Source organism: Schistocerca serialis, chromosome 2 (assembly GCF_023864345.2).
Source record: "Schistocerca serialis cubense isolate TAMUIC-IGC-003099 chromosome 2, iqSchSeri2.2, whole genome shotgun sequence".
NCBI classification, from domain to species: Eukaryota; Metazoa; Arthropoda; class Insecta; order Orthoptera; family Acrididae; genus Schistocerca; species Schistocerca serialis.
In genome coordinates this window covers 538,740,392-538,812,480 of record NC_064639.1, presented here as the reverse complement: position 1 = coordinate 538,812,480, position 72,089 = coordinate 538,740,392, and the positions used below count along the sequence as shown (strand labels likewise).

The 72,089-nt window shown below is 37.6% G+C and overlaps 2 protein-coding genes and 1 long non-coding RNA gene across 5 annotated transcripts in view; 1 reads left to right on the top strand and 2 right to left on the bottom strand.

The window, feature by feature from the left end:
- Positions 1 to 34,760: 34,760 nt before the first annotated feature.
- Positions 34,761 to 36,192, top strand: LOC126455629 (uncharacterized). The gene is made up of 2 exons (XM_050091395.1): positions 34,761 to 35,000; positions 35,119 to 36,192. Exon 2 carries the CDS (start codon positions 35,119 to 35,121, stop codon positions 35,581 to 35,583), a length of 465 nt encoding a protein of 154 aa, XP_049947352.1. The 5' UTR covers positions 34,761 to 35,000; the 3' UTR covers positions 35,584 to 36,192.
- A 12,115-nt stretch (positions 36,193 to 48,307) lies between these two features.
- LOC126457517 (elongator complex protein 5) lies at positions 48,308 to 64,926 on the bottom strand. The gene is made up of 6 exons (XM_050093853.1): positions 64,714 to 64,926; positions 59,205 to 59,381; positions 58,856 to 59,038; positions 55,240 to 55,415; positions 51,596 to 51,762; positions 48,308 to 49,041 (listed from the first exon to the last, which is right to left on the bottom strand). Exons 1-6 carry the CDS (start codon positions 64,766 to 64,768, stop codon positions 48,933 to 48,935), a joined length of 867 nt encoding a protein of 288 aa, XP_049949810.1. The 5' UTR covers positions 64,769 to 64,926; the 3' UTR covers positions 48,308 to 48,932.
- A 7,099-nt stretch (positions 64,927 to 72,025) lies between these two features.
- LOC126457516 (uncharacterized) overlaps positions 72,026 to 72,089 on the bottom strand; it is a 15,245-nt gene continuing 15,181 nt past the window's right edge. For all 3 annotated transcript variants that reach the window (XR_007585485.1, XR_007585484.1, XR_007585483.1), the window contains one exon: positions 72,026 to 72,089. This exon is cut by the window's right edge and continues 1,101 nt beyond it. This is a non-coding gene — a long non-coding RNA (uncharacterized LOC126457516).

The window sequence follows — 72,089 nt, the reverse complement described above, 5'->3', positions numbered from 1 at the left end:
ATTTCTGAAAGGCAAATGCACATTGTCCTCTATCAACCAGTCTACAGATAAAATTAGCTCCTTTCTAGACACCTCGCCGCATGCTGCAGGAATTTTTTTTGTGGGCTACTGAAGGCCTTTGATACGGTTATCCACTGATTGCAGCTCTCTAGACTGCAAAAATGCGGAATTAGGGCAACTGCATGAGAATGGTTTTAGGTTATGCCTACCCCAACTAAAGACCACGACTGGTTATTACTTAAGAAAGAGGAAATTATGCTTCGCAATGGAAAACCATTTTACATGGAGTACTCTGAAGGTTCAGTCGTAGGCTCCAGCCTATTTCTGTTTTAAGTAAATGGCCTATCGCTTAATATTGTCAGTTTCATTTGCAGATGACACATCTGTAATCATTCACACTAAAAGTATCAACCAAATTCCTCAAACTGTCATTAGTGCCGTAGACAAAAATGGATATCTGGTTTAATTTAAATAGGTTAAAATTAAACACTGAAAATTTTCAGTTACTCCAGTTTATAACAAAACAAGTGAAGTTAAATGACATTCAAATACATAATAAAAGTCACGATTTGCAAGGACCTAGCTGTGTGAAATTCATTGGAATAAAAAGTTATCATTAGGCTCACATATACAGTACCTTGCAAATAAATTAAACAATCTAGCATTTTAGCAATGATGATACAATACAATGCTACCAACTTGAACATAAGAAAATTGGTATATCACAGCTACTTCGAATCAGTAGTAAAGTACGTAATTATATTTTGAGGTAGCTTGAACTATGTGTATTGAGTATTAGAACTTTAAAAAAAGACATCATTAGAAATATGCACAATAAAAAGCGATGAAAATCATGTCGCCCACTCCTACAAAATCTAAACATATCAAGTATTCTCTCACAGTACATCGATGAATGGACTACCTTTGTGCATAGTAAACATGGTTTACTTACAGCAAACCAATTTCAACATGATTGCAACACCAGAAATCAAAATAATTTTCTGCTGCCCAACCACCAGTTAAATTTTTATTTTCAAACTCTGCAGTGCAAGTATATGGGAATGAAAATTTACAACAAAGTGAAAGGAAAAGAATTGCTCAGTGTTAATTTAGAAACACTGAAAAAATCTTATATGAAAAACTAGTTCAGAAATGTTACTGTTACATTGAAGAATTAATGGAGGACAACCTGAAAATTTGTGTATGAGAGAACATGTGCTTAAAATGTTATAGTTCGTTATTTTAAAAAATGTGTTGTCTGTATATATTCAGTTCAGAATATTATATTAAGATATTTTAAAGAAAACAGTAAACAAATTGTTGTATTTTGATAAATTTCCTGTACAACAAGTCAATGACATGAAATTGTGTATTAAGAGACAAAAACTTCTCATCTATTCTACTCATTTTTCTGACACTGTGATTCTAGCAAGATCTAATAATTACTGTAATAGAATGTGCAGGCCATAGAAATTTAAAAGCACTAAAACAATTTCAGCAGAAAAGAAAAAGATTGAAATTAGACAAGTTGGACTTGGCGCTATATGAAACAAACAGTGCCAGCTATTCCCCACTACAAGCTCCATAACGTAAGTCAGTGTGATGCCACTAATATAACATAATGTAATGTAAAACAGCATGTTGTTTTGTCAAAGTGTGACTCTGTGATCTTAAGCAGTGGTGAGGTGACATCATGAACCAACCATTCCATGGATAGATATAAGCAATTCAGGTTGCGTAACTTGTTCGAGTCTGGAACTGATTTCTGAGTCTTTTAACCCTCTGATGATGTCTCCAACATTGGAAGATGAAACATTAGTCAGAGAATTATGCCTTAGACCATGGCCTGATGCTCTGAAGTTGAATTCATTGTGTTTTTGAAGTGATTATTTATTTCAGTAATTATCAGTATTCATATTTCCATTCTACAAGTTTGATTTTGACACTTGCCTCAATAAGTGACAATATTGTAAATCAAAACTATTTATTTTGTTTTATATCACAAAGGTCACATGAAAGACACAACCACAGAAACAGATGTTTCATTTTGTATTAAGAATGGAAAGTAGAAGCAAGTTGTTTCTATGCTGAACATACCTTTGTACTTGTTGATTAAAAATATGAAGAAACGCTTTTGAACTATTCCTGAGATGTATTTTCAAGGTAGCCAGCTACACAGCTTTCATCTGTCGTTCTGACAGTTCTGACATTTCTTCCATTTTATTGTGAGTTCATTCTGCTTGAGCGCCATAATCCTGTGGAAACACTTTTTGCGACAATCCACTTTATGACTGACATATCTGGCACACATTCTACATCTTCTTGTTCACCGACAGTCTGAAAATCACTGTGAAAAGCATGGCAGAGTGTACTTTCGATTGTAATAGTTATTAGGACATTGCCCCATGCCATCCACGTATGCAGATTGCAGAAAGACTAAGTTTTTAGAAGCCTCTGTGCATGCTTCAATTAATCTAACCTTTTCCTGACAACCCCTACAGGAGCAATATGTAGGAGGTTGCAATATAAACTTAAAGTCATCTGTTTAATTTGATTCTTAAGACTTTTTAAGAAGGATTTCTCAATATAGTTTGTGTCTAACTTCAAGTGACTCCCAGTCCAGTTTCTTCAGCATCTCTGTGACACTCTCCAACAGGTCAGACAAATCTATGACCATTTTTGTTGTCTTTCTCTCTAAACATATCATATCCCCTGTCAGTCACATTTGGAATGGGTTCCACACACTTGAGCAGTATTCTAGCATGGGTCACACAAGTGATTTGTAAGCAATCTCTTTTTAAACTGATTACTTTTCCTTAGAATTCTAGCCTGCTTTACCTATGACCACGCCTACATGACCATTCCACTTCATATTTCTCCGAAGTGTTACATCCATTTGTTTCTATGATTGACCAATTAAATCAGTGACTCATAGATACTGTAGCCATAGTGTAGTGTGGCAGAATATGAGGACAGTGTACAATGTAGTGTACAATTCCATACACACCACAGACTGTGATACTATCAACTGATGTTTATCCAAAATTATTTATGTCAGAAGTTTAAACTACTAGCTTACTGTACCTTTGAACACTAGTTGTCTTATGATGAAATTAATCAAATAGTATCCAGTTCTGAACAGCTTTTTGAACGAATGTAGTATAAACTAAAACTAAATACAGGCTGAAGTCATCCTCTGTAGAATTAATATACAAAAGAGTAATAGTAATAACGATAGAGCCCATTGTAAAGATGCCGCACTCGTATTAGGACCAAAATTGTACTGTAATTGTAAAATAATTAACAGAAATAATAAAATTATCGATGTATACTTCATGAAGTTTCGTTATGAAAACCAAAATATTTCAGCATACTAATTTTATGAAAGTTGTATTCATGATTTGTAAAACTAAAATCAATAACCAGTTTTATGAAAAATACAAAATTGCAATTGTAAATGCAATGTTCAGTTTAAATAATATGTAAAGAGGTCATGTAATTGTTATCTGTTCTAAAAGGACTGGCAGTTGTAGTCATGGTTTGTAGTCTTGCATTAGTTTTGTGAGAACCAAACCTATGTCAATTTTGTCGCTATTGTGGTGCAATAATCATATCATAAAAGTATTTTCTGTGTTTCAGTTGCATTGTTTGTCAGTGAATATATCGCAATGTGCCTGTAAATGTGTGAAACTAAACCCAGACGATATTTCAAATGTAAGAACTATATTAAAACTGAATTTCACACAACAACATCTCTTTGACAGTCAGCAAGTTAAGTAACTGAAATGTGCCCCCTAAAGCTGTTTATATTTTAATTTGGGGTTTGGAGATGGGATATGCTGAAAAGGGAGGACAGACATGCCAACTAATTTCTGAGCTTCGGGTTTCTATTAATAATAAACATAAAATTTCAAATGAAATTCGGAATCATGGATATGGACAGTGTCAACAGCATTATTGACCAAAAATGAACGTACAAATAGACAAGGAATGTGATGAACTAAATGTATGGAAATTGGTTATGTGGGGATCATGGGCAACAGAAAAAGATAAGTAGTGTAATAATTACATTTTTCCTGTGCAATAGCAAAAAATATGGTTAGGTCATACTGTTATTGGTGCATTAGTTGAAACCATTCAACATGCAAAATGAAAATGAAGGAGCTAATCAATTTTCATGCAATGATTACAAAAATTTATTTGATCATGCCATGAAGTTTTTGACGAAAAAAATTACAAACTAAGTAATGATTACAGTAATCAGAATAAAATCTTGCTTGGTAAAATAGAGACAATGACAAGTGAACTTATTAATGTCTTAGGGAAATCAGTAATTGAACTAAATAGCAGTAAACCAAGTAACAGTTTTCAGTGCTTTCTCCAGCAGGCAACTCAATATTATCGTGGAGCTTTCGTACCAAAGTATTGTGTTAGAGACTTAGTGTATTTTAGTAATCCTGTGCTGAAGAAGGGCCACATTAAGAAGTTCAAACTGCTTTGGAAAGGACCATAAAAAGTCTTTGAAAGCATTTCCCTGGTCACATTAAAAACCCAATTGCCATTTCATTCTATCATAGGGCTTGTAAGCCATCTAAGGCTGTGCCTGAGCAGCGCAGCCCCGAAACCAGCTGATGAACTGGAAGAACGACCCCAAGGCAAACACCAGAAGCAGCTGAGACTCCAGAAGGACACCCTCAACAGTAACCAACAGGTGTGCCATAGGAGCCGAGATGCACAGGTCGACGTTGACAAGTAAAGTTGTTTCCGAATGAGCCCACATGCAATGCCAAGTTCCTCCTCATCACGATATGTACTATGTCCAAGGCAATGCTAAGTGTGTGCTAACTGGGTATTCATTGCTTACAGTAGTGTGTGATTGTCTAAGAGAAGATGTACAGAAATGAATGTGTGTTATTTGTTGTGACAAACAACTGAGTCGTTAACATTGTCCTTATTGCAGAAAACTAGCTATTGGACGTCAATATGTTATGTTTAAGGATACCGATTTTTGTTTTCGATTTAATCACTTGTTTTTAATGTTTTCATCTGTTAGAATCCTCCCACATAATCATGGTGTTCTTTTTGAGCCACAAATAAATATAGTAGTAGATAGTGATAATGTTAAGCTTATTTTGAGGTATAACCTAAGTAGGGTAGAAGAGCAATTTCAGAACATACATGAACTTATGAGTCTTACTGAGGCATTCCAGTCAACCATATGAAATGGGATCCAGAAATGGCATTGCACTGTAATTGGGTATGGCTAAAACTTAAGGTAGCCTTTACAGTATAAAGAAGAGAAATTGATTACTGTTTAGATCTTTTACCCCACAATAATCTTGTTCAAATGTGGAAGCACTATACATACAACGTTCTTTTGATCATTAACTAACAAGGACTTGATTTGAGAGTAAAAAGCTAGAGCAGATAGGGAAAGAAGTACATTCTAATACTGTGGAGCTCGTTGAAAGTTTGCATTATACAATGTGCAACAGTTATTTATTAATAATAACTTCTTTACTGGTAAAGTTGCTAAGCAGTTCACAGCTCATTTCAGAGGTCTTTACAGTGAGACTACAGGAATCCAAAAGGAGCTCCAAAAAGAAATCAATATCTAGAGCTGCCATGTAGAACTAAATACTTCGGTCTTAAGAATTACCGATAGCTCTTCAAATACACGACTGGATGCTTTTAATCTGAGGCACACCACTGAGACTATCGCAGCTAATCATTAGCTGCATCCTAAAGATTTTTTGGCATTGTTAATAGCTATGGACAGGCATCTAACTAATGCTACAAGCATGATCCTCCCTGTCAATACGCGAAATTTGTATTCCTCCTAAAAATTGACTGATATGCCATCATGATGGACAATGAGTTGGCCCAAATTGTCATTGTTCCCTTAGCTGACTCAAAACATCATTTTGAACTTTACCATGTCTACACCTACCCAGTATTGTGAGCACCCCTCCATACCAATATTCATTACCACCTGCAGAAGTACTTTTTAGTCAGTCAGGACCAATGACATTTCTTAACTTTATCACAAGCCATTTTATTCGAATGTGAGCAAACAAAGAAACTTGTTTGTCCTTTGAATATCGTATTTTGCGACCGCCATGTGTACAGGCGAGAGAGATCTGTTCATGAATGTTCAACCCTAGAACTACTGTCCCAGGAACCTGAAAACACTCAATCAACCCTTCCTACGACGTTTTGCAGATGGTATCATCTACTCCTTCAACTCAACAATTGACCTGACCTTCAGGTGTAACAAGTCTCACTCCCCTTTTATCCAGAAGATACAATTTATTGGTCTTCTGGTAGATACAGAAAACTGTGAACTGTCAAGTGACTTTTCCACGTGCCCCAAATATGCCAAGGCATCTTGATGCTGAAGGGAAGTTATCCCTAACTCCTTTTTATATGGTATTCCACAATTATACTTACTTATTCCAGGCAATAAATTCATTCAACTTTAATTTAAGTGGAACAGACAAACTGTATAACCAAATAGTTCAAGCTATAGGTACTAGTGGTAATGACTGGAATTTAATGTATGCTTTCAATAGTATTGAGAAGCATCAACAAGCTAATCAGCATACTGTTACTTTAAAAGTTTCAGTTAGACTAACTACAACTTTGGCAATCATTTTGATGTGTTTGATCACCTTTAGTTTCTTTGTACTAAAGTGCCCATGGTCCGCCACACCTCCCAAGCTCCAACACAGTACCACCAGTTACAGAATACATGACTTAGCATCTAAAGCGAATGAATTAAAACAACATTAGGAGTTATTGGGCAGAGAATTGTACTGATAAACCAACTAGTAGCTCATTTTCATAGGGGAGGGTGGTGTAAGGGAAGGAGGAAGTAGGCAAGGGATCAGTCACCCTCCAGTGTCAAATACAAGTGAATTTTTCTACCAACTGGGCGATTATTGTTGCTCAGCCACTGGGCTACCACATCAGGCTTTTGCATTGCATATGAGTTGGTAGGCAGCAAAGACACTGACCATTACAAAGTATGTATGTAACATGATTTGAATAAAATTAACTAAATTATATTCCATCTGATGCATATACTGCAATATTGTGAATGGTGCTTGATGAATTAACAAAACAATTAAAACCATTCTAATTAATAATATGTTTAATAGGCATTTTATCAAGTAAACCTTGGCTCCATTGTACACTTCATGCATTCCCAGTGTTAGAAAAACACACTATAGTTACTAAGAACCTATGTATATGAATACGCCTTACTGTTTGAAAAGTGAATGATTTAATCATACATTAGCACTATTCTATAGTATAATTACCTGTGCCATTTAACTTTTAATTGTGTACTATTATAATCTGTATAGCTAAACTGTGCATTTAGATCATTTAGAATTGTGTACCAGTATGTTTCTCCATAGCAGTGCTCTGACTGAACTGTTAGAAACGAAACAACTGAATGGAAACAACACATCTGAAAACAAAACATCCAAATGAAGTTTAGGCGAAGTGCAACACTGAATGGTGATACTTCAAATAAGAGTTCTGGTTGCGCTTTTGAGTTCATGGAATGGAGGATGGACGTTCAAAAGATACTTATAACAGAAAAATATATGTTCATAATCCGTGTAGTAATTTGTGTATGTTAAAGTAGTACTCTCTATAAAATGTCTCTGTAATGTAAACAATACATCAGAATATCTCACTACTTTGCAAGCAAATACAGACACTAAGTCACTTTGTATAACAAACTTCTTATCCTGTTGCATGTATGCCATGACATAACTCTTCTTTTGATATTTGGATGGGGGTTAAGTAATATAGCAGAATAGGACAGTATAAAATGCAGAGTACATTTCCACATATGTTGGAGATTGTGACACTATCATGAGAAGTTTACATGAAGTTATATACTTGCAGAAGTTTAAATTTAACGTTGCTATTTTACTATATCTATGAAAACTAGTTGACTTACGTTTAAATTAACTCAATAGTATTTATTTCCAATAAATTTATGGAAGATTGTACTCTAAACAAAATATATGTTAAACCAAATGTAAACAGTGACCGGAAGCATCCTCTGTAGAATTAATACATAAGACAGTAATAGTAACAACTATAGAGACCATTCTAAAGCCACCACATTCATATTAGGACCAAACGTTATGCTACAATTATAAAGCAATCAAAAGTAATAATTAAAGCCAAGTTATTGGTATATACTTCATGAAATTTGATTATGAAAACCGAAATATTTCAACATAATATTTATATGGAAGATGTAGCCATGATTTTTAAAGCTAAATCCACAACTTTTATGAAAACATATAAATTCAATTGTAGATTCAATTATGTTCAGTTTAAACAATACATAAAGCGCTCATGTAATTGTTGTCTGTTATAAAAGAACCGTTGGCTGTAGCTGCAGCACTCAGTCTTAAAATGGTTTTGTGAGCACTAAACCAATATTAGTTTTATCATTGTTCTGTTGCAACAAACATATATAAAAATTGTTTTCTGTGTTTCAGCTACATTATTCATTGCTGAACAAAACTCGAAGTGCCTGTCATTGTGTAAATTGAATTTTGAAGATAATTTAAGTGGAGGAATTATAATAAAACTGTGTTAGACACCTCAACATCTCTTCTACAATCAGAAAATTAACTAACAGAAGTGTAGTCACTACAGCTGGTTACATTTTAATAGGGTACTAAGTTTTTCTATTTTTTGAAATGCACAATTTTACATTTTTGAACATTTGCAGCAAACTGTCAATGTCTGCACCACTTTGAAATCTTATCAAGTTCTGGCAGAATATTTGTGTAGCATTTCTCAGACATTACTTCACTATAGATAAGTGCATCATTTGCAAAAAGCTTGACATTACTATTAACATTGCCTGCAAGGTCATTAGTATGCAACATGAACAGCAACAGTCTCAACACACTTCCCTGGGGCAGTCTCTAAATTGCATCTACTTCTGTAAATGATTCTCCCTGCAAGTTGTCCTCCCTACTAAAAAATCATCAACTCAATCACAAATATTGGTTGGTACCACACATGACTATTTTATTGATAGTAAGTGTAGATGTGGTGGTGAGTCAAATGTTTCTCGTAAATCAAGAAATACTGCACCTCCTTAACTATCTTGATACATGGCTTTCAGGATGTCATGTGAGCTGTTTCTCAAATGAACAATGATTTCGGAATGCGTGCTGGTTGGCATGGAGGAGGTCATTCTGTTCGACATATTCCTTACGTTTGGGCTAAGATTATGTTCTAAGATTTTACAACAAATCTATGCTAAGGATATTGGATGGTAATTTTGAAGATCACTTCTGTTACCCTTCTTGTAGGTGGAAGTGACCTGTGATTTATTCCAACCCCTGCCATAGTTTTTTGTTTGAGGAATCAGCGGCGCATTACAGTTAAACAATGGGCTACCTCAGGCGCAAATTCAATATAAAATATGACTGGGATTACATCGGTCTTTGGAGCCTTGTTTGGTTTAACAATTTCAGCTATTTCTTAATACCACTCTCACTAATATCTGTATCACCCCCTTTGCAGTGGTGTGTGAAGTAAACTGGGGCAACACCCCTGAATTTTCATTTATAAATGAACATGTGAAAACCGAGTTCAATGTTTCAGATTTTGCTTTACTGTCTTTCATTTCAGTCGCTGTGTCATCTGTGAGTGTTTGGCCATCAATTTTTGTACCATAGTCTTTGTTGCTTTGGATGTTCCTTTATCATGACTTTACACCACAAGTCACACTTTTACTTATGCAGTGGTTCTTATTAGTCACTCCCAGGAAAAAATTAAGCCGAAAGCACCCACAGATCTGGGACGGCCAAAAGGCAAGCCGTAGGCCACATGCAGCCCACAAAGTGTTTTTGTGTGGCTCATTAGCACAGTCACTTCAGTCACACCATAGCAGAATATTGCCAAGTTACCTTCCACAGAGTCCGAAGAAATTCTGGTCATATGTACACGCTGTTAGTGGCATCAAAGTAAGTCACAAGTCCCTAGTGAATGAGGCAGGAACTGAAATTGAGAGTAGCAAAGCAACAACCGAAATGCTTAATTTCGTTTTCAAATGTTCCTTTACAAAAAAATGAGAATTTCCCTAATTTAATCATTATACCACTGAAAAGACGAATGAAATAAGTGTTTGTGTCAGTGGTGTTGAGAGAAGCTGAACTGTTAAAATTGAACAAAGCTCCAGGGTTCAATGGAATCCCTGTCAGATTTTATACTGAACTGCTCACAGAGTTAGCCCCGCTTCTAACTATGGCAGATCCTTTGAAGAAAAAACCATGCTCAGTTGTTGGAAAAGGGCACAGGTCACATCTGTCTACAAGAAGGGTAGTAGCAGTGGTTAACAAAACTACTGTCCAAGATTCTAAAGTAGAATCTTAGAATATATTCTGAGCTCAAACATAATGTAGTATCTAGAACACAATGACTTCCTTAAACCCAAACAGCAGGGATTTCGTAAACATCAATCATGTGAAACCCAACCCGCACTTTTCTCACATGACATACTGAAAGCTTTGGTTCAAGGCAATCAACACTAATAATTGGAACAATATCACATACCTTCTGCCATGCACTTCACAGTGGTCTGCAGAGTATAGATGTAGATGTGAGATGTACACTCCTGGAAATTGAAATAAGAACACCGTGAATTCATTGTCCCAGGAAGGGGAAACTTTATTGACACATTCCTGGGGTCAGATACATCACATGATCACACTGACAGAACCACAGGCACATAGACACAGGCAACAGAGCATGCACAATGTCGGCACTAGTACAGTGTATATCCACCTTTCGCAGCAATGCAGGCTGCTATTCTCCCATGGAGACGATCGTAGAGATGCTGGATGTAGTCCTGTGGAACGGCTTGCCATGCCATTTCCACCTGGCGCCTCAGTTGGACCAGCGTTCGTGCTGGACGTGCAGACCGCGTGAGACGACGCTTCATCCAGTCCCAAACATGCTCAATGGGGGACAGATCCGGAGATCTTGCTGGCCAGGGTAATTGACTTACACCTTCTAGAGCACGTTGGGTGGCACGGGATACATGCGGACGTGCATTGTCCTGTTGGAACAGCAAGTTCCCTTGCCGGTCTAGGAATGGTAGAACGATGGGTTCGATGACGGTTTGGATGTACCGTGCACTATTCAGTGTCCCCTCGACGATCACCAGTGGTGTACGGCCAGTGTAGGAGATCGCTCCCCACACCATGATGCCGGGTGTTGGCCCTGTGTGCCTCGGTCGTATGCAGTCCTGATTGTGGCGCTCACCTGCACGGCGCCAAACACGCATACGACCATCATTGGCACCAAGGCAGAAGCGACTCTCATCGCTGAAGACGACACGTCTCCATTCGTCCCTCCATTCACGCCTGTCGCGACACCACTGGAGGCGGGCTGCACGATGTTGGGGCGTGAGCGGAAGACGGCCTAACGGTGTGCGGGACCGTAGCCCAGCTTCATGGAGACGATTGCGAATGGTCCTCGCCGATACCCCAGGAGCAACAGTGTCCCTAATTTGCTGGGAAGTGGCGGTGCGGTCCCCTACGGCACTGCGTTGGATCCTACGGTCTTGGCGTGCATTCGTGCGTCGCTGCGGTCCGGTCCCAGGTCGACGGGCACGTGCACCTTCCGCCGACCACTGGCGACAACATCGATGTACTGTGCAGACCTCACGCCCCACGTGTTGAGCAATTCGGCGGTACGTCCACCCGGCCTCCCGCATGCCCACTATACGCCCTCGCTCAAAGTCCGTCAACTGCACATACGGTTCACGTCCACGCTGTCGCGGCATGCTACCAGTGTTAAAGACTGTGATGGAGCTCCGTATGCCACGGCAAACTGGCTGACACTGACGGCAGCGGTGCACAAATGCTGCGCAGCTAGCGCCATTCGACGGCCAACACCGCGGTTCCTGGTGTGTCCGCTGTGCCGTGCGTGTGATCATTGCTTGTACAGCCCTCTCGCAGTGTCTGGAGCAAGTATGGTGGGTCTGACACACCGGTGTCAATGTGTTCTTTTTTCCATTTCCAGGAGTGTATATGTCGAACAGTGAATACAGAGATATCCATAGTCTGTTGTACATGAGAGGCTGACAAAGATATTGTCAATACTGTCAACAGATGGCACAATATTTCAAAAGTTTTTAATGTAGTCGATATTACCCCTACAGTTTCAGTATCATTCCACATCCGGAAATACTGCACAATAACATTGACTGTCTAGGGGTCTTCAAAATGACATTGTGTAAATGAAGAATGTTGCAGACTGAACTCTGAGGCAGGTGGAATTTTTCCACATTCTTATTTAGTCACTTTCTTGTCTGTCTGTCTGTTGAGTACCAATTCTGAAGCTGATTTTAAGCTAACTTCCCAATGAGTTAGAGACTCGAAATGGCTCAGAACTGAATGATCATGCACTATCAATTCGCTTTCTTGTCACTCTTTTCTGTAGGGGTGGGAATTATAAAATTTAGTAATACATGAATCTAGGCTGCCCTGCACAACCAGCATGTTGTGCAAGTAGTATCAGAAAGTTTCAGGGGGAATACATGTAGATATGTATGGCTAAACAGGGAGAAGGGGGAGGAGTAGAAGGATAATGAGAGAGAGGAAGATGACATGGACAGAAAAAGGGCGAGGCGTAGATGGACAGCTGACAGAAGTGGAAGGAGAAGATGAGATGGGCAAAGAGAGAGGGGAAGAAATGAACAGAGAGAAGGGGGATGAAGAGCTAGATAGAGGTGGAAGGAGGAGATGTAGCAGAGAGAAGTGGGAGATGCGCATCAATAGAATGGAGAACGTGGTGGACCAAGAGAAAGGGATGGACAAAGAGTCTGGGAGGAGGAAATAGACAGAGAGAGTGGGAACTTATGTGTACAATATAAGTGATACATACCTACAACAGCGAATCTGCAGGTATAAAGGGGGTATTAAAATAAAAATCTTATAAAAATTTATACAAAATTAATTTTTCTTTCATCTTTATTTTATTTTTTCAAGAAAATAACAATTAAAGTTTCTGATATACCATTAGTAGCCAGGTTGAACACTATTCTATTTCGGGTACTCTTAGGTGAATAACTCTGAAATAAACCAGAAATTTAAAGTGTTTATCTTAAAGTCTCATCAAAATATCCAAAATCCACTGAAAAATTTCACATACAGTAGACTAAAAAGCAGAAAATAATTATTAAATTAAAAATATATTTTTAACATACCACATTTTTAAACTGGAGCAAAAAGTATAAAATTATTTCTACTATCCCCATACAGGTACTCCTGAAAATTTGTGATTGTGATTATACTTACATCAAATAAAAAACTCATTGTGCACCCAGCACATAACTGATGTAAGAGTAGTTCACTGGGTAGTTATGCATTGCATGTGCCCCTCGTTTTTCATTGTGAATCTTACAACTATTTTCATAGCTATTAAACATTTATAGTCCCAAGTTTTGAAGACTACCCGTATGCATTTAGGAATATCTATAGTGCAAGGAAAAATTATTTTACACCTTCTAGTCTGAACTAAAAACGTGATATGTTAAAAAATTTATTTTTATTTATGTAAATATTCCACATCTATCACTGTATTGAGATGTCCAGTATCTCCTGTGTGCAACGAATGCCAATTTCTTCATGCACTTACAGTGTGATTGGCCAGCCCTGAAAGTATTTTAAACATTCATTTACTATTGATCATTTTCTTACAATTTTGTTCTGATCAAGTAGCATAAGTTAGCACCATTTACTGAAACTCGGAGAAGAGGAATGTTAGCAAAGTGAGTGCACTGCTTGGACGAAAGATGTGACACCATAAATCCACCAACAATATAACTGTAACTGGTGATGTCACGACGTCAAACAAATTAGTTCATAGGACGCCACTTGGCTTAGCTACTTCCCCATAAGGGGTCCTCATATGTTCAATAATACTATCAAATCGTCAATATATTGGCTGTATGAGGCCGTATATTGACGCATTGTCAATACTAGGAATACTGATGAGCAATATCGATGGCCCTCAAAATATTCTCAGTATTGTCAATACATGTGCATACATAGGAAACAAAAAGTAATGTACAACTACATTAGTGATGACAAATTGCTGGCAACAGTAACTGCCATAAAATATCTAAGAGTATAATCCAGAGCTACCTTAAAGGAAATGATGACATAAAACAAATTGTAGGGAAAGCAGATGTCAGAATGAGATTCTTAGGAAGGATCTTAAGAAAATGTAATTCATCAACTAAAGAAGTGGCTTACAAGTCGTTTGTTCGATCGATTCTTGCATACTGTTCGTCAGTCTGGGACCCGTACCAGGTAGGACTAATAGAAGTGCTAGAGAAGAGCCAAGAAAGAGCAGCACTTTTCGTCAAAGGATCGGTTTCTCGGCGCGAGACCATTACAGGGACGTCCAACAATCTCCAGTGGCAGACGCTACAGGAGAGCACTGTGCATCACACAGAGGTTTACTACTGAAACTTTGAGAGGATTCTTTCTGGTTAGAGTCAGACAACATATTAGTCCGCATATGTCTCGAAAAATGACTACAACGAGAAAATTCGAGAGATTGGAGCTAATACAGAGGCTTACCAACAATAATTCTTACCACAGGAACGTAGTGTTACCAGAAGTACCCTCCTCCTCTTGCAGAGTTTTTACATAGATGTAGGTACTGAACATGTGATGTCAAGTGTTACCAGTTTGACAATGTTCACCATCCAGATGTTGACAAAGCTTCATGAACCAGTCACACAGCATTAGTGTTAATGTTTTCAAATTGACTTCGTATATGCCATTCCTTATATTCAGTTTTTCAAGTAATAATAACACAAAACAATTTTAATACACCTATGAAAGGGTAGTCATTGTATGTTCCAGTTTAAAATGGTCAACAGATTATTGTCTGTGACACTGCTTACTTTATTAACTTGAATATATAGTATAGGTTGGTGGCTTACAGTGCAGTTTGGAAAAACGCTTCCACTTCGAAAAATAGATCTTCTATGCGCAATGGCTATAGTTCAATTCCTTTATCTTGGCGGTTCGCGCATGCCCGCCCAGACGCGGGAGATTGCTGTGTTGCCAGTTGTACGCGCCAAGAGAAGCAGTGCCATAATATAGTTCGCAAACTTACGTTTGGGGGGGAGCGCGCAGTTTATGAAGTAAAGCCACCACGGCCGCATTAACCCTTTCGCTGCTACAGAGACGTGCTCCCCGCATTCCGCGCTGTGCGCGATTTTGTCATCACTGCACTGCTCGCTTGTACAGACACATGGTGTTTCGACTGCTTTGACACACTTTATCATTCGATTTCACAAAAACTATTTGGCCCAAAAATTTGATTTTTACACATCTTCTTGACTGATACCTTCCCCCCATAAATGACTTAATTTTGTTTCGAGGTTCAACGCAGTTATTGTGCAGCATTAGATGTATTAAACCATTGCACGAAATTTTGAAGAGTTTGCAGAGGTAAAATTCCATAGCGTATACTTTCCGTATGGTCGATTTTAGTTGCCACTAGAAATTTCAAAAAATTACATTCAAACGAATACAATTCATGAAGTAAGACACTTCGATATTGTTTTTAAATAAAGAAAATATTATGCACGGAACAAGGTTTAAACTCAGATCCTTTCGCTTAGCAGCCAGTCGCTTAAACCATTACACTAAGGCAGCTCGTCATTCAATAAAATTCCAGCAAAATACCGACAAACACTGTTGGTATGACTATGCATTACTCTCGTTTCGTCGAAAGAAATAAACAATTACCGCTCTTCTTTATTGCGAAAAAGCGGTTAGTGAAAATGATACAAACACCTTTCCTTGCTATCACCTGAATTAGGAGGCTAATTGCTTGTTTGGTTTAATCAATTAATAGAATATGAAGCAATTGGTATAAAGAATGCTTTTTCCAAACTTTCTATCAAGATAATGATTTTGTTCAATTACTTTATTTATGACTGAACGTTTCTAAAACTGAAGACACTTGTCCGTGCTCTGCACTGCAGTCGAGCGCTGACAACGTCGTTCTCTGTTCCTTGGCTGACTGTGTTTTGTGACGTCAGATACACAGAACGAACCTTAGTAAGAGGTCTGCAAAATACGCAGCAAGTTCACCAGATTATGACAATACATAAAAAAATGTTTTATGTTAATTACCTGAGTGTGTCCTTGGCAGGCAGATATATTTGCCTGGCAGGTTTCAGTTTTGTCTGTTGATATTACAAAACCAAACATCAAGCATACGAATGACATGCCTGTCACCAGGAGTGAAGTTACTCCTAATCTGTCATTGACAAAGATTCATCCCTCATTAACTTACTTTATTATCTGTCTTATTACTTTTTTTTGAGTCATCAGTCTTCTGACTGGATTGTTGCATCCTGCAACGAATTCCTATCCTGTCCCTACCTATCCATCTCAAAGCAGCATCCTATGTCCTTGATAATTTGCTGGATGTATTCCAGTCTTTCTGTGCAGTTTTTATACTCTACAACTCCCTCTAATACAACGGAAGTTATCCCCTGATGCCTTAACAGATGTCCTGTCAGCCTGTCCCTTTTTGTCAGACTTTTCCATATGTTCCTTTCCTCGCCGATTTTACAGAGAACCTCCTCATTCCTTACCTTATCACCCACCTAATTTTCAACTTTCTTTCATTGCACCACATCTCCAGTGCTTTGATTCTCTTCTGTTCTGGTTTTCCCACAGTTCATGATTCATTGCCATACAATATTGTGCCCCAAACGAACATTTGCATAAGTCTCTTTCTCAACTTAAGACCTATATTTGATAACAGCATACTTCTCTTGGCCAGGAAAGCCTTTTTCATAAGGGCTAGTCCGCTTTTTATGTCCTCTTTGCTCTGTCTGTCATGGGTCATTTTCCTGCCTAGGTAGCAGAATTCCTTAGCTGAATCTACTTCATGATTCGCAAATGTAATTTTAAGTTTCTCTCTGTTCTCATTTCTGCTACTTCTCACTGCTTCTCACCACTTGGTCTTTCTTCGATTTACTCTCAGTCCATATTCATTCCATTTAACATGTGGCTATTATATGTCGTAGGGCGGTAATAACACACCTTAGACGTCGAATATACATTTATTTAGCACACAGAAGCAAGCGAATACAAGATGGCAGTGCAAAAGTAGCGCTCTGAGAGAACACAGACAAAGAGAAATCAAAGATGATTGAGTCCAAAGATATCGCGCTTTACGCCAGAGGCACCAAAAATACATCCTGCAGTTCTTCTTTAGTTTCACTGAGGATAGCAATGTCATCAGCAGATCTTATCATTGGTATCCTCACACCCTGAACTTTAAATCTACTGTTGACATTTTCTTTTATTTCCCTCATTGCTTCTTTCATATACCTATTGTTCAGTAGGGTGAGAGACTACATCCCTGTCTTACATTCTTTTTAATCTGAGCACTTCGAATTTCGTCTTCCACTCTCATTGTGCCCTCTTGCTTCTTATACATATCGTATATTACCTGCCTTTCCCTTCAGATTACCCCTATTTTTGTCAGATTTTGAAGCACCTTGCACCACTTTACATTGTCAAACACTTTTTGTAACTCTGCAAATCCCATGAATATGATTCGATTTTCCTTGGGTCTTGCTACCATTATTAACTGCAATGTCAAAACTGCCTCCCTAGTGCCTTTATCTTTCCTAAAGGCAAACTGATCGCCCTCTACCACATTCTCAATTTTCTTTTCCATTTTTCTGTATAATATACTTGTCAGCAATTTGGAAGCATGAGCTATTGAGCTATAATTCTCGCTCTTAACGGCTCTTGCTATCTTCAGAATTGTGTTGAGGATGTTCTTCCAAAAGTCTGATGGTATATCGCCTGTCTCATACACTTTACAGACCAACTTGAATAGTCACTTTGTTGCCACTTCCTCCATTAATTTTAGAAATTCCAATGGAGTGTTATTTATTCCTTCTGTCTTATTTCATCTTAAGCCTTCCAAAGCTCTATTAGATTATGATTCTAATACTGATCCCCCACCTCTTCCCTGCCGACTCCTGTTTCTTCTTCTATCACATCATCAGACAAGTCGTCCCCCTCACAGAGGCATTCAGTGTTTTCTATTCAGCTGTCCACTCTCTCCACTGCATTTAATGGTGGAGTTCCCATTGAATTCTTAATGTTACTGCTCTTGCTTTTACTTTCACTGAAGGTTGTTTTTACTTTCCTATATGCTGATTCCGTCCTTCCAACAACTATTTCTCATTTTTCAGGTAGCCATTTTGTCTCGGGTTTCCCGCACTTCCTATATATTTCGTTCCTAAGTTATTTGTATTTCTATACTCCTGTATTTCCCTGGACATTTGTGTCGTCCTTTCCTTCATCGGTCTGCTGAAGTATTTCATCTGTTATCCAAGGTTTATTCACAGTTGTCTTCCTTGTACCTATGGTTTTCTTTCCAACTTCTATGATTGCCATTTTTAGTAGCACTCATTCCTCTTCAACCGTACTGCCTACTGATCTACTCATTATCACACTGTCTATTGCCTTACAGTGCTACAAACTATCTCTTAATTTCTTAGTGCTTCTGCATCCATATTCTTCTTGTACTGATTCTTTCTGACTAATCTTTCAAACTACAGCCTATTCTTCATCATGACTAAATTGTGGTCAGAGTCTATATCTGCTTCTGGGTATGACTTACAATCCAGTATCTGATTTCAGATTCTCTGCCTGACCGTGACAAAATTTAATTTAAATTTTCCCGTATCTCCAGCCATTTCCAGGAGCACCTCATTCTCTTGTGATTCTTGAAAAGAGTATTCACTATTAGTAATTGATATTTATTGCAGTACTCAATTAGTCTTTCTCCTCTCTCATTTCTACTACCAAGCCCATATTCTCTTGTAATACTCTGTTCTACTCCCTCTCCTAAAACTGAATTCCAATCCTCCATCAGTATTAGATTTTCATCTCCCTTTATGTTCTAAATTACCCATTCAGTACCCTCACATATTTTCTCACTCCCTTCATCTTCAGCTTGCAACATCGGTATGTATATCTGAACTATTGTTGTCAGTGTTGGTTTGCTTTCGATTCTGATGAGAACAACCCTATCACTGAACTATTCACAGTAACTCACTCTCTGCCATACCTTCCTACTCATAACGAATCCCACTCCCATTATACCATTTTCTGCTACTACTGAAGTTACCCTATACTCATCTGACCAGAAATCCTTGTCTTCCTTCTGTTTCACTTCACAGACCTCCATCGTATCTAGATTGAGCTTTAGCACTTCTCAGAGTTCTGAATGGGGACAACCAGAATCTTTCCCCAATGAAGAGATCATCATGACACTTTTTTTAAAAAAAATTACAGTCCTCATGTCCTGTGGAGACACATTGTGTCTTTGATGCAGTGGTTTCCAATGCCTTCTGCATCATCTTGCCATTGATCATTGTTGTTTCTTCTGCCTTTAGGGGCAGTTTTTCACACCCAAGGGCAAGATGCTTGACCTATCGATATTAATACGAGTAATTTGTTGTATTATCCTGGCCTGCTCTATAAATATTTTATGAAATCTTCTGGGTACTTGATTCTGATTTCACTTACTAAATTAACATGTGGGATATCGCTCCTCTTTTTCAGCCATTTTCTAACGACTCTTTTTCTTTTTCGTTGTTTTCTGTTGTTACAGTTGATATAATTGAAAATACATGCACTCTTTAAAGTGATCGACGTCTTAACCTTTTAAAATCGCGTTGCCAATGACAATAATAAATTGAAGGTTTGAGAGACTATTATTGTCAATAGAATTTGATTCTACATCTACATCCATACTCCGCAAGCCACCTGACGGTGTGTGGCGGAGGGTACCCTGAGTACCTCTATGGGTTCTCCCTTCCATTCCAGTCTCGTATTGTTTGTGGAAAGAAGGATTGTCGGTATGCTTCTGTGTGGACTCTAATCTCTCTGATTTTATCCTCACGGTCTCTTCGCGAGATATACGTAGGAGGGAGCAATATACTGCTTGACTCCTTGGTGAAGGTATGTTCTCGAAACTTTAACAAAAGCCCATACCGAGCTACTGAGCGTCTCTCCTGCAGAGTCTTCCACTGGAGTTTATCTATCATCTCCGTAAGGCTTTCGCGATTACTAAATGATCCTGTAACGAAGCGCGCTGCTCTCCGTTGGATCTTCTCTATCTCTTCTATCAACCCTATCTGGTAGGGATCCCACACTGCGGAGCAGTATTCAAGCAGTGGGCGAACAAGCATACTGTAACCTACTTCCTTTGTTTTCGGATTGCATTTCCTTAGGATTCTTCCAATGAATCTCAGTCTGGCATCTGCTTTACCGACGATCAACTTTATATGATCATTCCATTTTAAATCACTCCTAATGCGTACTCCCAGATAATTTATGGAATTAACTGCTTCCAGTTGCTGACCTGCTATTTTGTAGCTAATTGATAAGGGATCTATCTTTCTATGTATTCGCAGCACATTACACTTGTCTACATTGAGATTCAATTGCCATTCCCTGCACCATGCATCTATTCACTGCAGATCCTCCTGCATTTCAGTACAATTTTCCATTGTTACAACCTCTCGATACACCACAGCATTATCTGCAAAAAGCCTCAGTGAACTTCCGATGTCATCCACAAGGTCATTTATGTATATTGTGAATAGTAACAGTCCTATGACACACCCCTGCGGCACACCTGAAATCACTCTTACTTCGGAAGACTTCTCTCCATTGAGAACGACATGCTGTGTTCTGTTATCTAGGAACTCTTCAATCCAGTCACACAATTGGTCTGATAGTCCATATGCTCTTACTTTGTTCATTAAACGACTGTGGGGAGCTGTATCAAACGCCTTGCGGAAGTCAAGAAACATGGCATCTACCTGTGAACCCGCGTCTATGGCCCTCTGAGTCTCGTGGACGAATAGTGCGAGCTGGGTTTCACACGACCGTCTTTTTCGAAACCCATGCTGATTCCTACAGAGTAGATTTCTAGTCTCCAGAAAAGTCATTATACTCGAACATAACACGTGTTCCAAAATTCTACAACTGATCGACGTTAGAGATATAGGTCTATAGTTCTGCACATCTGTTCGACGTCCCTTCTTTTTTGTAAACGGGGATGATCTGTGCCTTTTTCCAATCCTTCTCTTCTAGAGACCTACTGTACACCGCTGAAAGAAGGGGGGCAAGCTCCTTCGCGTACTCTGTGTAAAATCGAACTGGTATCCCATCAGGTCCAGCGGCCTTTCCTCTTTTGAGCGATTTTAATTGTTTCTCTATCCCTCTGTCGTCTATTTCCATATTTACCATTTTGTCATCTGTGCGACAATCTAGAGAAGGAACTACAGTGCAGTCTTCCTCTGTGAAACAGCTTGGGAAGAAGACATTTAGTATTTCGGCCTTTAATCTGTCATCCTCTGTTTCAGTACCATTTTGGTCACAGAGTGTCTGGACATTTTGTTTTGATCCACCTACCGCTTTCACATAAGACCAAAATTTCTTAGGATTTTTTGCCAAGTCAGTACATAGAACTTTACTTTCGAATTCATTGAACGCCTCTCGTATAGCCCTCCTCACACTACATTTCGCTTCGCGTAATTTTTGTTTGTCTGCAAGGCTTTGGCTATGTTTATGTTTGCTGTGAAGTTCCCTTTGCTTCCGCAGCAGTTTTCTAACTCGGTTGTTGTACCATGGTGGCTCTTTTACGATCTTGCCTCGCACATACTCATCTAACGCATATTGTACGATGGATTTGAACTTTGTCCACTGATCCTCAGCACTATCTATTCTTGAGACAAAACTTTTGTGTTGAGCCGTCAAGTTCAAAAATGGCTCTGAGCACTATGGGACTCAACTGCTGAGGTCATTAGTCCCCTAGAACTTAGAACTAGTTAAACCTAACTAACCTAAGGACATCACAAACATCCATGCCCGAGGCAGGATTCGAATCTGCGACCGTAGCGGCCTTGCGGTTCCAGACTGCAGCGCCTTTAACCGCACGGCCACTTCGGCCGGCAGCCGTCAAGTACTCTGAAATCTGCTTTTTGTCACTTTTGCTAAACAGAAAAATCTTCCTACCTTTTTTAATATTTCTATTTACGGCTGAAATCATCGATGCAGTAACCGCTTTATGATCGCTGATTCCCTGTTCTGCGTTAACTGTTTCAAATAGTTCGGGTCTGTTTGTCACCAGAAGGTCTAATATGTTATCGCCACGAGTCGGTTCTCTGTTTAACTGCTCAAGGTAGTTCTCAGATAAAGCACTTAAAAAAATTTCACTGGGTTCTTTGTCCCTGCCACCCATTATGAACGTTTGAGTCTCCCAGTCTATATCCGGCAAATTCAAATCTCCACCCATAACTATAACATGGTGGGGAAATCTACTCGAAATATTTTCCAAATTATCCTGCAGGTGTTCAGCCACAACAGCTGCTGAGCCAGGGGGCCTATAGAGACATCCAGTTACCATGTCTGAGCCTGCTTTAACAGTGACTGACCTTCATCCAAATTATTTCACATTTCGGATCTCCGTCAATTTCCTTCGATACTATTGCACTTCTTATCGCTAAAAACACGCCTCCCCCTTCACTGTCCAGTCTGTCTCTGCGATATACACTCCAATCTGAGTTTAGGATTTCATTACTGTTTGTGTATGGTTTCAGCCAACTTTCTGTCCCTAGTACTATATGGGCGTTGTGACCGTTTATTAATGAGAGCAGTTCTGGGACCTTTCTATAGACGCTCCTGCAGTTTACTATTAGCACATTAGCACATAAGTGTGCAGGTCCTTTTAGTCAGCGTCATGTGGAATGGCTTAACATGCACTCCATGTTTTCATGAAAGCAGAAGTCATGTACGGAGGAAAAGATAACTTAAATATTGTCCATAGTAGTATATGAAACTAAAACGTCTTGTGTATTCACATGTTTAATCAAGATCCTCTACTGTAACAATTATGTACTCTTATTATGAGGTAAAAAGGAAAGGGAACTATACAAAACAGAGTGAAGTGCAACTCAGTAACACAGCAAACAATAATGACTACCTCATATAGTAGTACCCCAGGAGTATTGTCGTGTTTTTAAAGTGACCCCTAGATGCTCAAAAATATCCCACAACAATATTCTGAAATATTGATGACATTATCCACAGCAGCTCAATACTATTGAGTAATAGTAGAGTGGTTTGCAGTGCTGGACTACAAAGACACTGTGACAGTTGCTCTTTGCAGCAAGCAGAAAGAAAGATGGATTCAAAGATGACTCACAAAAACTTGTTGAGAGATTTGAGGTTGAACAAATAAATAAAAAATGTTATGACAGTGTCTTGTGTCCTGATGATCCAACATTTAATACATTGCTGGAAATGGTTCTCCCCATACATAGGGACCTGATGGCCCCACCCACTCAAACACAAATTTCTGCAGACACCCATGTCCTTGTCATCGAAAAACAAAATAATACTATGAGAGTTGCAGTAATGCTAAGGCAGCGCTTATCTATTATGCTACCATGCCTTGCTATTGGCATTTCTTTCGCAGACGTGAAATTTTGAGACTTAGTTATGGAAATGTTTCATGCAGTAATGCTTGTACTAACGTATTATATTCAGATAGCAATGTGTACATGGAGATAAATGTTTACAAATACTGTAATTCACAACTTGGCCTTAACTGATTTTTTTAAGAACATCTTCCTTAACAGTTGTTCCTTACACTATCTGAACAACCAATCACACAATTCATTGTCATTCATACTTCTGTTTTTATACTAATCTGTTGTAACATCCCACCATACTGGCAATTATTTATAGATTTTGATGCACTCTAAAAATAATGATCTTTCGTTCTGTTTTGAACTTATTTTCCACGCAACAAGCCTCAACACCTTGGCCTGTGTAGCACTCAGGGAAACATATTTCACGATACTTCCTGCAAATGTGACGTCATTTTGGTGTTTTATACAGTATCGACAATTGTAGGAAGTTCTATCAACTATTGACGGCATTCAATGCAGTTCTCTCTCCCATGGATAAGATGTTAAATGGGGTTTACAGAGGCATGTATCGTTGGCGCATATTGAGTTATGCACAGAAAGATTCCTGTGTAAACACCCAAAACTGGCGCACATAGAAATGCAAGTTGCAGCTGGATCTACTTAAGGCCAGTTCACATTGGCCTCATGGTACCATCATGTCATGGCACCAACACATGTAATCACACTGTCCGTGACATCACAGCACATCAGGTCAATTAAAGATGCGTGATATCAACTTGCATGGCTGTCCTCAAATGTTTTTTTTTTTTTTTTTTTGCAGGAATTGTGATCTTCGCAAAATGATACTCAACACAATGGGATCGGTTACCATGTACATGGATGCTCGAGCCCACATTTGTAAGAAAATGACATTTATTCGACTCAAATGGTTTGCTGGGATAACTTGTATGTTGGAGAAGAAAGACAGATGTGCAAAAATGTCATTACATGGTACCGAAGGGGAATTTCACACACTCTACAAGGAGCTTGAGAAAGAGGAATCTGCATTTTATATTTTAGAAGGTTGAAGCACCAGTTTTCTTCATTTGTTGTGTCAAACTGCACCCAGAACTACTAAAAGAAGCACAGTGTTTCCACCTGCCATCACATCCTATGAAAAACTGGTTTGTTCAAGTTTAGTTGCTAGTCCAATGCAAATTTTTGTACAGTAGTTGTATCTCCCTCAATACCTTTCCTTTCAATATTTATAGGTTTTCTTCACAAGTTATATTTGGTTTCTAATAGTTCAAGTACCTCGTTTGTGCTGGGGTTAGCTAATGAAATCACATAAATATTGATCACTTATGCTTGCAAAACTGTTTCACACACAATTCAGGGAACTGCTTAACGATAAATAAGTCTGCCACAAACACATATTTAAACAGACAACACCAATATGTTACTTGATTTATACTTCACAAAAAAGCATAGTCCACTGCTTTAGTATCTGAAGGTTTCCGTCCACTTCTTAATGGAGCACCAAAAATCCCTGATAAAATACAAATAAATTCCACATACTAATCACTGTGATTGTACCCATAGTACTTGTTTCAATTCAAGTTGCAGCCACACTGCAATTCATTTCATTGTAAAATACAAATACAGTACCAATATGTATGAGAACCCACTTTATAAGTGTAGTAGAGGGCAAATAATTCATTACAGTAATGTCATACAATTAAGATTACTGCCTCAGTGCTTCAACTAATTTATCATCAATTATTACAAATATTAAGAAAAGAAATAACGAAACAAAACAATTTATAACAAATAACGAACAATAAGCAACTGAAATCAAACACTAAAACGATCACAAACCGGAATGTGGAGATTTGAGCATGGCTGTGTATCAGGAGGAAATGGGCTTGGGGAGTCACGCGGTCAACTGAGAAACATTCACAGAGAGGGGACAGCTAGTGTGGATGCCACCATTTGAAATACATTGCAGAATGTTTTGATGGGACAGGATGGGATGTGGCATGACATTATGGCCAATGGCAATTGACCTTTACTTGTGCATATTGGCTTGCCCCCAATACATATTCATCGTCTTTGAAAGATGGTGTTTCTGAGGTCTGAAATACAACGAGAGTGACCAACAAAGTGGCTGTGACATTGTACTGTGCGATTTCTGGAACTCCATGAAGTACATCCATGTTTTTAGAACATTAATCATGGTACTTACAAAGACCAGAATATCAAAGAAGATGCAATGAAAGACACTGTGTATGGAATAAGGGAAAATGTACCATATACTGATGCAAATGGAGTAAACATCAAAATCCAAAGTTTACAAAATCTATAAATGAGAGAGAGAACATGATTTAGATCTCGGTGAGGAGTGGTTCTTCAGCAAGCGCAATTTGTGGGTGGACATTACCATGGTTTTCTATTACTTATCGGTTTTTGAAGAATATGGCAACTTCGGATGAGTTGGAATACACACTGCATTAGAGAACCTTTTCTGTGAAGACATGTGCCTACATTTGTTCACTTGACAATTGTTTTTGAAGGAAGCTTCATCCTCATTTTCTAAATCCCTAATTAGCATTTTACACGCTCCAAACTCATTTCTCCTTGTAATGCACTTCTGAACCCAACATCTGAGTCTGCTCTTTTCCCTGTTCAGGCGTTCCGTAACTTTCGAATATTGCTATTAAAACACCACTCGAATGCCCACATTTATTAATTCAGTTGGCACCATACTGAAAAAGAAAACTTGATTTACTTGGACTGTAAATTTTCTCGCTCGTGTGAATGGTCATTGTCGCACATTGAACTCAATTGAAGCACGTAAATACGCCCATGTAAAACCTTTTAGCGGCAGAAATATATCAACTGCAAGTGCCATTACTTTGCTGCTAGTCTTGTGAGATGAGTCTTACCCACGAAATAACAGCGAAATATTTGCGACGAAGAAGAATACGAACGTTTCAGCCGCAGTAATTAAAGCTGTTCTCTTAGGTTCCTGCATAATCACATTTTTGGAAATAAACAACAATATATGTATTTCATACTTCATTCTCCTGTCACACAGAAATCGTAAATAATATCAAATATTGCAGAACATACTTGTATCACATTCATATGAAATTACCAGAATGTGTTAACATCACTATGTTGATAGGAAAAAAAGGCATGTAGGAGGATGGAAGTCTGCATCCTCGACTCCATAAAACACGACTTTACCATCACATTATTGCATTTGTCTCATGTCTGGATTGGCATAGTGTAGAATGTTCGGTACTCGGAATAGTAGTTACATAACAACTAACAGGTCGTGCGTTTCCATACAAATATATTTTATTGTTGTACAAGGTACAAAGCATGTTGTCACAAACAACGATCAGAATGAACTAACTGCAGGTTCACAGGGGTTTGAGCTATCTAAGGGTAGCGATTTTGTTCCCGGCGACTAAACAAAATTACGTCCTGACAATCGTATCTTTCGAAGGCTTATATCTTTGATACACTTTACCTGACATTTAATAAGAAGGGTGCTGTGTCTGAGCCATTGCCTTCTAATGGCAAATTGCAAGTTATGATACAAAGTAGCTACAATTGCCATAATGAATATTGCACCTGCCACATCGATTGCCGATATTACGTATACTGTCAAAAAGTCCTCACATTTGCAGGAAGTTTTGTGAGATGAGTGTTACATGTAACCTACTGTGCTCTGAATAAGGGAGAAATTAAAGTTATGGCAAGAATTAACTCTGAAACTCACTGTAAAGTTTGTGCTATTTATCCTAATACTCATTTATCAACCCTGAAGTGAGATGGCTCACTGATTTATAAGCAAAAGTAAGGTGATGCCAGCCAGCATTGAATCCAATAAATCCAATAACATATATATATATATATATATATATATATATATATATATATATATATATATATATATATTCAACAGATTTCATTAAGTTGTATCAACAAAGAAGCTTATTTTTAGCAATTCTGAAAACTAGTTTCAGTAGTTTTGTCTGTGATATCTAAGGATGGGTAGCCATTCTCACAAATGAATTAAAGCAGTAGCTCATTTATCTTATGTCCAATGAATATAAACTACTCACAACTCCAAAACATTGAGGTTCTTTCGGAAACTGTCAGTACTCGTAAAATATGTTGTAACAAAATTACGAAAAATGTCATATTGGTGGTTAAAGTTGTATCTTAATTAATGACATTTTTATATGGCAAAGAAGTGTCCTAAAAGAACTAGCTCGTAATTTTTTTTTACACGTAATAGTTGGCTGAGACTAAGTTACCTTTTAATTCTTTGAAAGCGTGTCAGTCTTTTCTGTGCTTTCTATTCTGAGTGGTATTTTGTTTTACCAAATGGTCACCGTGTTTGAATATTATTTATTCATATTTGTATGTTTCATGAATAAGTTGTAAATTATTGACGACAGTTCACACTGAAAATGTGTGTGTGTGTGTGTGTGTGTGTGTGTGTGTGTGTGTGTGTGTGTGTGTGTGTGTGTGTGTGTAATGGAAACAGTTATCAAAAAGATTTTTTAAGTTTCTTTATTTACGTCGTTTGGGACCATTTTTATAGTTGAATTTTATCTACTATGACAATCTTTAACTAATTTTGAAACGTCCACTTTTTTACTTTCAATGTTCAACTGAATCTTTCAACAATAGTTGTTTTTAATTCACTAAAAGTTGAATAGTAACTAATGTTAATTTTTTCAGTAATTTTTCAAAATCCTCTATATAAAATTCCTTACCATTATTTCTTTGTAAATTTCTTGGTTTTCTTGACTCAAATATCTTGCAAAAGAACCACAATATTATCACCTGTTTTATCTTTAACTGCGATTGCCCATGCAAATTTTGAAAAAATATCTATAACAGATAATAAGAATTTATATCCTTATTTATCTTAGCAATTTCTTTCGACTTTCCAGAGGAAATTGCATTTTGTCTATTCTAATTCTTTCTAACTGGTTTATGTAGAGCATTAATAATTTGTTCACGAATATTTAAGCTTTCACCTACAAAATTATTTTAATGAATTTAATTTTTTTTAGTTTTTCAAATTAAACAAATTACCACAATTCATTGTTTCCGATTTTTAATTGTTAATCTATGAGGAAGAAGTAATCCAATAAAGTCTTTGCACTTTAAACAGTAAATCTGGTTATTGTGCCTCATTTATCCACAGCAAAATACAGTTAAATTATTTCACAAAACACAATTATCTTTACATCAACCGGAGCAGTTTTAACTGAATCCATAAATGTAACATTTAGAACATTTGATTTGCTAACTAATTTGATTGATCAAATATTAGGAGTTATTTTATAAAGTCTGTCTTCAACACTAACTGAAATATCAAAATCATTAAATGTTAAATCACTGTTTATGTTCTGATCAACAACAAGATCATTTTTTAAGAATAAAATCATATTCGTTGGAATTGTGCAACTTTTGTACACCTCCAGTCAAAAAGAAAACGCAATTATCTGTTTATCATATTCTTTTTCTTTAAGATTACTCAAATCGTTTAAGTGTGGAGTAATATCAGTTTTTAAGAAGTAATCTTAGAAACTTTACCCATTTCCTTTTGTTGAAAACTAATTAGTTGAATTCGTTTTGCTACCATAAATATTCAAGTGTGTTAAAGTATTTGTATATTTAGTTTTTGTAACAAGTTTCGTAATTCAACCTGTAAATAATTTAGGTAACTAGATTTTTTGCATCAACTGGAACATTTGCATTCGAAACTCTTCTGCCTTAAAAACAGTATAATTTTTAGTTGGTTCAAAAATTAATTCTTTTCTGAACTTGTCTAAAAAACCATTTATTTGTGTGTATAATGAAGATCAAAAATTTTTGAATTTTGATTAAAAATCTATAGGTGCTAATGATTGAAAACATTTTACTTTTTCCAAATCGTCAATGTGTTGATTCCCAAAAATGTTCATTTACGAAATTCCACAAACTACATCATCAAGGTTTTGAATTCTCTCGATATTGTAGTATAAATTAGTCTTTCCCAAATAGTTAACTAATTATTTTGGGATATTGCCCCCGTATGAATCAAAAACAAATTTTATAACTTTATTTTTTAATTAAATATCGAATGAGTTCTCATACGATCAGAAGTATCTAAATTTACTATTCCACATTCTAAATTTTTTGGTTCATTATGTAATTTTGATATACAACAAATTAAAATCAGACAATTGTGGGACCTTCAAATAATATTTTGAATGTTGACGTGTAACTCAAATTTCGCAGCTATGCATATACTGACACCGTTGAGCAGTCATATCTTAGGAACTACACAGTCTGGAAGGCTGTGAATTGCTTTGTTTTGTGCCTACTGCTACGTCTCAGACGTTGGCATTACGAATAAACAAATCAATCCTTTGTTTCTGATACTAGTTTCCGTTGAAAGTAGTGTGATTATCGGCTACTTTAGTAGTAAACTAACATCTATTGCTTTTTTATACGTAAATAAAATGACTAAGCGTAAAAGTAACTTCAAGAAACGCAAATTTGCGGGTAATAGATATATGAGATCTGCATTTCCTTTTGAAGTACTTGAAAACATGAGTGCTAGTAGTGAAGGAAACAACGATAATGTTTCTGATGTGACCATGTCCCCTAGTGCAATACAAAACAGTAAGCCATATGATGTTCCTTTCCAAATCTTGAGTGTGTATGACGTGTCACGAAAGGGATGGGAACACGTCTGCATAACCTAAAAACCAAGCTGGTTAACACAAAACTGTCTGATGGCAAGACAATAAAATGTGCTGGAAGACTAACAGAAAAAGTAATTGATGAATCGCAGGAATATTATGGGAAGGCCATTATAGACAACTGTGACAATTTAGAGAAGATGAAAGGAGGTGTGTGGAGCACTTTCCGTCATTGAATATCAACTGATGAAAAGCCATGTCATGCTTTGTATCCACCTCGACCAAACATTTGGTGTAAATATAGGCAAGCTGAATTTTCTGGCACCCTGCATGAATTTACACATAATCATTCTCTTCCTTTGGCAGTAATGGATGCAATCAAACCTATTTACAGAGATTTGGAAAATCCTGAGCTACTGAAGCAGTGTTTACATGCGAAGACCCAGAATGTGAATCAGTCCTTAAATACTGTTGTGTGGTGCTGTCTGCCTAAAATGTGTTTGTTGGCCTTATAACTCTAAAGTTAGGAGTGTCTGGTGCTGTAATAAGTTTTAATGGTGGGAACTATGAAAGACTTAAGGTTCTGGAGAAGTTATGAGTAAGATTTGGACAGGACACAACTAAAGGTCTGCGAGAACTCAATGAGCTTCGTGTACGTGAAGCAGAGTTAACTGCTCACCACTGGGCTGTTGTGACACTGAAGAAGACACAGACTACGGGCCAGGGCAATTCTAGTGCAAAAAAGGTGCTGAAATGTAAGTCTGTATAAGAATTCGTAATAAAAAATTTTAAACCTCAATATATCTGAACTACATTTTTTTTACAATAAATGACCCATTTTCTAAAAAAGTACTGATGGTAGAGACACGAAATATTCACAGCATGCCAAGTGTGAGATTCAAGACATATAGAACTAGAATAATTAAAATATCCTGATTTGTTTTGTTTTTATGTTCATTTATTTACAAAATTCTGTCAAAAATTGAGTGTTTGAAAAAAAAGATAAGTCCCACAGTACAATTTTAGTTATGATTCTAGTTCAGTGTATCTTGAAAGGGGCATTCTGTAATTATGGATAATTGTAAGTTGGTGTCTTAAAAAGTTTCCAAGATGGCCGGTCACAAAATTCGATAATTAGCGGCATAGGATATACAATGCTCCCATAATGAAACTGGATGTCCAATATGGATACTGCCATTTGAAATGAATTGTAGAATGTTTTTATGGGATGGGATGTGATGTGATGTGACAACCAGTGTGAAATGGTCTATATTCGACTACTATTGAGCAGGTGACTTACTGTACAGTGAAGGAGAAGCAGGAATATTAGACAAAGCATGAAACTGTCTACTTCTAATACTTGAGAAATAGCGATTGGGCTGACTAAATCAGAAACTGGAAAAGCTGCTTTTCATATTTAACTGAGTTAGCAAATCTGATTCAGGACATTTGAACACAACAGCCAAAAACTGTTTCCGAAATTGGGTTTTCGTCATTTGGTAGATGTGTTGTATGCAAATGTAGTGTGTAGGCTATGCATATCAAACGAGAGACCTGTCAAGGATATCGTCAATACTGTACACAAATGGCACAATTTTCCAGGCAGTGCAATATATTTCCAATTCTTTGATGTTCTCAATATTACTGGGTATCCCCTCAATCTCACTTCTATATGGTTAATATTACTGCGCATCCAGAAGATATTGTCAGTGTTACTGACCGTCTAGGAGCTACTTGACATAGGACGCTACTAAAGGTCATTGATTGCTGCCTCAAGCTTTCCGAGATCTAACGACTGAGGCTGATTCGCTCAGTTTGACTATTTGTCCAGCCAGTTTAGAGTCATTTTTGCTGCTAGAGGTGGCAATTCTCTATGATAAATTTCACACCCAGAATACACCCAAATCACCCACAAATTTAATCACTTATTCTTCCTGCTTTACTGCATATGCACATTAAATAAAATTTCGTTATCTATTGTACTTCCTTGTGTTGCTACTTTAATGGGCAAACAGCGGCAGAAGGCACTATTTTTCATGAAGAAATACGGTCAGCGCTGTTTGAGGAGAATCCTTATAATAAAATAACAATATCAATGTAACAACACTACCTTCCTCAACGATACCAACGACGCTTTTTTTATTTATTTATCTTTCCAAATTGTGGGTCACTGAACAACAACAAACAGAGCTGTAAACAAAACAGTGCAAATACAGTATTATTTCAGTAGATATATGAATTTTAACACTATCCACAAAAGATCTTCCTCTACTTGCAGTAGCTGTGCTGTCTTGTTTCGAGTCTCTTGTATTTCAAATGTTCTAAAAATTCTGCTACTGAGTAGAAACAATTATCTAATAAGAATGTCCTTAGGGTTTTACGAAAGAGTGTGAATATTGACATGATTTTTACCTTATGTGGAAGACTGTTGTAAATTTGTATGCTACTGTCCATTGTGGACGTTTTGTAGGATATGGCCATAATGCCTCGATATGAAGCTTTTCCTTTTGTGTTGTATCATGCTCATGGATATTAAAATTTTAGTTTATGTCATTTAAATCCTTTCTAACATAGTTACAAATTTCTACTATGTACATACAGGGAAGTGGGAGGATTGACGACTTTTGAAACAGGATTTGTTAGAATTTGATTGTCAAGCATGTTGCATTGCTCTTACAGTTCTTCTCTGTGGTAGAAACATAAGTTAACTAGGTTGCACATTTTTCCAGAATATAATTCTGTGCAGTAGGACGCTATGGAACTGAGCAAAGTAGGCAATTCAGACAATCCTAAAAGCTGCTTTAACAGAGAGTAATCGTAGACTATAACATATCTTATCTAGTATTTAATTCGGTTTGTTTACATGTGTGTGCCCTTTTAAGTTATTTTGGTGCTTTATGACTAAAAAATTTGTTTCAAGAGGAGATGAAATTTTGTTGGAGTTTATACTCACACTGGTGTAGCATGCATCATCTTGTAAAGGAAAATTTAGGAATGTTGTTTTCTTGTGTTTAGTTTATTCCCCTTAGTTTATTCACCTTAACCGTGCTGTAGATTTATTTAGCTCTGGTAGCTTACTTGAGGTGTTTCCTGAAACAAGAATGCTTGTGTCATTTGCAAAAAAAGTTTTTGCTTGTGACTCAATGTTTAGGTCTAAAACTTTTATATACGGTAGAAGCAAGGTTGGCCCAAGAATGATCCCTGGTGTACTTCTTTTCTTAGAATTTCTGCATCTGCGAAACATATCCTGGTATTTTCATTTTGTTCTTGTTTTATTTGTATTTTCTTTCCTGTTTGTCAAGCAGGATTCGAACCATTTTAGTGCAGTGCTTCTAATGCCATACACTTGGAGCTTGTTCAACAACATGTTGTGGTCCAGTATGTCAAACGCTTTACTTAAGTCTAAAAATGCCAGTGGCACTTTGTTTTTTGTCCACTGTTTGCAGAGCATTGTGCACAAAATCGAAGATGGCACTAACTGTTGATTTATTTTTCCTAAATCCATTCTGATTATCAGAGAGAATTTTATTTTTTTTCTAGAAATTTCATTTACCTATTATACGCTACTTTTTCTATGATTTTACAAGAGCCTGATAGTAAGGCAATTGGTGTATAGATTTCTTTTTTTGATTAATTTCCTTTGTTATGAATAGCGACCACTTTAGCAATTTTTCAACAATCTGGAAATGTGCCTGCCAGAAAAGATGAATTGACTATAGAGAGGCAGTGAAATGTTTGTAACGCATTACTAGCATCGAGGCGACAATAACCAAACACAACTTCAGTAAGGACACTGTTGTCTCCCCAAGAAGATTGTGTAGTAAGGATATACAACAAGCGCAGGTAGGACAGGGTGAAGTTATAAAGATGCCCTGAATTATAATGTGCAGGAAAGCTTGATCAGTATAGAAACATATTAGGTTCCAGAAACTAGTCAACAAATTTACTTTACAGAAGGGTTTCAGTCTACATAATTGCTCCTGATGGCCCAGAGAAGACCCCACGCTCATTAGCGTGGCCTGTGAGCTCACTGGCGACAGCCTATGATGATAGAGCAGTTTTCACTTTGCTGTCGTATAGAAATATGAAGATGTGTGTAAAGAGTTGGAATCATAGGGGAGGAGCAATCATTAAGGTAATTGTATTAAGATTATTTTGTGGTCTTATTCTTAAAAAGTATTACGCTTATCTTTCAAGAAATCAGAAAATAATCACGGTACTTTGTCCGAGTCACCAGTGAAACAATTTGCGCTTACGGTAGCAGAGCCATAAATAAATGAAATACTAATTTCTGAATTTTAACAGCTAATGTAAACAGGAATCTCTGTGCCAATAGATAACTGGTAACATCCATGGAGGTAGACCTCCATGGTAACATCATACATCACAGTGGTAGCAAGTTCATTGGGTTCCATAGTGGAAAACATTTTAGACCTTCGACCAATGGTCGAAGTTTTAGACAGAAAACTCGAAGATCTTTGGTTACTGGGCCACAGATAGCTTTTGAACTGTTCGTCGCGTGTTGTTGACTTAAGGTTGACGGAGATAAAAACAAACAACTTGGGTCACGCATAACAATATAATACTCCCAACAAATGTAATACATATTCTAGCGCTTTCCGCGGACAGAATCACATGAGTCATTTTTAAAGTATGTTCACATACGGTGGTGCGTGTGAAAATAAAAGTTTCTGAATTCCTATAACCGATTTGGTAACATCTGTAGGTTTTTCGCAAAGGTATGGTATGACACGAAAAGTTGCCGTGTTGAATAACACATCTACGGAACATATTTAGTATCTATGAGAATATGTCCAGTTCCAGTTTTTGCTCTTTCATGTTAATTCATTATTTCAGATGGATGAGCCCATGTTATCGGATTTGGATAAAGCTCTGCATGAGCTGGGAATGCTAAGCACTGTTACAGATAGTAGCAAAGAATATGCTAAGGAAAAGGCTCAGCGTCGTGATTCGACGAATCGACAAGCACTGAACGTTCTGCATATGAACACCCGATACGTGACAGGTGTGATAATTGGTTCACGCAAAGGACCTAGTTTTCGGTACAAACCGTACCCAGTACCAAGTTTTGGACGTGAGGAAAGAGTTCGCACACGAAGTGAAAATTCTGATAGTGACCTCGATCTTCTGCGTAGTACAACACCAATTATTAGTAGTACTGCGACGATTAGCAGTAATTTATTTAAATCTCGCTCCTTGGAAAGTTTGAAAGTTGCAGGGTCTGAAGAAGATCTTGCTACTTCTGTACGAGATTTAGAATCAGTGTCAAATAAAATTCAGTACTTGCAAGTAACTGAATAAGTGCTTAGTTTTGTGTTCTAGCCTGATGAAAATCAGGTAATAGCAGTTTGTATTGTGCACGTTGTCAGACAACGTTAATAATTAAAGTCATGGTGTGTGAAATGTTTGGCTGTTCAGTGTCTGTACTAAGCTCTACGGTATTGTCTGAACAGTTTGTTTCACCATATTGTGATAGCATTAGCCCATAAGTGCACATATGAACTGAGTATTTATTAATGTGTCTAAATTATTGTAAACTAATATGCCTTATATTGCAGCTATATATCACGTATTTTATGTGGCAAGAAAAAGTATAAACGTTTATATGTATTAACAAAATTGGTGAGAAGCTCATTTATAAAGAAAATACTTTCTACCAAAGAATGTAATGTGATTACATTATATAAAATATTGGATAAATGTTATCCTAGTTTCATGTATGATGGTCTCAACAAAGTATTCCTGTTCCTCTGACTGTAATGTGCCCCTATTTGTTTGTGATCTAAGATGAGATCATTATAGTGTCATTCTCTTGTTAAAATAGTTTGACCATTAACAGAATCAGAACTATAAATTACTGTAGGCATGTTCTTCCCTTTCTTCACAAATAAAATACATGAATTACTGAAACATAGAATGTCTTTCAGATAGGATTCTTGGCAAAAGTTAAGTATTGGACTCCCCCCCCCCCCCCGAAATCTTGGTTGTGGTGACAGATTAATTTGTAGCACAGCCCGAAGTCTAGCGTAGATTGGAAGGTTAAACTTTGATTGAGAGTTGGTGAAGTCAACAAATGAGAAAACAGAGAATCTGCTAGTGGTAGCAAATTGACTGGTAGCGAAACCTAATGTTCACATTTGCGTCATGTTGGAAAATGTGAGGAGGAGGGGTGTCCAGTATGTAACTTTGACCATATTCTTTTAAATGTACATGTTATATGATGTCAGTTGTTATTTAATTGTTTGAAAAATTGTGTTTGTTAATAGTAATGGGAATTTCCATACATTTCCAGGCTGGCAAGATAATTCAGACATGGACTATATCATTGATTGTAACTGTTCATAACAGTAGTGTTTTAGAAAAACTGATGATTTCAGATCAGGTAGATGCTCAAGGAACATATAAGAAAATTTACATCAAGCCCTTTTGAAAATGGGTTTATCCCCCCTCCCCCCCCCCCCCCCCAAAACAAAATAATGTGTACATCTCAGTTGATAAAAATTTCATGTTTAAGAAGTATTGTGACTGGTATTGTTATAGTGAATGGTGGTACACTTCCACACTTGATACAAAATATGAAGTAATTGTAATACGTTGACTGCCACAAGGCTGCTGGCGGGTACAGTAGAGGTGTGTACTTACTAGTGGTCACATGCTGCACTGTATTTAGTACAGTGTATCTTTCTGTGGTGTGTAAAGTAACAAAAACAAAGCCAAAAGTATTGAGCAAAATATAGCCCCTATTTTCTGTCCACCAGTCTCAACTCAATCTGAAAATAAAAGTTAATGTAAAATATACTGTGCTAAACAGAGTGGAACATGTGGCCACTTGTGGGGACTACTGTCAGGTGTGAATCTCTGTTGTGTCTGCTGGTGGCCTCGCAGCAGTCCTTACGTTAAGTAAAAGTAAACACTCAGTCTGAATGTGCAGTGGAAGATCTTTCAGAGTATAATCTGCGGCAGAGCAGAATATGCATTGTTTTGCCTGATTTTACTGCACTTGATTTCATCAATTTTATGACAAGCTCGAAAGTATTGCAGCATCAGGGTCTGTGTGGGAAAATCGCATAGTTATAAGAAAGTGTAAAATACAAGAAACATATTGCTTGGATATTGTCATGCAGATCTTGAAACTAGTATTGTGCACTTCATATTATGATTAGGAAAAAAAAAAAAGCATTGGTGGTACAATTATCATCAGCACTGCTTAAGAGCTCTGTATCAAATGGGTACATGTTACATGTGGATAAGGAAGTAACTGATGTAGATCTCAAGTGTTGTGTCAAAAGCAATGTACATATGAACATATAAATATCCCAAGTACTTCAGAAAGCTCCAACATACTCCACTAATAAGTATGTTATGTCCCAGAATCCATTTTGGGAAGTTGTCAAATCCAGTTTGATGATACAGGTTTCCATAAAGTATGAGGAGACACTATTTTAAAAGAAAGGAATTGGCAAAAATAACATTATTTTAGAGACTTTTCAGTTCATTGAGAATATCTTTGAGGCGTTTTTCGTGCAGGATGGAAAGAAAAAAAAAAAATTAATCTGTTGTATGTCAACTTAGTATCTGTGACCTGTTGTAAGAGGCTTAATTGTCAGAGATTGAAGTGTTAGCTTTGCTGATTGTATTTCCTGCAACATTTTAATTCTGTTACATACACCCACATTACAAATTTGCAGTCATTTGTAGCTCCCTTATTGCAAACAAGGAGAAAATGAGCATCTTACTAGCTTTCATGGACTAGCAAGAGACATTCCACTTTGAGTACGAAATGTTAAGTCCAGTCACAGTTGACTTATTTTTGTCAAGGATGCTCACTTCAATGTTTCATTGTGGCAGATGGTGTGTGCATGTTGCAAATATACAGTAGAAATACACAGAGACAAATATTCAGAAAAAAATTAACCTGCTGCCAGAGTCAGTATGGTTTAGGACAGATTAGAAGGACAATTGCAGAATTTTTTCCTCATTTAGAATGTAGTTGTGCTTATCTTTCTTATCATGTTTTTGATAGATGCATACTGTCTCCATAGCAGTTTCCTCACAATCTGTTTCTGCAGCTTTTACACACAGTACAGGAATTGGGTATGTTAACAGTATATAGTATTTGAACAAATTCTGGATACCTGTATATCACTGACAGATTTTACCTAGAAGTTATCATGGGGACACCACACTCTTTGAAACAAGCATATTTTGAAGTGGTTTATGATTAAATTGAAATTATTATTCCAAAGAAATCATTTCTTACTTGTGTCAAGAAGTTGTATCACATTTACAGACTACAGTCTCTCGTAGCCAATGACTCTGGTTAGTTGACTGCATATTTTGAATTCTATATATTATTGTATACTCAGTTGTGTGATTTTATTCTACTTAATTTTAGATGTTCAACAAGAAACAAATGAAAACAGTAAAACACGACACACTGAGTTCCAAAAATAATGGCATATCAAAAGCCAATGATTACTTTTAAATAATTATTACTAAGAGCTGCTGAACTAATAATAAATGATTGAACTGCAAATAATTACATTTAGTCCAGCAGACTAGATTTACTGTGTCTGAATTTGGCTTTTATAAAGAATTGTCCACCAAGAAACTAACATATAACATCACAATTAAACCTGGCAGAGCTAAAACAGAAAATTAGGAGTGAGTGATGCAGCTAGGTTCGAATTCCTGTTCAGCTTCCTTGATTTAGTTCATCTACTGTTTTCTTAAACCACTTGTGCCAGGTATTAAGATTATTCCTTAAACATCCTAACCACTTTCTCCCCACCCTTTCTCCATTTGACATAGGGCTCTGTTGCTAATGGCCTTTGCATTGATAAGTAATCATCTTGTAGGAAAAAATACAGTGTTAGAATTTTATGGTGATTCTTTCCACAGCCTTTGATTTTGTTGACCATCAAATTCTACATAACTGATTATAATATTGTAGCAAGATTGCATGGCTGTGGTCCATTCGTAACAGGGAGCAGTCGGTCATATTAACAGAGTACTTCTATATGAATAAAATACACTCAGAATAGTGGAACATTAAAATAATGTGCAAGACCTGTAATTTTGCTGATGGTGTGAGCATTAAAATCAAGAATCCAAAATCAACAGTACCACACATGGCTAAGATAGTATTTGAACAGGCTTTTGATAATGGTTCAAACCAGCAGTTTTAACTGTGTGATAATCACATACCTTCTGTGACATATCTTTAGGTCTCTGAATTTTTGGTACTTCATCCTCAGTATGTTTAATCTTTACTAAAATCTGTAAATAGTGAAATACTTTTGTGTAAATTGCAAACTTCTCAATTCAAGAAACAAAAGTAATTTCAAGCAAAGCTTGACACCTTTCTGTGGGATTCAAAGTTGGCTTTCATATTCTGGAGCAAGGCTTAACATTGTGCTTATATAGATAAGCCATGAGATTGGCCCCCTCCATATGCAAAATTAAATACAACTAATGTTATTAATTGTATGGGTTTCCAGATTAAGGAAATGGTATCAACATTAGTATTGTGGTACGTAAGAATGACCATGATAATAGGCCATCATTCTCATTGCATCACATTGATGAATAATAGTTACAAAGTAGTCATGTGACATTTTTTTAAGCTATCTACTTTACAGGTTAGTTTCATAGTATTCTTCCAGTGAATCTGTTCTTCTCACAGTTAGTTTTTTAGGGTAATTTCACTTTAAATCAACAAGGACATGTATTTCTAGATATTTTATGTAAATGATTGTCTTCATTTGTTAATCACCAATCATGTAACCAAATAATAATGGGCTTTTCCACCTTTTTTTGCTTAATAATTACCTTGGTTTATTTGGAGGGTCAACAACAGTTCTGCGCACAATGAAATAAATGAGTCCCTGCACTAAGCATTGATCCTCTACAGATCTTCCTGCAATTTTCTGGCATTCCAGCTTTGCCACATACAACAGCGTAATCTGCAGATACTGATTTTTTTTCTGCATTAAGAACAATATGTAGTGTTCTATTTGCTAATAAGTTCTCAATCCTATTACAAATATGGTCAGATATTTTGTAAGCTCATGTTTTACTCACTAGGTGATTAAGTGGAACTGGATCAGATAGTGTCTATAAGTCAAGGAGTCAAACCAGAACTACTACCTGCTGGATATCTTGGACAAATATAGTATGTATCATGGACAAGTACAGCGTGTTGATTTTTGCAAGATCCCTGGTTTCTGCAAAGGAGATTTTTGCTCACCAAAAAGGTCATATGATCCCAGCATAAAGTTTGATACATAATTTCACAACAGATTGACGTCAGCAATATAGGTCTTACAGTTATGTTCATCTCTCTGATGCTACTCCATATAATTGGGAGTATGCTGCACCTTTTTCTGATCACTTGGGGCGCTTCATTGCTACAACAACCTGTAATAGACTGTTGGCCATAAGCCAACCTAGTTCTTTTGTATAACATATGTAAAACTGTACAAGTATCTCATCAGGTACACACTGTGATTTTAATTGATGTGCTATTCTGTGATCACTTAATGCGATATCTGTCTTGATTCACAGGCTAGTACAATATTCCTTGATGAAACTTTAAAAAATTTGGCTTATGCCCACTTTAGCTTCATTCAACTTTCATTTGTCTGCAAATATTCAACTTTGATTAAAATTGTGTTAAAGCACTCTACTTTTGTAGCAACATTCTAACATGGCTATTGATCTGCAGTAGTTGATACCCATCCGTGTTCCGCATGTTCTCATTTAAAACATACTGTACAATACGCTTTAATTTTATCCATTAATATTTCACATTTTCAGCCCTAGATTACTTGTATATTTGCAATTTCTTTCTTGCACTTATTAAGCAGAAATATTTTCCTCCTTTTAATGACTGTATTCAATAACACAATACCAGTCTTGTAGTCACTGATTCTCTTAATCATTATAACTGAGACAAACGATGTGTCTGTCGTAGGGTATAAGATGTGAACCCACATAAGTTGGTTCTCTAACTGACCAAGATATGTGTCAGGTATCACTTTTAGGACAATATTAGCCTACATAAATGCCTGTCTGTGACACCAGTTCTAATCGTGTGAGAGTCCCACTCTATAGGTGGTAAGTTCAAAACCTCTCTCATTACTGTAATGTGATGAAATTTTAAATGTAATGGTCTTCAAGTTGTTCTGTCAGCATTCTGCCACTACAGTTCTTAAGGCAGTTGCTTTATAAAGCACCATATTACCATATTTGACACTTATTTTGCATTCAAAATGTAATTACTTCACAAGGTATTCTGAGATCACTTTAGCAATAAAAGTGCTACCATCACAGATGTTCACCCAATCCTTGAGATGTACACAAATGGAAAACAGCAACACCAATAAGGAATAGTGCAACATAAACGAAAGTTGGTAGGCATTTTTCTGCATCTGAAGACAATGTCTATCAAAATTTCAGGCTAGTCGCAAAAGATAGGCACTAGTAGCATTACTGTGGGGATACAAATCAGGTTTGTTTAAAATAAACGTAATGGTCATGAGCGTTAGTTACCTTTGAGATTGAATGTGGTGATCTGACGGTAGTCAAGAATGCCTTTAAGGTGACAAAGATGCCATTATCAATACCTCAGAGAGTTTGAATGAGGTCATGTAAAAAGGGCTACGAGCAGCTGGATGTTCCTCCTGCGATATTGCAGAAAGACTTGGCAAGAATGTAGCCACTGTAGATGATTGCTGGTAGCAATGGTCATAAGCATGTATGACTGCAAGAAGATGGCTCCGGATGGCCACATGGCACTACGAAAGGGAAGACCATTGTGTTTGACATATGGCTCTGGAGCATCATACTGCATCTGCAGCAACAATCTGAGCAGCAGTTGGCACCAAAGTGACATCATGAAGTGTTATTGCAAGGACAGCTTTGAGCCAGACACTGTGTAGCATGCATTCCACTGATCCCAAACCATCGCCATTTGCAACTTAATTGTAGCCAAGCGAGACCTCATGGGTGGGAAGCTTGGAGATCTGTTGTATTTGCTAATGAGAGCTGGTTCTGGCTCGGTACCAATGACGGTCTTGTTTTGATTAGGAGGTGGCCAGCTGAGGGCTTGCAACCAACTTGTCTGTATGCTAGACACACTGGACCTACACCTGGGGTTCAGTTTCGTATGACAGCAGGAACACTCTCATGGTTATTCCACGCACCATGACTGCAAATTTGTACATCAATCTGTTGATTCGACCTGTTGTGCTGCCGTTCATAAACAGCATTCCAGGGAGTGTTTTCCAACAGGATAACACTTGAACACATACCACTGTTGTAACCCAATGTGCTCTGCACAGTGTTGACGTATTGCCGTTTCCTGCTTGATCACCAGATCAGTCTCAAATCGAGCACATATGGGACAACATTGTATGACAACTCCAGCACATCCACAAAGAGCATTAACTGTCCCTGTATTGACTGGCCACCCACAAACTGATATGTGGTGCCTGTACAACACAATGCATGCACATTTGCATTCAACACGCTAGGGGCTACACCATTTATTAACGAACCAGTATTTCACATTTGCAGGGGATTATCGTGCACTTACATTAACCAGTGATCTTGCAATATTAATTACTTAAATATGTTACTTAGAGAAATGTATTCCTGAAATTTTATTACTCTTCATTAATTATTTTTTGCTGTTACAATTCTTCTTTTGTCAGTGTACATTGCATTCATAATTCAAAATTTTGCTGCTATTCTCTTGCTGATTCAACAGCTTTTTATTGCTAGTTACATGTGCATTATTGACACTGACAAATCAGATTAAGTCTGAGAACTTACCACAGATGCTCCTGCACAGTATCAACATTTTGTTTTTCTTTCTGCTCTGTTCCCCTTTATAAACTCATGACCCACCCTGGCTTTTGTGTATGTATGCTGGATGACTTGTCTGACATAACAGTAATTTTGTTTACAATCTAATGTGTAGAGATATGATTATAGTTCAGAGAACGTCAGTAGATACCTGAATATAAATTGAAGTACCCCATCAGGAATCAAACATCAGCGTCTTGGTAGTCGTAGCTTGTGTCAGCTAGTCATTGCCTACTTCCTGTGTATGAATGATTCCAAGGAGTAATTTTATTCACTGCTAGACAGTAATGGCACTGTTTTTACAGCGATGGTGAACTTTTATTCATAATATTTCAGACAATTCACAAGCAATATTTATAAATCATATATACAAACCTTTCTCATCATCAGTCTATCAAATAATGAAAACTATATCAAAATATTAACTGTATTTCCTTTGATAAGTCTGAACACACAAACCACAGTGCAGAACTTTATTTTATGTATCATCATCATCATCATTTAAGACTGATTATGCCTTTCAGCGTTCAGTCTGGAGCATAGCCCCCTTATAAAGTTCCTCCATGATCTCCTATTCAGTGCTAACATTGGTGCCTCTTCTGATGTTAAACCTATTACTTCAAAATCATTCTTAACTGAATACAGGTACCTTCTCCTTGGTCTGCCCCAACTCCTCCTACCCTCTACTGCTGAACCCATGAGTCTCTTGGGTAACCTTGCTTCTCCCATGCAAGTAACATGACCCCACCATCTAAGCCTGTTACCCTGACTGCTACATCTATAGAGTTCATTCCCAGTTTTTCTTTGATTTCCTCATTGTGGACACCCTCCTGCCATTATTCCCATCTACTAGTACCTGCAATCATCCTAGCTACTTTCATATCCGTAACCTCAACCTTGTTGATAAGGTAACCTGAATCCACCCAGCTTTCGCTCCCATACAATAAAGTTGGTCGAAAGATTGAACGGTGCACAGATAACTTAGTCTTGGTACTGACTTCCTTCTTGCAGAAGAGAGTAGATCGTAGCTGATCGCTCACTGCATTAGCTTTGCTACACCTTGCTTCCAGTTCTTTCACTATGTTGCCATCCTGTGAGAATATGCATCCTAAGTACTTGAAACCGTCCACCTGTTCTAACTTTGTTCCTCCTATTTGGCACTCAATCTGTTTATATTTCTTTCCCACTGACATTACTTTCGTTTTGGAGATGCTAATCTTCATACCATAGTCCTTACATTTCTGATCTAGCTCTGAAATATTACTTTGCAAACTTTCAATCGAATCTGCCATCACAACTAAGTCATCCGCATATGCAAGACTGCTTATTTTGTGCTCACATATCTTAATCTCACCCAGCCAGTCTATTGTTTTCAACATATGATCCATAAATAGTATGAACAACAGTGGAGACAGGTTACAGCATTGTCTTACCCCTGAAACTACTCTGAACCATGAACTCAATTTACCGTCAACTCTAACTGCTGCCTGACTATCCATGTAAAGACCTTTAATTGCTTCCAAAAGTTTGCCTCCTATTCCATAATCTCGTAGAACAGACAATAACTTCCTCCTAGGAACCCGGTCATATGCCTTTTCTAGATCTATAAAGCATAGATACAATTCCCTGTTCCACTTGTAACACTTCTCCATTATTTGCCATAAGCTAAAGATCTGGTCCTGACAACCTCTACGAGGCCTAAACCCACACTGATTTTCATCCAATTGGTCCTCAACTAATACTCGCACTTTCCTTTCAACAATACCTGAGAAGATTTTACCCACAACGCTGATTAAAGAGATACCTCTGTAGTTGTTACAATCTTTTCTGTTTCCATGTTTAAAGATTGGTGTGATTACTGCTTTTGTCCAGTCTGATGGAACCTGTCCAGACTCCCAGGCCATTTGAATTATCCTGTGTAGCCATTTAAGACCTGACATTCCACTGTATTTGATGAGTTCCGACTTAATTTCATCCACCCCAGCTGCTTTATTGCACTGCAATCTATTGACCATTTTCTCCACTTCCTCAAATGTGATCCTATTTCCATCATCATTCCTATCCCATTGTACCTCGAAATCTGAAACATTACTGATCGTATTTTCACCTACATTGAGCAACTCTTCAAAATATTCCCTCCATCTGCCCAAGGCATCCACAGGATTCACCAGCAATTTTCCTGACCTGTCCAAAATACTTGTCATCTCCTTCTTACCTCCCTTTCAAAGACTGCTAATTACACTCCAGAATGGTTTTCCAGCAGCTTGACCCATAGTCTCCAACCTGTTTCCAAAGTCTTCCCAGGATTTCTTCTTGGATGCTGCAATTATCTGTTTGGCTTTGTTTCTTCCTTCAACATAACTTTCTCTGTCTACCTGAGTTCTAGTATGTAGCCATTTTTGATACGCCTTCTTTTTCATTTTACAGGCTGCCTTGACTGTGTCATTCCACCAAGCTGTTTGCTTCATCCTACTTTTACACACTACTGTTCCAAGATATTCTTTAGCCACTTCTAGTACTGTGTCCCTGTACCTTGCCCATTCCTTTTCCAATGACTGTAATTGAGTACATTCAACTAACTGGTACCTTTCTGAGATCGCTGTTATGTACTTGTGCCTGATTTCCTTATCCTGAAGTTGCTCCACTCTTATCCTCCTACATATGGACCTGACCTCCTGCACTTTCGGCCTCACAATCCCAATTTCACTGCAGATTAAATAATGATCAGTGTCATCAAAGAATCCCCTGAATACACATGTGTCCCTCACAGCCTTCGTGAATTCCTGATCTGTTACTATATAGTCAATGACAGATCTGGTTCCCCTGCCTTCCCAAGTATACCGGTGAATGTTCTTAATATAATAGAGGGAAACATTCCACGTGGGAAAAATTATATATAAAAAGTCTTTCCGCTCCCGGGATTGGAATGACCCCTTACCCTCTCCCTTAAAACCCACTTCCTTTCGTCTTCCCCTCTCCTTCCCTCTTTCCTGATGAGGCAACAGTTTGTTGCGAAAGCTTGAATTTTGTGTGTATGTTTGTGTGTCTATCGACCTGCCAGCGCTTTCGTTCGGTGAATGTTCTTATGTTTAAAAAATGAGTTTGTGATTACTAAGCCCATACTGGCACAGAAATCCAAGAGTTGTTTCCCATTCCTGTTGGCCTCCATATCCTCTCCAAATTTACCCATCACCTTTTCATACCCTTCTGTTCGATTTCCAATCCTGGCATTAAAATCCCCATGAGCAGAACACTGGCCTTGTCCTTTACTCTAACAACTACATCATTGAGTGCCTCATAAAAACTATCCATCTTATCTTGATCTGTCCCTTCACAACGCGAATATACTGACACAATCCTAATTTTCTTGCTAGACACTGTCAAATCTATCCACATCAGTCGTTCGTTTACATACCTTATTGCAACTACGCTGGGTTCCATTTCTTTCCTGATGTAAAGCCCTACACCCCATTGAGCTATTCCTGCTTTGACTCCTGACAGGTAGACCTTGTATTCTCCCACTTCCTCTTCTTTCTCACCGCTTACCCAAATGTCACTAACAGCTAAAACGTCCAGCCCCATCTTACTTGCAGCCTCTGCCAGCTCTACCTTCTTCCCAGAGTAGTCCCCATTGATATTAATAGCTCCCCATCTCATTACCATTTGTTTGCCAAGTCATATCTTAGGAGTCCCTGGTTTGTCAGTTATAGGTGGAACTCCCGTCACCTCCAATGTATGTATAGAAGACATGGTTAATCTCTGGTACAATATGGCACAAAATTGATTCTGTAAGCTAAAAGAACTCATGTGCATACTATACCTACTGTGGTACACAAGTAGCCAATTCTTCTGTAGTGCAATGTTGGGCATAAAGTGGAGATCCATAATTTGCCACCTGAGTGTGGGGACCAACAAATCAGCATTCAAGATTGTTGCGCTATTGCTTGTGTCTGGTTTATGCCCTCCACACACCTCCAAATCAAGAGGATAACTGGGAGCAACGATGCACGTACCAAGTTTTGTATTCATCCCTCATACAAGATATCTTCGCCAGCTGAGTCAGCAATTTTAAAAAAACCATGGGTTACTTATACAACCAAGTGGCAGACATTATTTGTCTGGACAAACTATGATTTGCACCTGTGTATTCAATAGTCACCAGCAGAATCCTCTAATATGATGAATAAGGCACTTCCCCCACCCCAACCACCTTTTCCTCCCAGAAGAAAGTACAGGGTGTACATTGGCCTTCCTTCCCAACACCATAGTTGCTTCCCTGAGAAGCAACTGCCCCAGGTGCACCAATGTCACCTAATCTCGAGTGCAGGCTGAAGCTTGTAGACTGCAGCCAACAATGCCGCTGGCCATACCCTTCTTTATCTACAGGCAACGAGCATCATCCCTTCACTCTTACACCAACACACACCTCTGTACTGAACTAAACAACTGGGGACCAACTGAAGATTATAATAAGGCTAGAAGACATTGGACTACCTAAACGTGGCACTGCAAAGTGACATTACTAAAAATATGAAGTAAAATTAATGTCAACAAGAAAACAAAATGTGCCTTGGTATCTTTTGAGCAATAACATTATGTATATTCTTCCACAAATGTACAAAAGAAAAAAAAAAGCAAACTTATGGGTAAGCACTGACACAAAACACTGCAGCATTACACAAAAAAATCTGTTCCTTTGCCTTGATAAAAAGCAGCCTCTGATTAGACAGATCAAAATATTGTTTGATTACTGGTCCACATAATGATATTGTGTGTCCCAATGTTATGTTAAATTTAAAAACAAACAATATGGAATGATGCAGTTATGAAAACATAAAAAATGTAGCCTACATGTTGAGGAATTCAGTTCGCTAGCAAGTCTACGCATCTACCTGTCGATGGAACACCAATTACTTATTTCAAGCTATTATTACCATCTCTCAGTAATAAATAAAATTAAATACTCTCATGTTCTACTATATATTTGTTACTTTTTATCAACTATTTTTCAATATAGTATGAATTTTTCAAAAACACTGAGAAATTTGAAGTGCCTACACTCATTAACGAATTTTTTAGAACTCTATTGAAAATTAGCAAATTGCATCATTCCTGGGGAAGTGGACTGTAGGAGTATAAGGAACACAAAACATAGTACTTTTTATTAACTACTTTATTAGTTGAAAAATTGTTTACTTCAAGTAACAATATTCATTCTTGAAAAACTGTACATTTAATATTGTGAATCTCTTTATTGGGCTCAAAAATATGAGTAACTTTTAAATTCATGTTAAAAATAAAATTGCGAAATTTGCAACCAGTTTAGTATTTAGCCATATACATTCTGCTATTAGAGTAATGCTCTCAGAATTAAAATTACAAGAAAATCTGTAGTCACTGCTGAGTATTTAGTTTTCATGCTGTCAATAATCAAAAACCTGTGAACTTCTTATAAATAAGATAACTGCTCTATTGCAAACAGATGTACACGTAATTATTTCATTCACACACTTATTTCCTTACATGTTGTTTGAGCTTAAAAAGCCACTGAACAATAAGGATCCGAGCACTTATAATGTCTTAAGTTTCCCTGATCATAGTCTTAAGACTCATAATTCATCACATGGATGCAAATATAAGAGCTTTTGACCAACAACCTACTAGATCATACAAAGCCTTCTGCCACACCTTAATGTGAATATATTGCCACATGTAATCACAGTTATGATTTCATAGGTACAGCTCAGCTTTCATATGAGAGAGAAAAAAAAAAACCACTCTCACACATCTAAATCATCATCAGGATCATCTTCATCCCAGTCATCAGATTCTTCCAGCTTGTAAAATATTTCACCACCACTCTTTTTTGATTCATCGTCATCTTGCTTCCTGAAAAAAGATACAACAGTAGTTAATATCAAGATATAAGTGTTCAGAAGTGCAATATGCAAACTATTCACAGGTCTCCAATATCCAGTTTAAATTTCCATATTGCTGCAAACAACTTTGTTTACTGTCATATTTTGCAATGAAGTGCTTCATTGGAGAACAAACTGAATGCTGAAGTCTCTTTTGGGAGCATTCAATACAAAAAGCACTGAAAAATAAAATGCTTACAAACATACTCAGACAGGTAACATTGCTGAAAAGTACTGCCTCCAAATTTGTTATGTGAAAACTCTTACAACTGGTGAAATAAAACACATGTTATTAACTTTCTACATCTTTATTCTTTCTATCTACATATCTGTAGCCCTCTACCACTACATGGCTCCGAATTGTAGCTTGTAACATTGCAGTCTTGAACTCAAATGTCAGTGTGTGAGAATTCGCATCCTGTAATCGAGTTTGAAATTCAAAGAGTTCGTCCACACATGGAGCACCCTTTCCTTCAGCATGACAATGTGACCACACATGAGCACTGCAACAATCCTATGCCACAGGTTCACTGTCATCGACCATCCTCCATATAGTCCCGACACGGTCTCATCTAATTTTCATCTGTTTTAAAAACTTAAAGATCACCTTCAAGGATTTCATTTTGATAGTGATGAAATGGTGCAAGCAGAGGTGAGGTTGTGGCTCCATCAACAAAATCAAACATTCTACAGAAAAGGTATCAACAAACTGGTCTCACAATGGGAGAAATGTGTTTGTTGCCAGGGTGACTATGTTGAGAAATAAATATATAAAAATGAAGATTAAAGAAGAAGAATGTTTATTTTTTTTTATTTAAAAATCTTAAAGAATTTTCTCATAAAATATTCAGAGGCATTACTTTTCAGCACACCCTCGTATATACCTTGACTCATTCCACGTTGCTCATGGTTCTCCTTCTTGGTGAGATCTACAGAACAGGATGATTGAATGAAGTCAAATCTGCTCATGTAAGCCTACTATGTGAAGATCACTAATTTCCACAATGCTACAGTGTAGGTGATATACTTGTACCATTGCCTCCTCCTCAGGGTCAATAGTGTGCCTATAATTCATGGATTGCTGCAACGACTTCTTGCGCAGTCTATCTGAGAATGTAACCTGTTTAAAGTGCCACTTTCAACAGCTATAGGCATCAACAGTGACTCATGCTTTTGCACTGTAAGACACCGGAAACATTTGGATCTGAACCCATACACTGATGCATACAAAAATGACTTTGAATTTGTGCCAACATCTCTCCATTTTTCAGCCAAACTACACAAAAAGATCCACTAATGGGACTCAAATCATGTGCCTGTTTGTAAAGTGTTATCACACTTTACAATTCTTAGCTGTGGAAGAATGAACAAACGACTGTTAGGGTTTAACAGCCCAATTACAATGAGGCCAACTGAGTATAAGATTAAATTAAGAAAAGCATTAAGAAGGAAATCAGCCACATTCTTTTTAAGGGAATCATATCAGAAATTGCCTTAAGAGATTTAAGGGCACCATGCAAAACCTAAACTGGATACACATACAAGAATATGAATTGGTTATCTCCAGAATGCAAATATAGTTGGTTATTAACAGAACTTCTGTAGTTAAAGTTGCATACTACTGTTCAGTGGAAAACAATGAGCACAGAAATGAATACAATTTCTGTGAAACTAATGGAAACTGCTGTCATCTTCAGTTGTGTTGGAAATGGAGTGATGGTCAGCCAGGAGTGACAAGGGAACTGGACTGCCTACAGTTAGAGCTTGATAAATACTGAGACATTTTCACAGAGTAGTATGCTCTGTACAGTTGACAGCCATGACATGGAGGAACAAGTATATGCATGCAGACTTAGTTGTAATGTACAATGCATGCTTATTAACAACAGAACTGATGAAACTTGAATTTTAAACTTAAAAAAAAAAAAAAAAAATCTGTTTGAAACTATGTATGTTGTAAATTCACGATGATTAGAAGATATACAAGGAACAGCAGTAGTAGCTGTGGTCTTTGTGTTACATCATTTTTTAGGCACTAAACCTATGTCAGTCTGTGGTGCAATAAATAAGTATTTTATTGTATTGGTTCCATCATTAGATTTGATTAACTAGTCAATCAGCCCCTGAGATACATCAGAAAAATCCAGACTTTCATTACAGGTAGAGATTATGCATTCAAGATGGCAAAAATCAAGAAGTTAAGTATATGAGTTGTAGCAATGAAAGTTGGTCACATTTTAAGCTTAAGATCTATTACCTCTCAATATTTTCTGTAGGAGGGCTCTATTGTTGATTACTTGAAATGTTATCAAACAAGAGAAAATTTGTGCTCAATGACAGCAAATTTCTATATGCTATTCATCTAACAAATGAAAATTAATTTAAATCACAAATGAGTCCTGTTGATAGTAAAGGTCAGCTTCAGATTCTATAGATAACAGTTTAAATAATGATTATAAAAGCCTGGTAAACTTCACATAGACAATGCATACATAATTATGATTTTCTACTGTGGTTCAATTTACCGAATGTATGGTAGGACAAGCTGGTTTTTAGCTTCTTTCTCTGCTGCACAAAGCTCTAAGTTGAACGTTGATTTTGGTTCATTCTGGACATCAGAAGTTACTTTTTTCATAAAATCAACTTTTGTGCAACTTACTGAAAATTCATCATTTATATGAAAATGCTCCACCTACAAAAGAATCAACAATTACATATTGCTAATGGAGAAAATAAAGCAAGAGACACACAAGAATTCTCTCTCTCTCTCTCTCTCTCTCTCTCTCTCTGTGTGTGTGTGTGTGTGTGTGTGTGTGTGTGTGTGTGTGTGTGTGTGTGTGTGTGTAAACGCCATAAAAATAAAATAAACCCAGCTGTAGGGAGATTGTGCAATCACTGGTTTCAAGGAAAATAGAAGTGTTCTGTCATAAACTCACTCAGTAAATGTACCAGCCATACTACAAATTGTTTCATTTTCTAAAACTGATGAGACAAAGTGAATACCTAAAATCAATGTGGCTCAAAGCATGCCTTTCTTTAGTCATGTGATGAAAGTAATCAACAGCATCAAAAATTCTTCCAACAAAATAACCTTTTGCGATCCAATCAGTATCTCCAATGTACTTGCTAATACGTAGCTGTGGTCTGTGTGTAACATCATTACTGCCTAATTGATCGATCTTATCAATGAGAACGGATTAGTTTTAAATCCTTCCCTAAATGCTCTGCTATCACCACACACTCCAGCCCCATCATTGAGACAAAGCATTCTTAGGCAGGGAAAGAATGATCTGTGAAACCAAACAAAATCAAAGCATCTGAAGCTTAGCAGTTGCTGTCCATGACATCGTGATACATTTTCATGTCTTTCCTCTTTACTTTCTCTGTTGCCTTCCACAGGCTTATATTCTCCACTTCACTACTTATAGACTGCATTTTAATTTAATCTTCTAATGTATCTTTACCAGCAGGCCTGAATTTGTTACATAATTTAATTTCCTGTCTATCACCGCTGTGCTTTTATTTACCTTTAACTTCCATTCACATTATGATTTTTTGTTTATCTCTCATTCTTCTCTGATCAAGTGCTAACAGTTCATAACTAAAATTCTTAATCTCAACTGTGAAACGCATTTTTACCTTTCAATCCTTACTGTATGTAAGTCTCACTTTACCTGAGCCTTGTGATGGTTTACTCTTCATTACATCACCTTTATATCCACTTTGGGCAACTTAAATTAACATATGGTTAAATGGCAATAATTATAACTAATTGATTTTTCTAGTAAAGGTCTGACAGAATGTAAATACTTTTGGGTTAAAGGAGACCACTCACCAACAAGCAGACACACAGTGATGCATTTCAGCAGGTGGAGTAGATTGTGTTGGGTGGGATGGTTAGAGAAAAACAGAGGCAGGAGGCAAGGAGAGGGGTTGGGGTGAGAGGCTAGTGGCTTGGTGGGAGGCAGCAGTTTGCTGGGTAGGAATGAGGGGTTGCAGGAGCACTGCCTAGGAATATGATACACGGTTGTCATTGCACTCTAAAGTTGATGCCAGAACCTGAATTTAGGAAGAGGCGACAGGTCACAGGTAGGGGAAACTGTTAGGGGAGGGTGTGGGGACAGTAGATCACTGGAGATAACAGGCCAGGACATAGAGGGCAGTACAATTATGGGAGTGAAGGATGTGTGGCACAAATAACTTTCATCCGCATAGTTCAGAGACACTCTTCGTGAAAGCTCTTGGTGAAGGGAAGGATCCAGATGGCCCATGTTGTGCAGCAGAAACTGAAACTGAGCAAGTTATGCTCAGCTGCATGTTGTGCCACTGGATTGTCAACTTTGTTCTTGGCAACAGTTTGCCAGTTGCCATTCATCCTAGTGGACAGCTATTTGAAAGTCATACTGACATAAAATGCTATGCTGTGTTTGCAGCAGAGATGGTATATGATGTGACTACTTTCACAGTTGGCCCTGCCTGGATAGGGTAGGATGACAGGAGTGGAGTAGGAAGTGCTGAATGGATGCATTGGGCAGGTCTTGCACCTGGGCCTCTCACAGTGACATTATCCCTGTGACAAAGGGTTGGGAGTGGGGGTGGCATAGGGGTGGACCAGGATGTTGCGTAGGTTGGGTTGATGACAGTAAACCACTTTAGGAGTGGGAAGGATCTTGGTACGATGTCCCTCATTCAAGGGCATGATGAGAGATAATCAAAGCCTTGAAGGAGGATATGTTTCAGTTGTTCCAGTCCAGGGTGATACTGGCTCTCTCTCTCTCTCTCTCTCTCTTTTTGGTTTTGTGTGTGTGTGTGTGTGTGTGTGTGTGTGTGTGTGTGTGTGTGTGTGTGTGTGTGTGTGTGTGTGTGTGGAGGGGGGGGGGGGGGGGGGGCACTTCTCTGTAGCTCATTCTCGGGGATGGTGGGAGGATTTAGGTATGTGAGGATGTGGCATGGGAAATCTATTTGTGGACTAGGTTCAGGGGGTAGTGCCTGCCTATGGAGGCCTACATGAGACTTTCAACACACTGCAATGCAGAAAAGTCATCCTTTGGTGGCAAAGCTGTATGTGAGAAGTGAATGCTTTCTCTTTCAAAATGTATTATATATAGTTTTTGGAAAAACGAGGTTATTACTTATTTGTTCATACGATATGATTGTCTGGTGTTGGCCATTTATGTATTTTTATGTCACTCCACCCCACTCCTACCTGACAGTGGGGATGAAATGTCATAGGAGCTGTCACTAACCAGCCAATGACCCCGGAGGCCTTTTGATAATGAAACTAATGTTAGATATTTCATACTATTTTCCATGGCCCTACCTCCTTTCCTACATCTAGGGGATGTCTTACCCCCCACCCCCCTCCCCCTCCCCCAGTGTTTTTCAGATTGCCAGTGATATGTATTACAAATCCAGTTGACATTGCTTCCCACATAATTTACAAATTTACATGCCACCACCACCTTCCCATCAAACACCCACAGCCACCCCTATAGGCCAACTGTCATTAGGTCTTAGGTCTTTAACCATTCAGTCTATCAACTCCAAATATTATGAGTATTAATAGTATTTAGTATCAGTAGTATTACTTTTGTCTTTTTTCAGAACCACCTCCACCAAACCCCTAGGGGAAAAATATCATTAGCTGGAACAACGCGCAATCAGCTCAACAACAGCTATGGATTCTACACAAGTATTAGTCATTTTTTATATGCCATCCACTTCCCATGCCTACTCTTGCTTCTAGTTGGACTAGGAGTGTCTTCTTAACACCCCTGCTCCCTTCCAAAACCCCAATATTTTTCTCTGCAGTAAGTCATGTGCATACTAAGTTTGGCTGAAATTCCTCCGCATGTCCCAGAGTTATGCTTTAAATGCCAGTTGCTTTGTTCTTCAACTCCTTCCTCATTCCTAGGAGTTCTAGGGCCCATAGTATTTTTTCCCCAGATACATTTACTGAATTTGGTTGAAATTGCTCCAGGTGTTACAGAGTTATTCTTCCATAACCGCGTCACCAGAAACAAACACATATATAAATACATTAGACACAAACATAAATCAATTTAAGTACATAAATATATAATAAATAACTGCTACATGAAAAAAATCTCTCAGTCCCATTCACAGGTAAGTATTATATATACATTAATTAAAAGGAAGAAAAATGTACCGATTTTGATATTTTGCCAGCTGTTTTTCGGTGGATTGTAGTGGCTACAGGTTTTCCTTGTACTGCAGATATCTGTATATAAGTAGATGCAAGATGTTTCAACTGGGCTATAGTCAGATCCCGATTCATTAGGACATCTTCGTGAACCAAACAAATCATCTGTTTAACACTGACACCTGCAAGACGTTGGTTTTGTTGTAAACTGTTAGAAAGGAAAACAAGTCTGCAACACAAAAACATAAAGAAATATGCATCACATAAGCTCTAAAATTAAGTGTTATGCATTTTTAAAGACCGCAAGAATAAGGAAACAGTAGAAGAGTAAAAATGGCCTAGAGTATTTCTGCTAAGCTAAAGAAAGTTTTCCGACAACCTTCTAGTGCATCTAAAATGGAAAGTTAGCAATCAGTGATAAACTAAAGTTTTGAATGAAGGCAGTGGACACGTACTTTAGCAAGCAAGCCAACTAGCATGTCCATAATTACTGGGAGAAATGTAAAGAAAAACAAATCAATCAGGGAACAAATTGGAGTGGAATAGGTAATTACGACTTGCAAAAATGACATGGATGGAGCTGGGAGAAGTAGCCAGGAAATTCTTTGCTGAATTTTGAGGAAAAAGAAAAGATTGAGTCAACGACATAATTTAAAGTGGGTAGCAGGTGTTGGGAAACACAGAAGTGCTACACAGATATGGACAACTGAAGGCCTCAATGCATGAAAAATTGAGAAGAGATCTTTATCCATCAATGGTTGTCAAACAGATGATGATTATAAATAAGAACACCAATACCTATCACAGTAGTATGATGACGGTAGGGTAATCAGATACAAGAAAATTTACAACTGTATCTTTTTTTGAACATACTATTCTTAATGTTCAATTCAAAATAAAAACAGGTAAAATGAAGTGTGTGAACAAGCAGTTGCACCAAAAGATTCATATTTGTGAGCAAGCCATAAAGTACTGCCCATGAGAACACAACCAAGCAACAAAATGAATGTGTTTCTTTTACTTCTATACTTTGCAATCTTGTATTAGGTGAACTTTTCTTCCAGCTATTACGTATTTATCTCAGTGACCAGTTGATGACAATCACTAGAAGACTAGGAATAGCTCGTTCCCTCGTGCAAATATTTACATCTTTCTGTGTCAACAGCACAAAGTATTATGAGAATTTTACCTATGGATATTCTCCAGATAATCTTTTGCATATATCTTTTCTTGGTGTGGATATCCTTTATCTACAGCTCTGTCCTTCGCCCTTTTTCTGAGAAAGAAGTAGTATAGGACTACCCTCTTCCATCTAGCACCACTAATGGAGGACTACTTATTAGCCACTGCCTTTGACCTTCCTTTTGGAAATGGCTTCTGTAGAGCACTGTTGCTCTTTGTTCTCTCTCCAAGCCGTATGCGAGTTCTCACTTTTGATAAGCAAGAAATTCTAACAGGTAGAAGACTTCCCTACAATTAGCTGGGAAAGAATTTTTCATCCAGGCTGTGTAATGTATGCTTAAGCAAGTACAAAACAGCCAAGTAACAGCACTAGCTTCAAAGTCTGCTCACTGATGAATGACCTCCCAGCACTGTAAAACTTACTACTATATTGTTAATCTATGGTCCGTTGTCCTTGTTTAAGATTACCATCTTCCTCATGATATAGGCAATGACTTGAAAGATTCCTACATTCTCTATCACACACATTGTTTCCACTGCCTTATCACGCAGCTTCCATAACTGGGCTTATGACACCAAGATGGATGGAAACATTAACCAGTTCCCAGCTTGGGAATTAAATCCATATCCTTTCAGCCTATGACAGTCTCCCAAGGATGCACGTGCAATAACAGATTAAGGAATGTTATGGATGAAATCAGTGAATTTTCTATTATCCATTGATAAATAAAATAATAATAAACAACAATACAAATTTACAGATTGGAATCAGAAGTGTAAATAGAAAATAATTTACGCAGATTAATTTCTGTTCATATGTGCAGAGGAAGGGGCTGGTAAGAGCAAAATATTCTGACAGTCTTCAGCAGACACAGATTATGAGGTCAGATGGGCAAGAATAGAGGAACTGTGGATTTATTTAATGACAGGTACTAACAATCTTAACTGAAACCTATTAAATTATTTTTGAATTTCATGAAAGCATTTTCATTCTGCCAGATAATCTACAACATATTTTACAATCTGTCAAAAAATGTAGGACAATTTGGATCAACCAAAGTTTGTGGTACCACCTATCTCCTTTGACCCGTGCAGTAACTGTGTAGGGACATCATTGTGGTGCAGTGTATTTCAAGTGGATCATGTTTGCAGAGCGCATGTTGAATTGGTGTTCTCTAGTGTGGGATGTTTGATTCTAAATTGTTTGTGTGCTTTGTTAGTGATTCATTGGACTTCCTGAATGCTATTTGTGAGAATAATATTGGAGGAGTTTATAATGGTTTTTTAGTTATTTTGATGTCGGCAGCTTTGAGCAGCACATCTATTTTCAGGTTTGGAATTTGTAATGCAGTGTGTTGGTTATGGTTGAGATTTAAGTTTATGTATCAGTTTTGTTAGTTATGGATTGATAAATAGATCCCTGCATGCTGCAATAGGGGACGACACATCAAGCATGATTAAATTCCTACAGTTGGTCAGTTTAATTGCTGAGTGTATCAACTGTTAACATTTGTCGAGAACATATGAGACTGACCAAAGTTGCTGCATCTCGAACCAGCGATCAGTGTACGTGGAGCCGTCAACAGGACGACATTTGTCATTCTATCTGGAGGGGATCCTAGTTTGAGAGGTACAGCATGACCATTCAAGAGATTGTGTTGATGACATTTTTGCTATCAATAGATTGCTCGATTTATATGTAAGCTGACTTTGGTCGATAAGTATGTTTTTATTTTATATTGTAGTGTGTATGGTATGTGTGTTTATGAGCATAATTGTGCGTTTCTTGTATACTGAAATTGGTGCAAATGCAGTTTTTCATTTTTTTGAGGTTATGTTTTTAGTTGTTGGTAATTACGCTGGATTGTGAATGGTAGATATCATGGGGTTTGTTCTATGAATGTTGGTGAGGGTATGTTTTCAATATTGGTTATAAGGGCGAGCTGTGGTAATGCTGACTTCGTAATAGTTATACATGTCAAGTGAAGTGTTAGATAATGGAATTGTCTAGTTGTGTCTAGTCTTGTCATAGTGTGGATTTTGAATGAGCTATGTACATCAAATCAAGCAGATCGAGTTAAATGTTCAACAGCAGTTTTTCAGATGTTTTCCTTACTGTAGTTTTGCTGAAGACTGAGGATTTTGTTTGCCTGATTTGTTTTGGTATGTCTTAAGTTACTAGCATTATGATATATTTAGTTTGTCACCACCCAAAACCCAATAATTCTCATGGCTGCCTCACTAGTTTCCTGTTATTTCTGAAATTAAATATTTTTCACATTTGTGTCTATTTACATGTGTAATAACTGACATCCTGGTCACCTTATTGTATAAGCTCGATATAGTGATATTCACCAGATTGATAACAGCTTGTGTCAAAGCAATGGATGGTACCATTATTTTTGGTTTTGCCAACAGTTCAGTATATTAGCACACTTACCTTTTAAGACTGATGATGAAAGGATGTTTTGGAGATCCCTGTAACACTGATTCAGCCCAGTTTTCAGAATAAATGATGACAGTGAATCAATACACAATATAAATTCTTTTCCTTGGCTAGATGTAGCCAAATGGGATAATTTGTCCACCAAACTTACAGCTGAGCTGGAATTCTCTCTCGAGTCTAAAATATATTTGATCACAAAAATGCAAAATCAGTTTACTGGAAAAACTATGATAATGTCTTATGAATTTCAGTATAACACTACTAATGAATACTTGTATAAGATTATGTCATTACAAGTAGGTTCATACGTAAGCTTACCTACATAAACTACATTACTGAGTACCTGTCCAATCTTCTTCACATGAGAAAAAATCAAAGAACTGTAGTATCTCCACACCTTCACATGGTTTGAGTCTTGCTATGTTGTTATCAAGAGCTAAAACACACACTGTATTTGGTCCTGAAGTAGCTTGTTTGACAAAAGATTTCCAGAGGCATATTCCAGTGTTTTCAACAGAATCTGCAAAATTATTTTTTATCCAATGTGGTAGATAGAAACAATGACAACGACAACAACAACAACAACAATAATAAAGGAAATTACACTTCATACTTTACATATATGTTTGTAATATAACACGTCCTGGTTAAGTATCCCAGTCAAGCTACACAAAATATTCAATGTACGGCTCTCAGGCCTGCCACCAGATTACATTTTATGTACCCCTCAAGGAAACTCTCGACATTATCATTATCAGCAGGTTGCTTATTGTTACTGCTGACAAGTTTCAGTAACAAACAGCCACCTTCCAACAATTAAATCAAATTTCTAGCTTCTGCACTCCTTTGTTATTTCTAATATTGCATCCCCTACATGTTCTTTATCACATTCTGTTTCTTATTCTATACCATCATCACACAAGCCTCCCCCCCCCCCCCCCCATTCATAGAAGCCTTGAGTGTACTCTTTCCACCAATCCACTCTCTTCTCTGTGTCTGACACTGGATTTCCCATTGCATTCTTATTGTTACCACCCTCGCTTTTAATTACGCTGAGGTTGTTTCAACTTTTCTATATGCTGTGTCAGTACTTCCAACACTAATTTCTCTTTTGATTTCGTCATTTTTCACACAGCCGTTTAACATTAGCTTCCCTGCATTTCTTATTTATTTCATTCCTAAGTGACTTGCATTTCTGTATTCTGGAATTTCCCTGAACATTTTTGTACCTGCTACTTACATCGATCAACTGCATTATTTCTTCCTTTACCCACAGTTATCTTCTTTGTACCCATGTTTTTCCTTCCAACTTCCGCAATTGCCCTTTTTGGAGATATCCATTCCTCTTCAGATAAACTGCCAGCTGAGCTGTTCCTTATCACAGTGCCTATGACCTCAGAGAACTTCAAGCATCTCTCTTCATTCCTTAGTACTTCAGTATCCCACTTCTTTGCGCATTGATTCTTCCTGACTAGTCTACTAAACTTCAGCCTACTCTTCATCGCTACTAAATTGTAATCTGAGTCTATACCTGCCCCTAGGTAAGCCTTAAAATCCAGTATCTGATTTCAGAATCTCTGCTTGACCACGATGTAATGTAACTGAAATCTTCCCGTACCTCCTGCCCTTTTCCGGGTACACCTCCTCCTCTTGTGATTCTTGAACAGAGAATTCACTATTACTAGCTGAAATTTATTCTCTCTCTTCTCTCATTCCTAGCACCAGGCCGATATTCTCTCGTAACCCTTTCTTCTGCTCCTTCCCTTACAACTGCAGCCCCAGTCCCCCATAACTATTAGATTTTCATCTCCCTGTACGTACTGAATTAGCTCATAAACTTTCTCTATCTCTTCATCTTCAGACATCGACATGTATACCTGAAGTAATGTTGTCGGCATCGGTTTGCTGTCAATTCTGATGAGAACAACCCTGTCACTGAACTGTTCACAGTAACTCACTCTCTACCCTCCCTTCCTATTCGTAACGAATCCTACTCCCATTATACCATTTTCTGCTGCTGCTGCTATTACCCTATACTCATCTGACCAAAAATCCTTGTCTTCTTTCGATTTCACTTCATTGACCAGATTATATCTAGACTGAGCCGTAGCATTTCCCTTTCCAGATTTTCTAGCTTCCCTATCACTTCCAAACTTCTGACATTCCATGCCCTGACTCCTAGAGTATTATCCTTTGGTTGGTTATTCAGTCTTTTCTTCATGGTCACCAACCCATTGACAGTTCCTCACAGAAATCCAAATGGTGGACTAGTTCAGAATCTTTTGCAAATGGAGACATCATCATATAACACTTTTGTTTTTAAAATTACAGGCCACATGTCCTGCAGATACACATTATGTGCCTTTAATGCAGTGGTTTTCATTGCCTTACATCCTCATTCCACTGATCATTGCTGATTCTTCCACCTTTAGGGGTAGTTTCTCTCTCCCCCCCCCCCCCCCCCCCAGAACAAGAGTGTGCCCTGAATCTCTGTTTGCTCCTCCATTCTCGTTGACATGCTCATTGGCTGAATGAAGTATTCGGCCACCTTTCCTGATGATTTTTATTCAAAATTTAAGTGGTGGCAGGATTCGAGCCAGGGACCGAGGACGTTTTGACTACTTTTCAATGACGCTATCCCCACATCATGGGTCCACTTGGATTAGGGAAGGAAATTGGCCATGTCCTTTCAAAGGAACAGTTCTGAGATTTGCCCATTTGCCTTAAGTGATGTAGCAAGATCACCTTAAGTCCATTACAATTGTGTTGCAACATTACATGGTTAAAATCTTGTTAGTTTCTCTCTTTCTCAGTATGTTTTTTGCTCTTCCCGGAGAATGGAAGAAGATCACTCTGCAAGGTGTTCTGTTGCCTGCAATGGCTCTTTTAGCCACTGGCTAATATCTGGTGAAGAGTCAGCTTTATAAATATCCTTAGGGTAAAATTTCAAAGACTATCTCTACAGAAGATGAGTTGTGTTCTGAATAGTTGAACAGCATCAGGAGAGCAAGATATGGTGGGCTTAAGTGTTGATTTTCTAGACTTCTTGCCATTACTGACAGAGGATCTTACTTTTGGGGATTTACATGTGATCGTATGCTTGCGCACATCACTTTGCTTTAGTTTTGTTATGGTACTGCAATTTCATCCATTGTTCTGGCTAAACACAAACACCAGTGTGAAACAATACTCTACTGACAAACACGTGTAACAGTGAAACCATCTGTTACAAACTGAATATGTTATTCAGTTATTTGAACCTGATTACTGTAGTCTAGCCTGGTCTTCCTCTACAATTTTTATCCGCTGCCGCCGTCCCCCCCCCCCCCCCCCCCCAAACCAAATTTTCTTTATTATCAAACTGATAATTCCTTGATGCCACTGGTTGTGTCCTATCAACTAATCTCTTTTGCAGTCAATGTGTTCCATAAATTTATTTTCTCCCCAATTTTATTCTGTACCCCATTGTATACTATTTACTGTTTTACCTCAGGAAAACATCTGCCCCTTGAGTTGTCTCTCCCTGACCCCCTCTCCCCTCCACCAGAAGCAGCTGTGATTGACTGATTGCTGGCATCTACCATTCACCTCATTCAAACATCAATCACAAACTTATTTCAATATATGTAGGCCTATACAATTCAGTGTCCCATCAAGGAAGAGGTGATTATACAGAGCACAGACACAGGTTTGGGAAGAATAGGGAAGGAGATTCCACGCAACTCCTTTGACCTGTGACATAATGGTGGTGTGATATATGACATCACTATAGCACGGTGTTTTTAAGTTGGTTGTGTTTGTAGATGTTGTATTTGATGTGCCCTCTGGTGATTGAAGGAGACTCGCTGAATTTAACATGTGGTATTTGATTAATTTGAGTTTCGGTTGTCATTGTGCTAACAAAGTTTTTAGTTCAGGTAGCTCGTGTGGTAATGTGGATTGTGAAACTGTTTTCAATGAGCTACTAAGGCTTTTTGGTTTGTGTGTTTGGCGTTTTAGTTAGGTCGGATTAGTTTGGTGTTTTGCAGAAATAAGTGTAATTTTTATTGCTTTTTAATTAGATATAGATATGACAAGTGAAGTTCACAAGTAGGTGCTTTCTTTAGGAGGTGCGTGGGGGGGGGGGGAGGGGGGGGGGGGGACCTATTGCTAGAGGAGTAATTTTTGTTTTGGTTTTATTGTTTAGTAATTGTGATGTTTCGTCTCTTGTATATTTATGGTAGGTAGGTTGTGTTTTACTTCATATAGGGAACATGGGGTATTTGGTTTTTTGAGTTGGTGGAGTTATGGTTTCACTTTTTGGAGTTGTAAGCGCTGAATTTTTGGTACCAACAGCTGTAACTGAGCTATATTGGTCAAGGGAAATGTCCAATTCCTGTGGTTTCGTTGGTGCGGCGAAATTTTAAAATTTAGTTTTTTTTCGATATTACTTGTTTTCAGATGGTGCAGTGTTTTTATTGTTGCATATTTAGCTTGTCCCTGGCCTACACTTCCAGTTTTCAGCGACTGTCCCGTGAGCTCCATTTTATTTTTGGAACGACACGTTATTGCGTCATTTTTATTTTTGTTCGCGTTTGTTGGTGGATGTTTATAGTGACGTCATAGTCCTCATATTGTATATGCTGTAGTATGATGATGATGATGATGATTGGTTTGTGGGGTGCTCAACTGCGCTGTTATTGGCGCCTGTACTAATTCCCAACCTTTGCTCAGTCCAATCTCGCCACTGCCACAAATGATGATGAAATGATGAGGACAACACAAACACCCAGTCATCTCGAGGCAGGTGAAAATCCCTGACCCCGCCAGGAATGTATATGCTGGAACTAGCCGTTTCCGTCATATTGATGTCGTCATGAGTAAAGGTGGCGGTGGAATCGGACGCTTCTGTACGGCCCACAGTTCTTACTAAAAGTTGCATTTTGGCATTTTCGTTACAAGGCATTTAGGGATTAGGTGGGCAGGAGAAAAAAATGTGTGTGTGTGAATTCCTAAGGGACCAAACTGCTTAGGTCACTGGTCCCGAGACTTACACAGTAAACGAACCTATGCTAAGAGTAATACAGACACCATGCCCGAGGGAGGACTCGAACCTCCGGCGGGAGGGGCCGCGCAGTCCGTGACATGACGCCTCAAACCGCGCGGCGTGGGCAGGGATTTGAAATGCTGGACTCCCAAATGGAAAAAAAAACACTTTTTCCGCCTTACAATATGGCAGTTTTACTTAGCTTATTAATCGTCTCTTGACTGCTAAACACTCAAACGTGCTTTGTTCGTTGGATGGAACGTCCATCAGTAGCCCACGTGTTCTACTCGTTTTAATAGCATTAGAGGAGTGAAATTTTGGTCTCACGAGATCTTAGGGAATTAAAAGCCCACTTGCGCAGAGCCTCGGATACCCAAAAACGATGACAAGCATTCGTATGTAATAATTTCGTAGGAATCTAAATCAAGCCAACCTCCACTATCAACAAAAGGCACATTTTCCATAAGCATTACTGAGACCGCAACGGTGCAAAGAATCCTAGAACTCCCATAAACTTTCAACAACAAACAAAAGATTATTTACTTTTATACCGGAAACTGATGTCATATGTCACGTGCATTTCATCACAGTGTCCTACCGAGCACTACTGATGAAAGGTCACTACACTAGAACTAGTCATACTACCTGTTATGGGTTTCGTTATGTACGTGATCGTCCGCATCCTACAATCTTAAATCCTACATGCCTTCACTTTTCCTGTCTACATACTTTGCTTGTGAATGGGCAATGTACAAACAAGTTTTGCAATTGAATGTATCAGAGTACTTCATTCACTTGGAAGAAACTTACAACATACTAAGCCTACCTTGAATAATTACCAATCTCGACGGCAATTTTCGCGTTATTATGTCGAGCAACATTCCTCCCTTTCTTAGCTTATGCGCTTCGAAATCAAAACAATCCCATGTAAACAGACCAGCGACTCTACTCAGTCAGTAACTCATCTTAATCGCCAATGAGGTTAGAGTCTCCAAGACCATTTCACAAGTTGGTTCCACAGACATAATATAGGAGGATGCTAAGTTCACCCAACCTGCATATGATGTGACGTCATTATGACGTATATAGTAAATACGCTTTAGTCGATTAACACACCTATCGACTTTTACGAACGTTCGAGATTCTAAACTGTCGTCGGCTAGTGATTTGTTTTGACACGTACGATTCTGAAAACAGCTCAGTGTGGCAGCGACGGGTTGTATCCCCTGCTTCGACCATAGATTATCTATGGTCGAAGATCCCGGAGGATGCTAAGTTCACCGGACTTGGATACGATGTGACGTCATTATGACGTATACACGCTACATCGAAAACGATAGAAACCGTATATCGACTATTCGACTTTTGTGAACTTTCGAGAGGTAGTGACAGGGTAGCGCTGTGCTCTGCGCCATTCGTTTAAATGTGCTTTGCGCTCCTTGCGTTTAAATCGTGTATTGTACTGTGTTTGTGTCCTGTGCGTTGTTTTTCGTTTGCTCGTCTCTAATTATGTGTTCAGCATTCGAGAGACTAATGAGAGAAAATCTGAAAGAGTTCAGCATCGATGACGACGGGCAATTGCGTGGTTATTGTGAATCTCAAGCAGAAATTGATGTACTTCTGACCCAGCTGAAGTTCGTCGGTTATTCGTACTCAGTGCGAAGAAGCACTCAGCAGCCAAAATCTTTAGATGCGTCAAGACACTAACCTTTGGTTAAGATTACATTGAGAAATCACTTCCCCTCATATTTCATCTCCGGTCGACGATTTTTCTTCAATAATTCCTCATATTTTTCTTTTTAAGTTCGAAATTCAATCATTCTACACACCAGTCATTACTGGACACTAAGGTACCTGTCTCTGCGGTCCGAGTGTAAAATTACTTGGAATTATGGTTGATAAGAGACTATCTTGGGATGGACATATAAATTACTTAGCTAACAAACTTGCACGAGTTCTCTTTCAGCTATATAAATTAAGAAAAAAAAGTCAGCAAGAGTATGCTGCTACAATGTAATATGTACTGACAAGACCAATTGTATGAAACCATACTAAAATATTGATAATAAATAAATATTATTTTCAGTGTAAGCGTTCAACACAACAATCACACAATCAAATCAAGGTCGGGACATAAGAAGACTTCACTTTTTTACGAAACTTATTGCCTGTGGTGTTTTCAAGGCCACGGTCAGGAATATTTCTGTTAATATCCAGCTCTTTTATTTTGGCGAAATACATATACGCTGCCACACTGAGCTGTTAACAGAATCGCACGTGTCAAAACATACCACTAGCTGACGACAGTTTAGAATCTCGAATGTTCGTAAAAGTCGATAGGTGTGTTAATCGACTAAAGCGTATTTACGTCATAATGACGTCACATCATATCCAGGTTGGGTGAACTTAGCATCCTCCGAAGATCCCCTGCTACACTAGACCCCCCCAGCGTGTATGTATTTCGCCAAAATAAAAGAGCTGGATATTAATAGAAATATTCCTGACCGTGGCCTTGAAAACACCACGGACAACACGTTTCGTAAAAAAGTGAAGTCTTCTTATGTCCCGAGCAGGTTGGATTGTGTGATTGTTGTATTGAATTCTTACGCCGAAAATAATATTTATTTATTATCAACATTGTAGTATGGTTTCATGCAATTGGTCTTGTCAGTACATATTAGATTGGAGCAGCATACTCTTGCTGATTTTTTTTTCTTAATTTATATAGCTGAAAGAGAACTCGTGCAAGTTTGTTAGCCAAGTAATTTATATGTCCGTCCCAAGATAGTCTTTTATCAACCATAATTCCAAGTAATTTTACACTCGGACCGCAGAGACAGTTACCTTAGTGTCCAGTAATGACTGGTGTGTAGTATGATTGAATTTCGAACTTAAAAAGAAAAATATGAGGCATTGTTGCAGAAAAGTCGTCGACCGGAGATGAAACACGAGGGGAAGTGGATTTCTCTATGTAATCTTAACCAAAGGTTAGTGTCTAGTACTGATTGTCGTATGAAATGATTGAATGCAGTGTCAAAGCATTCCATGGTGGTATGATAAACCAGACGTACTGTATATTATGTCATGTATACAACCACAATAGTTTTAGCATGTACCTGGCCATGTCAATGTGGTTTATGTCAGCAGTATAATATGCTAAGACAAGATTATGCAAAATACGAATTGCATCACAACATGAGCGGATACCTTAAATTATGCAGAAGTCTCGTCACTTTTGCTGGATGCACCTTGTAGAAGATGACACCAGTAAAGGTCTCTTACTCGGAGAACCAACGTGTTTGGTCATCATATACTCAGTTCAGCTTTGGAGTCTACTGTTCAGAGCATATAGAGAAATTTAAAAAACGCCTCATCACAAAATTGGAAAATGTAAATACTTCTGACTCATACATAAACTAGATGTTCACATCTCCATTCTTGGCAGAGGTGCAATACATGAAACCAGTCTGTATACAAAGCAAAAGCACCTGTTGTACATATGCCATCAACAAAATGAAAAGTACCAGAGAGGAACATCTAGCAGGATAGCCTCTTCTTCACCTCTGTGTGCACCAAACAAAAAGTTAGCAACAGAGGCAGGCAAACTTAAAGCTGCCTCCTGCAACTTATAAGAGAGCACAATATAAATATAATCATGTGGTATAACAAGTGAGCTTCAAACCAGAGAGACAAGAAAATTTCTCAGTGCTTCAGCTAAAGGTATTACAGACAGAAATGCAATTTGTTTCTGTATTGTGCCATCAGAACACTAGCTTAAAGAGAAGAAATGGAAGATGATGAATTTCCAATATCTTTTTGTTAGAATGTCTTTTCTTTAGACCTATGCAGACTCATCGAGGAAGCTGTATGTATCCAAAAAATAAGTGGTGTAAAATTTTCACTTATCCACTGCCAAAGTGAAACATCCATATCTAGAGTTGAATTAGTAGCTGAAGCTTTACCTATCATTTGTTTGTATAGGGCTCCAACAGGCAATAAGTTGATCATGTCAATAAGTTTGTAATCATCCCTTCACATGTTGACAAAAATATGTAAACATCTAATTATGCGCATGGTTTTTGATATTAACTTCATAGAAGAATGAAAAAAATGACTTATCTCACCTACTCGTAACATTTAAAATCTACAGTATATGTAGAAATGTGAATAACTGCAGTATTAGTGTCAACCATTGACAAAATGTTTACAAATATGCCATGTAAATACAATACACAGACTTTAAATGCAGATTTTTTGGATCACAAGACTCATATAATCTCACAGGAATCAGCTTTCAAATCAGTCTATATCAGCTTTTAGGAGCTATAATGAACAAAATATACATCCCTTTCTATACTTCCTACCTTGGTAAACATGAGAAGAAGTTGACTCCATCAGAACTACAAATGAAAAATTTAATGTTTTTGTTAACAACTGCTATTAACTTTGAACTGTTTTTCCCTTCCAGATGAAAGAAAATAATGTGACAAAATAAAACATTGCTTGCACTAAGCATATTGATATCGCACCATAGTTTATGGAAATAGTGGTCCAAATAAACTGCATTCTTTGATTATCTAAATGAAGTTATGGCCTCAGTACATCATAAACAGCATGTATCTGCCATAATTTTACACTTTGCACAGGCTGGCGATGTTTGTAAACCAAAAACTGCTACTCTCAGAATTAAAACATATGTGTAAGGGGTCAGGACACACATGGATAAGGGGACTGATGACCCTAGCAGTTTGGTCCTCTTTAAATATACCAAACCAACCAACACACATGGATACAATCATACCTGCAAAACAGATAAGTAATGGAACTTAAATGCAAAGAGGGGGAGAATATGCATACAGAGAAGCAGAATTTTAAATTTATTTATTTAGGTCCAATCTTGTTTCTGCTGTCTATAAATCATTTAGTCACACTTTCTGAATTTGTGTTCCAGATTGCAGCATACACCAGTATCTCAAATACCCAGAAATAAGTTCCCTTGCATTGATGCGTGTCTGTATTCATAGTGGCATCATATCATCAAGGCACTGTTGGTCCAAATTGTCCCACTCCCTCCAGTACTAAACTGGCGATCCCTTGATGTCTCTGAATGTGTCCTATCAACCGATCCCTTTAGTCAAGTAATGCAACAATTTTCTTTTTTCCCCAGTTCTATTCAGTACCTCCTAATTGGTTACTGTACACGTACAATGAATCTAATCTTGGGCATTCTTCTGTAGCACCACATTTCGAAAGTTACAGTTCTCTTTTTGTCTGAACTGTTATGAGGCTATAATCCAGACAAATGCCTTCCAAAAAATTTTCAAACACCTAAATTTATATTCAGCGTCTACAAATTTCTCTTCTTCAGAAATTCTTTTCTTGCCATTGCCAGTCCACAATTTATATCCTGTCAACTTTGATTATCGTAAGATATTTTGCTTCACAAATAACAATACTCTAGTACTTTTAGTGTCTGATTTCCTAATGCAATTCTATCGGCATTGCCTGATTTAATTTGACTACATGTCATTGCCTTCACTTACTACATTACATTGAAATCCTAGAAATACAAGGAGTTTTAAAAATTGGCTCTAAACATGTATCTTTCACATACATTGTATACAGTGTTGTTGAATAAATACAGTCTTAAACTGCATAACAGAGAGAGAAACTAGTTGCTTCTACAGGCTGGATGAGTTCCTCCATAAATTGTAAATACCTTTTAATATTCAAATGTCTCTTTTTTTAAAATTTAATAGCTGATGCTGATGTGGCCATCAAGATATCTACCTTATAAAACTCATTTGAATACTCATCAGAAACATACAACTTACGGTGATATGAAAATGTGCATAAGAAAAGTAGTCATCCATGGCACAAAAAATAACATACTGAAGGGCATAGCATGCCAGAGATATTTTTCTATTTAGTTCTCTCTCTCCATTCCATTTCACTCGGTAGTGGCCACTTACAGAACTATTCAGTCCAGCATTCAACATTGTTTATCTAGTACAATGAAAACTGTAATGTGTGTAGAAAGTAACTTGTCGGATAAGAAATGTTAATGAAACAAGATTTTTATTGATAGAACTATTTGCAAATATTGTCGGTTGAGTATAGTGACTAGTTTCTGAGAAATAATAGCTCTTTTGTCACTTATTTTCTGTAAAATGCTGTACTCTTCATGTAATCAAACAAAATGAGAAGTTAACTTTGCAGTATGATGTGACAACCTCTGGGATGTAGTAATAAAACAGACTAGCACTTGTGTTCCTCCGTGGTGAAATTTAAAAGCTGGAGTATCTGAAGGCCATACTCTAGAGACAACCTCACACACTGGTGTTTTTCAGTGTGTTACTTGTTGACTATACGGAGGTTAAATGTCGAATGATTCTTTGGCATTAAGACATTTGTGTGTGTAATTTTGACAACTGACTCTTCTGAATGTAATATATTTGTCAAACAATGGAAAACCCAGGTTGTAATATAACAATAATGAAAAGGATAGATAGACTCATTGCAAAGATGACACATTGTGCCTGTTTGGGGCTCACTTGTTATCTTTGCGGTGAGTAGTTATCTATCTTGTTCCTTATTGTTTTAATATATTTGTGTCATGCATAACAGTTATGAGGAAATTAAAGATAAATAATTTTGAGGGTTTGCTTGTTACATTAGTTATGTGCATGGTCTACAAAATGTAAATGAAATAAGATTCATAAACTGTGTACTTAAGCAGCCTCATTATTGCCCATATTGTGACATCTGAACTTTATGCTGTTTTGGACATGAACTTCACAACTGGTGACATTTTATGCTCCCTATTACCTAAATATATTCGAGGAACTTTAAGAGCAAGGAAAGTAAAAATGCTGCAAAATTTAGAAGAACACAAACCGCTTGGTTGCAGTTGAATAAGGCGTATTAGCCCGATCCTTTCATTTCTTTTGAAAGAGATATACACCTACTGTAATATTTATTCACAACATCTCTTTCTGAAAGTTAACATTTTTCACCCCTCTATAAACAATTTCTGATCTGCCTGTTATTGTAAGAATGGACCGAGTTTCTATTGGAATCTTCTACAAAGAGAGGGGTGGGGGAAAAAAAGGAAAATTTAGATTCAATCTACACACACACACACACACACACACACACACACACACACACACACACACACAAAAAAATCTAAATTCCACGATTAGAGAATTCTTTATTTTTTATTCAGTTTCACCTTAATTGTATGTGACAATACATCTGAGCACAGTAACAATGATAATTACACATCCAGGCATTTCAACAATTTATTGAGCAGTTCAGCATATTACTCAGCACAAGGTAACACATCTTGCCAAAGTCTATAAAGAGCACAAAGCCCTTCAACATATAATTAAATTGCTTACTTCTGTATAACATAACAATCTTGTGTAAAAGTATTAAGCATTTCATGGAAAATAGCATAAAAAGGTGTGCACAAAGCAATCACATGGCTGAAAGGAACAGTTAATGATAAGAGTGTCATACCAGAAGAAACAGCAGACAAATGAACACAGTCTACACTGGTTATCACAGCACATATGAAATGTCTCACCCACATTTTTTTTTTTATTCCATGAAAAAATCAAATAATTAACACACTCATGTTTTATGGAGTACAGCGAAAAAGAACTGAAGATGTTTTGCATGTTTGGTACTTCAGTTTTCTTTTAGTTTTCAGTAATGCAATGACAAGTCATTGGATTAGGCTGTAGGCAGCCACTGATTTTCATTGTCACCCATATCCTATAACACCAATTTGATAACAATTGAGCTTTCACAGTGTCTTAATACTAACAGAATTCCTTCCTCAGCATGTACAATTCTTTTTTGTATCTGCAAAGCAAATCCATGGCTGAAAAAGTCAGACCAAATCACATTAAAACTACATGTCTTACTCCTTGGACCATTTTTATTCCTGTATAACAAGCAGTTTTTGAAACTAAAAGAACTACAAATGATTATGATGCTCTGCAAAATTAGATCAATGAGTGGAAGAGAATTAACAGGTGACTATTTCCAACCTTGTGCAGATGTAGATGGAGATGGAGAGGTACAGCCACTCCTCTTGTGCTACCAGACTAGATGCCAAATTGAACTACTAAGTATGGAACAGTATGCTTGCTTGATGCGACAAAGCCACAAAGTAGGACATTCCACTGTTCT

Bases quoted from the DNA above. Each gene is read 5' to 3' on its own strand.
- LOC126455629 (XM_050091395.1), top strand. From the start codon at position 35,119: ATGGATGAGCCCATGTTATCGGATTTGGATAAAGCTCTGCATGAGCTG.
- LOC126457517 (XM_050093853.1), bottom strand. From the start codon at position 64,768: ATGTTGCTCGACATAATAACGCGAAAATTGCCGTCGAGATTGGTAATT. The intron at 59,382-64,713 runs GTAGGCTTAGTA...ATAATTTTGCAG, and splicing joins GAGATTGGTAATTATTCAAG to ATTCTGTTGAAAACACTGGA. The intron at 49,042-51,595 runs GTAAATTGAACC...ATCTTTTTTCAG, and splicing joins CTTGTCCTACCATACATTCG to GAAGCAAGATGACGATGAAT.